A 53762-nucleotide genomic window follows, 5' to 3' on the forward strand; every position below is an offset into this window, starting at 1 on the left:
GCCGGGCCGAGGGCCTGGTAAGGTGGGTGCAAAATATCGAGTAGGAATGGGGGCGCAAAATTTGATATCATTAAATTTAAATTTGAAAAAAAATATTTCAATATATTATTATTTGTTATTAGACGTGAGTTGATGAATACTGTGTTATAAATTTAACACTTCAATTTATATAGTTAAACTTCAAATTTACTATTGATTATTGAAATTAATTTTCATTCACGACGATCGACGATAACTGATACCTACCGGTTACCGAATTATATCGTAAAGTAATCTATTTTATTCATAACAATGTACATATTTCAACACTTATATACAAGCCGCAGGAAATATTAATGTGTTTCATGTGGCCGATAATGATAAAAATAGAATGACTGTAATATGACTATTGTGTATGTGTGCATTGATAGCAGGGTGGAGTAGAATGCTCTGTCTATTAGTTTATAGGTCTATAATTGTTTTATTATATTACGTTTATTATTCAGTTATTTTACAATTGAAATTCGATTGAGTCTGTTGTCTGAGTGACTACGAGACACGAGTAGGTACTACGGAGCGTCGGAGCTATACTTATAATTTACTGAAGCAGTGAAGTCTGAAATAGAACAAGGTAAATATTCTAATAGAATTTATTTGAAATTTAAGTGTTTAACTATAAATTATTAAAAATTATTAACATTATTATTGTAATATTGTATCATGTTTTTCGTTGCTACGTGAATCCGGTGAATGCGTGCTAATTCTATTCTGACCATGCTGTTCCGCCGCAGTGCGATGCGTCCGATGCAGCGAAATACAAGCTGTTTTGTTTTTACGTTAGATTTTATTATTTTATTTTTATTTATGCACAAATTTGCATACTTAGGCTTAACTGATAAGAAAATATATATTATTTACTAGCTGATCCCGTGCACTTCGAATTTCGATGCCCATTCAATGTACCAACTCTATACCTATAACTCAAACTTTGTTCAATTCGTTATTTAATATGGTGTTCAAAATTTATCATAACTTTTCCGTTGCCCGGAATAAAAATTCTGATTCGCAGCAGTATATTATTAGGTAGGCAATCTACCTGCGGTAGGTCGCAGACCCCGTGCAGTTTGTACGTAAGTGTATGATTTAATTCTAATGTGTCAAAGTTATACCAAGTTTGGTGGATTAATACAAAATCCTAACCTAACCGTACTAATATCGGATGAATAAAAAAAAACTAAATTTAACCATTTTTTAAATTAGCCTGTCTTCTTCCCAGAGGTCTAATCTACACACAAACATTCATTTATATATATATTATATATATTGACAAAAAATAATAATACAAATCAACAAACATGCCCAATTAACCAATAGCAACCAATATATAATACACTATTGCGTCACTGTTGTATTTTTTACATCCAGATTTCCTACTTTTCAGGTGAATTTTCCTAAAAACCTTCTCCTGGCAATTACGAACATCTTAAAAAAAAATTGAGCCAAATCGGACCAGCCGTTCTCAATTGATGAGGTAACGACATTTTTCACGCTCCACTTTTATATATATAAATTGAACGACACTGAACGAGTGAAACTATTGTGAAGCTACAATGCTATCAATCTTTAGATTCTATCATTAAAAATCTAAAATGGAGATTTGAAAAAATGTCTAATATATCTTCAAATTTCTTATTTTTGTCTGGTAGAAATTTATCGACTATGGGAATTGATGATATCAACAAATGGTCGGATGATCTAGCGTTATTATACAGTGTTGATTTGAATGGCAGTGAGCTATGCATAGAAGTTCAAAGTTTCAAGTTTCAAGCTTCTACATTAATAGAATCATTTAAAGCTGCCACCTCTTATGACTTTAAAAGTTCATACATCAACATTCTCTACAAGATGTATACCCAAATTTGTAAGTTTTAACTACAGTTACTTGCGAGAGAAGTTTTATCAAATTAAAGCTTATAAAAAAATATCTCCGTTCCACCATGGGTTAAGAACGTCTATAGAATTTAGCCATACTTTCAATTGAACAAGAAATTGCATCTAAGATGGACTACACTCCTATCATTCGTTATAATTTATAACAAATTATAGTTAGTCTCAAATTTAGTCTACATTTACAACAGATATTAACCTGGACACCTGGTCATCTATATAGAGCCTCTTCGGGTCATAAATTCGTAATAAACGTGGTAATGATTGATGGACGATGGTACATGGATGAATGGATACACGGACGACGATTATGGCAGGCGTTTAGCAATGTTCTAAATTAGCCGAAAAAAAACTGAAACTGATTATCGACTTCTTTATCATATTTAACAATTTATTTTATATCTATTGAAAATTATCAACAATTGATTGACTCTGTGTATTGGAATGGTTGTAAATAAGATTTTTTTGTAAAAGGAAGAACATTTCAAGGGGGGTCAGAACCCTAGAACCCTACACCTGAGTACGCCACTGATAGTTGCCTATTAATTTTAACTATTCTATATCTGGATCCTTTTTGGTTTTTTGTGTAACTCTAAAACAAATGACATGAATATACATGACATTTTCACTGGTTGTTTATATTGGAATTTTTTATACACGATAACATTTTAAAAATATTTTGATTTGTTTTGAACTGTTAACGGATATTTTCAGTTTCTATTTTTTTTTTTTTTTTATGAAAGTCAATAAAATTTTATTTGTTGGGTTAATAAGCTTGAAAATTAAATACAAGGCTCCTAATATATTGTTACAATGAAATTTGAAAAATATTAAAAATCCAGTCAACATTTTTTTTTTTTAAGCATTTTAAGTTCAAATGTTGACAAAACACGTACAAATCACTAAAATGGGCAAATTATTTGAGTGAGAAATTCATAAAAAATTTTTTTTGAAATCTAAGATTTGAAAATGTAATTCAAAATTCCTCATGTGTTTGTCTACCTTTATCAAAAATAAAAAACGTCTACAAAAACGTTAAATTCAATTTTTACGAACTTTTGAAGTTCATATTTTTACAACATTGGATATTCACTCGATTTCTAATGTTCCGATTTTCTTATTTTGTTGTAATTAAAAAATGAATTACTGTAAATACACACAATTTACACCATATGTTTATTTTATCAATTCCCATACTTGAGAAAATTTTGACTCTTTTTGAGATGTTTGCAGAAATTTTTAATTTTTTTTTATCTAATTGCCAATAACATTTTATTTGATTGGTCAAGAGTGTGAAAATTTAATACAAAGCTCCTGATATATTGTTACTATAGAAGTTTAAAAATATTAAAAATACATAAGCACAGTTTTTTTACAAGCATTTAAATTTTAAATTTTGACAAAATTTAATAATTATTTTGTAGTTAAAAATGTATAATTTATTATTTATGTATTTATTGATATTTTAATTAAATATATAAACATGTAACGCATAGAAAACGTTGATAAAAATATCCAAAAATATGTAAAATAAAATCTATTCAATTCAATTCAGTATGAGCAAAAAAATCAATCAATGTAAGTAATTTGGATTAGAGGAAAAAGGTGTGTAAAAAATTAAATTTTCAATAACCTTAACAGTTTAAGAGTATTAGTGTATCACTTTGTATTAGCGTTGGATGTTATTTCTCATTGAGAATTCGTAGTTATAGTTATTGTAAACCATGATAATATATTTCAGTGTCAAAAACTACGACTACTTGGAGGAAAAAAATAAACCGGTACGCATAACAAAATAAATCGCCTTGAGCAATATATTATACTATTGTGTCTTATATGTTATATAATTGGCAACATGAGCTAATCCAACTTATGATATAAATACGCCGGCAGGCTGTGTAAGGTATTTAGTCAATATTGGATATTCCGCAAATAATGGGCAATAGGACGGTAAGTATTTCTTATTAATTTTGAATTTATAATGTTAAGTGGAACAATGCATTTCTATTTATTTTATTTATTTTTCTATTTTATTTTTAAAAAATGTTGTCTGGAATCTTTTTTATTGATAGGTGTTTTCTTTGTTTCCGGTAGAAAATTGTATGTTGATTGTACTTAAGACAGGTCTGACATTTTTGGGTTACGGTAATTTTATCAGATTTTCATTCAGAATCATTTTTTAAAAATAATGACCGATTTTGTTTACTTTTTATAGATCAGCAGTCTCGTACATTACACGTCACATGAACTGAGCGGCAGACGGCTAAATATATTATAAGTATTTATAACAATATATAGTGGTGTCTCATTTGTGTCATAAGATAAATTTTAAGTGAGTACCTAGAAACATTAATTTATTTAGTACATAAGTAGTGCGTAGTGGCATCAGCATAGGTGGGTACATTATAGAACTACAGGGGTAGTATTTTACAGGATAAGTGACTCTCGGGGGCTCCTCCTCAGTAGTCCTTATGGCTTAATATATTATCATAAATATATTACTCATTAAAGAAATAAACATGAATAATAGTAAACATATAATATAGTAAATATTATGTAACTTACCTAAAATACACAAAAACTATTTTAATATAATATATCTATTTTTTGATAAAAAAAAAAAATATGTAATATTTATAGTTCATTCGATACTTATCAATTTACAAATCACAAATAAGTATATAACATAAGTGGCTTGGCGTCTTACTCACTTCGCTCTCCAACCCCTTGTCGGACATGCCGTCCTCGCTTGAGGATTCCGCCTCAGAACCTAAGGGTAGTCCACCCATTTAAAATTATGAAACAGTGAAAGTTTTAATTTTAAAAGAAAACGTATTTTATATTAGCGTAAGGTTAAACGCCTTTATTTTTGTTAAAAAAGGATATACTTACTAGATATACAATGGTTCATCATTCTTAGATATTTAATCGATTGTTCTATTGATAGCGTTTGTTTGTATGTTCGGGATAAACTCCGAAACTACTGAACCGATTTCGAAAATTCTTTCACCAATACAAAGCCACATTCTTTGTGAGTGTCATAGGCTAATTTAAAAAGGGATGTGATCACCCCCGGTAGGTGCTCAAACAGGAATTTTGAGATTTACGATAGAATTTTTATCACGTATTGGCAGTGAATAATTATAATCGTTAATTACTCCACTAAAACGCAACATTTTTGAAAATGCTTTCTTAATTCACGGTGAAAATATGAGAACAACCTCTATTCCAAATTTCAAGTCTGTACGTTGAGTAGTTTTTGAGATACAACGATCAGTGAGTCAGTGGTATTTGGATTTTATATGTATAGATAACTAACATTATCGGACTTTATTTATGCCTAAAACCTGCTCCGTGATATCCTCTTTCATTTAAAAAAAATTGCATGACAATTGGATAAGAAGTTTCGAAGCCAAACCGTAACAAAGATTTCCTCTTTTGCTTGATTTCAGTTTTATTTATACGTATATTTATATATACGTTTTTTATATATGGATAGATTTAATATTTTTAAATTATTAAATTTATTTTTTTAAATTATTAAATTTATTAAATTTATTTAATATATTTAAATTATTAAATTTATTAAATTTATTTAATATATTTAAATTATTAAATTTATTAAATTTATTAAATTTATTAAATTTAACATCACATACGTACATATAATATAAATTTGAGTCGCTATTTATCATAAGATACACAATGTTCATGCTTGTATAGTTGTATTACCAAAATTAATTGTATTTTAGAAACATTATAATATATGGCATATGCTCAAACTTGTTTAGTAGGAACCGAATTTTAGTGACGCGTAGCACCTTTATGTGTGAAGTTTAATTATAGTTACATAATATATTATGTAATAGTATTGTATTATGAATGTGTGGATTTATTATAAGAATATTATTTTAGCCGATATCTGTAGTAGGTACGTCGGTTGCACCCATAGCCCATAGGTATGAATATTTTTTTGTCTTTGGAATTTAATGAAAATCTTGTTTCTCTTAAGTCGTAATTTATTAGGATTGAATATTATTAGGAATTATATTCTGTCTTACTGACATTAAACTTTTCTAGTTTTTAAATACTTACACCAAAATATTATATAATTATACATAATTTACGAGTTACGAACTAAAATGAATTGCTTTCTGTTGACAATCGATAAACTTTATCGGCATACCTTTGTTCAGTTTTACATTGTAATAGCTAGAAAAGACTACCCCTATCCCTAGGTCCGGCTTACTAAGTTGCAGTTTATCTATTTTACTCAATGATCAAACTGGTTTTCTCGCTCAATATACAATATGTACCAGTAGTACCACCATGTAATGGTGCACTAAGAAATTGTTTTCCAAAATTTGAATTTTAAAGAGATGCTCACTCAGTCACATAAGGATTTTAGATTTAATATCGAAAATTATGGTTGCCATTGGTTACTGATTATAATTATAGTACATAATTATACTGCCGTCCTAAGAAAAAACGCCGTAATTTCCTTCTATGCCATTTTGAGAAAAATTTCATTTTATGTTTAGTAGTTTTTGGTAGTTTTATTTTCATAAATATAATATTTTTCAAAGTAAAATACATAATTTCTTATGGAAATATACCTGATGAATGCAATGGAACTATTTAATTTAATTTTCCAAGATATCATTGTTTTGATATTTATACTAAGTAAGCTATTAATTATTCAGAATTTTTTACATTATAATAATAGTACATAATTATACTGCCGTCCTAAGAAAAAACGCCGTAATTTCCTTCTATGCCATTTTGAGAAAAATTTCATTTTATGTTTAGTAGTTTTTGGTAGTTTTATTTTCATAAATATAATATTTTTCAAAGTAAAATACATAATTTCTTATGGAAATATACCTGATGAATGCAATGGAACTATTCAATTTAATTTTCCAAGATATCATTGTTTTGATATTTATACTAAGTAAGCTATTAATTATTCAGAATTTTTTACTTGGCAAAAATGCCGCAATTCTGATTACGGCTTTTGATTACGTCATACATTAAAATATTCTTGACGAGGTGTATCGATAACTGAACGAAAAATAATATGTGTCCGATGTATAATGACATCAAAATTTCCAAACATTATCAGTAATTTAAAATTGCATATCTAAGATACGGGCGATACGGCTTAATGGCAACTGGTTTCCTAAGCAATAACAAAGCCGTAAATATAGATTATGCGGAAGTGCTAAGTAAAAACGCCATATTTTAAACAAAACTTACGGCAATCTTTCTTAGCAAAAAACTGTGGTTAAGAGGACGCTACACCCGCATGTGTTGTCTGCGTCTTACAAATGAACAACATAGCAAAAACTGTTTTGCGCGGGAAAGAACCGAGAAGGCTACAATCATAACTAAGAAACGAGATTTTCACCACATAAAAAGAAGAACTTTGGCTATACAACGTTGTTTTTATTTTTTTGATATAATTTATGTAAAAAAAGTTTTTCAAGTTTGAAAAACACAAACAATAATGGTTTTTGAAACGGCAAGAACTTTTTCAATAAAAGTGATATCAGAAAAATAAAAAACAATGTTGCACAGCCAAAGTTCTCTTTTTTTATGTGGTGAAAATCTCGTTTCTTAGTTATGACTGTAGCCTTCTCGGTTCTTTCCCGCGCAAAACAGTTTTTTGCTATGTTGTGCATATACAAGACGGAGAAAACACATGCGGGTGTAGCGTCCTCTTAACCACAGTTTTTGCTAAGCACCGATTATATTTTATTACTTTTGCGGCAATATTGTTTTCTTATGTTTTCTTCTAATTCTGGATAAATAATCATAGTTACGGCATTTTTGTTTAGGAAAAACATGTAAAACTATAATATTAAACGTAACACAGTATTATCTCATTTTTTTTTCGATTTATGGCGTTTTTTCTTAGGACGGCAGTATAATAATAGTATAAAATATTAGTATTTTTTTGTATATTATGTATAAATCATAAATGGTTGCCACTGATAAAATTGAATTGTTAATATGATTATCATTGCAGGATACACCTAATTTTAACCTGCATTTAATATTTGCTCACTATATTTTTTACTTGTGCAGAATAAAATCATAATTATATACGGCATGAATATAGTATTAACACTATTAACCCGTAAGAAAAAAGTCACTTATTACTATTCGCCGATTTAAAATTAAAAATTTTCTTTTTTTTAAATTTTAGAACATCATTACACGGACTTTTAAATAACGAATTGAAAAAAGTTAAAATCATATAAAAGTTGGAATTTTTTACGGGAAACGAAGTGCTCGGTGGTCAGGTAGTATATTATAAAGATATAATATACAGCAGCCTTATCTATATATATATATACATGTATTATAACTTTTAATATAGACAAGCACAAAAGTAAGACCGAGAATTAAAATAACTCATTCACGTTAAAACTACTAGGATAACATTTTACAAGATAATATTGGATCAGGGTTATAATATTATTATGATTAATAATTTTGTTGGTTAACAAATACATAAAAATAATTTAACTATTTTATTAGATTTCAGCACTGATTAAACTATTAAAGTATTACAGTACTTTTGTATTTATTATTTTATTATTTTATTATTATTATTATTTTTAAATTTATAAACTAAAAATACAGACATACAGTATATGATGGTTAGAACATTAAAAATACGAGAGATAAAAGTGGTGGGCATCAACTAAACCCGAGTGACCTGGAGAATAATTTTATTTCTTGTCTGGCGTCAACTAAACCAGTACCAATATTATTAAAAAAAAACCTAGGAAGTAGGTATGTTATATAATATCATGTATCGAATTTTATTTGTCATTGAAGAGGTTACTGGAAAGGCAGGATGGAAGTATTAAATTTGATTTCAATATTAAATTTGACGACCAGCTAGCCTAAATATTACTATCATATTATATAATGATATTTTATTATATTATTTATTAATTATTTATTATACTGTTAGTAATATGACAAAGGTTGAACTAATATTTGACAGAAACATAATTATTATAATAACATTATATATATTTATAATTTGTATCATAAACGTTTTTATTAATTTTTAAGTTAACATTAACGTAGAACATTTTTCAACAATATATTCATCTTATAAATAGCTTACAATTAATCCAAATATTTTAAATAGAATGACATTTATTGTGTTTGTAAATAATAATATACGTAAACATTAAACGTAATGGTAAATAATAGTTTCAAGACATAATGTTAAAACATAAGTTTTTTTTTTTAATTACAACAAAATAACCTAGATCATTATTATTTGTTAAAATATAAATTTCATTCCCCTTTCTATCTTCAAATGTATATTAAAACATAACGTAGGTAAGTACTAAGAACGCACATAAAAAAATTGTGATTGTTTTTTCAATAGGTATTAGATTTTGATCGTAGCGATGAATGTATTGATTTTACAAGGATAGCTGATGTGTGCTTTTTTTGTTTTTGAAAACAAGTTTAACATGGATATGTTTTTATGTAACAAGTTATTTTTTTCTAACTGATTTCTGCGAGGCCGGTTTGCATGAAGCTTTGTCTATTGCCATAGAGAGACAAATCTACAATGAGAAAAAAACTAAAAACCTAACAAAACGTAACATGTTACTAGATATTTTTTCCACTGCACTATACCCAAAAACATATCAATACTATCTAAATTTTCCTTGCAGAGGAAAAATATATAGTAGCATGCTACTTATAAAGTTACAGGCTAAGTTAAATGAGTACCGTACATATTTAAATTATATAAATTATAAGTACACATGTTCTTAACAAAAATAATAAATAATTAATTAATAAAGTAGTATAAATAAATTAGTGTGTAAGCATCAGTTTATAGTCTACGACGCAAAGACAATAAGATTGTAATTATAAATAATAATATAGGAAGTAGAAATTCAAATTTTGAATTAGCTTTAAAAATTATGGTAAAACTTTAAAAAAAAATAACAACGGGAACTGTCATATATTGTAGACAGTCTCTAATATAATGGTATTTCTATACTCTATTTAGGCTAAAAGTATACAAAAACGCGCTGTCATTGGCTACACCTTACTGGCACACCCCCCCCCCCCCTCACCACTAACCTAACCCCTAACCTGCGTATCACGTGACCTACCTGCACGAAACCAGACGCGTTTTCGTTGTACACTTTTTCACTCTTAGCCTGAATATATTAGAATAATTGCTCTGGTCATCAAATTCAATGGATGATTTTCGTAAAAAATTGGATCTAAGTGGTTTTTGGGAGGACAAAATTGAAAATGTTCAGTTCTTTTTAAAATATTCGTGAAAAACTAAAAAAAAATACAAACATTTGTTAACATTTATTAAAATTTTAATATTATTATTAAAGTATTTGGTAACCTTGGTTACAAAAAGTTAGATTGCCTTCGCTTAGATTATAGGGGGTTTCCCTCTTTATCAGATGTTGATGGGTTAACGATGTGTGTCCGATTCGCATTCTGTTGATTGCAGTTTCTATTTTTCTTGAGATGTCCGGTGGAAAGGGCCATGCTAGGAATTAGGATGGTGTGTTTAATTTTGTTAAGTTTTGAAGAACTTATAGTGTCCAAGCCCGAAGTGTTGCTTGTGATTATTTTTGATATAGATTTAGCGTCGTGTAGGGTAAAACCATTAAGTTTTATAGCGTCCGGGAAGGTTATTGCTTTGCGAGTTTTTTCGACGGCTCTCTCGTTCCCCGCGATTTGACTTTCACTGGGAATCCATATCAAGATGATAGAGTAGCCGGAATTCGTGAGGTAATAATTATTATTTTCTGGATGATAATGTCACATGTATTGCTAATGTAATCTTTCCTCTCTTTTCTCGAAGAAAAGGCACCGATTGGCCTATAATAATATAACATATCTGATATCAATTCTTACAGTTAGGGGTTCCCAAAATCTAAAAACCAATTATTTTTAAGTACCTAACTATTCGTGACTCGATGAATTTGATCTAATTAACAATTAAGCGTAGGAATTAGGAAATATGAATTTTGAAATGCAATACTAATTAATATTTAAGCCAAATTATATAACTAAAATAAATAATTCATCGTGACAACACCATGACTGTTATAACTTATAATCGTGAAATTGTAACTACGTTAAATTACCTACCTACCTAATGTTTCAAGTGCACTCACTTACAATATTACTGTAGTACCTAACCACAAGGAACGGCATTTGAAGAGATAGTTATAATGAACGACTCAGCAGAAATTTTAGTTTGCGGTGGTACTTTACCCGACGCTCGACCGATCGAAAAACAACCCCATCAACCGATTGTTTGGCGCAATGTTATATTGTGCTCGTTGGTCCATTTGGGTGCACTATATGGCGTCTATTTGGCGTTTACTTCTGCGAAAATCACTACGACTGTTTTCGGTACGTTTACCCGTCAATAATTATAATGTATAATTAATTAACAAAACATTTATTCTAAAATATATCATAATATATGACATTTTTTAAAATTTGTTGTTCTTGAATTTAGCCATCTGTTTGTATCAAATTACTGCAATTGGTGTCACCGCTGGATCACATAGACTTTGGTCGCATCGGGCGTACAAAGCGAAATGGCAATTACGTGTCATTATTATTGTTCTCAATACAATAGCGTTTCAGGTATTTTTGTAATTTTATATTTAATTTAATTGCATTTATTCTTCATTGTTTTGATAAGAATTTAGAATATAATACATATAATTGTGATTAATAATAATTAATATGACGTACCTATACAACAAAATGCACCATTACTGATAAGTCGAGTGGCCCACTGTGGCGGGTTCGTTGCAATTGTTTCGTCCAGTATATAATTTCTCTGGGTGGATACTATAGGTCAAAGGTCGAGACCAATAAACCATGGTTCTCTATAGTTTTAACCTCGGAATTTCATCAACGTTATATTTTCTGTGCGCTCGTACAAATCAAAAAAATACCTCTTCATCAAGTCTCAGCATTATACTCGTGACTATCGATCAATCGATGTAATAGTCTATATGCTGTGCAGGGCATAGTATAATCTTGTCGGAACATTAGTGCTTCTATCCGGGGAATATAATGGTAAATAGTAAATACACCTAATACACGTAGATCATACATTACGATCCCATTAGTATATAAAGTACTGCAAAAACGACAAAATTCCATTATTCCAACATATACCCGTCTATATATAATACTAGCTGATCCCGTGCACTTCGTTGCCCGTTAAATGTACAAACTGTTCAATGAGTTATTTAATATTCGATGTATGATATTCTAGATTTATCTTAACTTTTCTGTTGCCCGGAATAAAAATTCTTCAGGTAGGCAATCTACCTGCGGTAGATCGCGGACCCCGTGCTGTTTGTACATTAGTGTATAAATTAACTCTAAAGTATCAAAGTTATACCATGTTTGTCGTTTTTACTTAACTCCACCTACGGTGGAATAATAATATAATCAATTAATACAAAATCCTAACCTAATCTAACCGTACTAAAATCCGATGAATAAAATAAAACCAAATTTAATCCTTTTTAAATCAGACAATCTTCTTCCCAGAGGTCTAATCTACATACAAACATTCATTTATATATAGCCTTAAAACTTTGGTTCTTCAGTACCGGTGGGTAATAAAGAACCAGCCAAATGATAGACTTGACCTTGAACTTTAAATGTTGGCATGAAATTTCCATGTCTAATTTCTGTTGCACCAAACGATGTCATTTGAAAAGCCGAATTATAAACACGTATCATGTCAAAAAAATGTTTTGAATTATTGTGAGAAAAATTTAAGAGACTTTTTAATGGTTCAGGTGGATCAGCAATGTCTTCCAAAACAACTTTTCCTCCTGAACAACAAAAACCTGCAGGCTCTTTGGACCATTTCAATGCACGACAATAATTACATTTTAAATTCATATTTCCAATGATAACGTGAGAATTATTTTTATAATCTATTAATTTATCATAAGTAAATGCCGACATTTCACGGCGACGCCATGGAACTTGTGGTTCATCTAAATTTTCGTTGTTATTAATATTGTCTGCATTAATACTACCAACACTATTGGTAACAGATATATTATTTATATTATCATCATTATTATCGCTGTTAATATTGCAGTTATCTGGCGAGCCATTGTTATTTAGACTTAATCTAAGTAAACGTTGACGTTTTATTATATTCGATGAACGACCTAAATTAATTTTCCTTTTCATTGTTATAAATTTTAATAATTAAAAGAAACGAATAAAAATTTAAAAATTATAGAAATTAAATTAAATTAAAAGTAAGTTATTATTAGTAATTTACTTATTATTAGTACTGTTTACTATTTAAATGCAGGCATCTTGAATATTCGACAATTCATCGATAGTCGATGCACAAACATTAAGCAGCGTTCCGACTTTTACGAAGCTTCTCTTAAAATGTCGGTCGGTCCGTCCTTCGTTCACTATAATGCGGTGAATTTCTATAGAATATGCGAGAAATTGTGTTTTTTTTGTATTAACATAGATTATATTATTTTATATATTTAATCTATGGTATTGATTTAAGTTATAATATAATAATTAAATAATTATAATTATAGTTTTCCATTAGCAACGAATAACGATATGAACTATTACGTCGCGCAACGGTGATATGGAAGGGGAAGTTTGGGCGGCCACGTCTAGCCGCCGTCCGTTGCCGTACCGCGAACCTCACCCACCCAGTCTACGTAACTGGTCATTATTTATGATAATTGATAACTCCTTTGTTTTTAAAGTTAGAGAATCGATCAAAAGCCTTAAACCTTCTCCGCAATGAGCTTTTCAATTTAAAAAAAAACCCATAACGATCGGTTCAGTAGTTTCCGAGAACATATCACTCAAAGGTTTTCATTTTCACATTTATATATTAGATAATACTACGACTATAATACAGTATACACCGGGCTTAACTGGTCGTCACGCGTCTTACAGAATTCGGTTTACGAATGGGCCCGCGATCATAGGCTACACCACAAGTACACAGATACGAATGCCGATCCGCACAACTCGAATAGAGGGATGTTTTTCTCGCACGTTGGTTGGCTACTGTGCCGGAAACACCCGGACGTCATCGAGAAGGGTCGAACCATCGACACCAGTGATTTGTTGGCCGATCCGATTGTGGCGTTCCAAAAAAAGTAACTATAATTTATTTTATCGAAGTAAACGTAATAACTACCTATGTGTAATAATAAACTGCAAAGGAGTAGATGGGAATTTACGGATTCCCGTGTGTTTTGTTACTCTTATACGATTAGATATTATGTTATAGAAGCTGTAATATTATAAGTCCTGTCAAATAATTGATGAAATGTTAAGCATATTATACTAGGTATCGGCGGTACCGTTTATATAAAAGACCAACTTTTGTTTGAGATAGGATCAATAGGTCACCAATAAAATACATTGCTGATATATTAATATTATAATAATTCCATATAACAAATGTAATGTTGGCAATTATAAAATTTTTTTTAGATTCTGAGCGGAGTGAGAAAGCTAGTGGTTTTACAATGGTGTTTATTTTATTTTATTTTTAAATTTAAGTTTAACATTTTTATAAATACACTTTATTGCAAGTTTTAGAGTTTAAAGCATATATATAATGTATCAACGTTTTGTATAATTGTTCGCGCATTATATTTACAATTTTGTTGATTATAATACGTGACGTAATCGCATTCGTAATCATTCCAAACGAAACGTAGTTAAAATAATGTGGATGCCAGATCAGTCAAAGGCAACGGAAAAGCCGAAATGCACGCCAAGAACACAGCCTCCTCAACTTCCTTAGACATCATTCCACTCACCACTTTTCAAAATACCATAAGAACATTACAACTTATATCAATGCAAGCTTGGAAAAATATGTGGGCAAAACAAAAAACAAAACTTAATGAAATAAAAACAGCTACGTATTCTTCGCTGGCCTAATAATCACTCTGATAGGAAAAAAGAAACTATCATCAATAAGTTAAGAATAGGTCACACCAGAATAACCCATGGTTACCTAATGTCCCGAGAGGAGCCCCTCATGTCTGTCTTGCGAGATCAAACTCACAATAAAACACATTCTTACCGAAGCAAATAGGAACCGCAATCAATTATTATTATTTATTTATTTATTGGAAACAAGAATACCGACGACATACTTGGACCGATTCTTCCAATACCAAGCATATTCGTTTTCCTTTTTACTAATTTAATCATTAGAATAATACTATCTTAAAGTTTAAGCTCATATTACCATATTCATTTGTTGTTATATACCTAACTCTTTTATTATTACGTAATTTTTTTTTAAATTGTATATTCAAAAAAAAAAAAAATTTCTTTCCCAACACCAACGATGCCAAAAGCTATGCCACAAAAAAAATAAAAATAAATTTCGTTTGTATAGCTAATTTACGATTTAGTAGTTTACATAAATCATAAAAGACATTTCCCTGTTGGAAAATACTACCAATATAAGTTATAAGACATAATATACCTAATAATAATTACAATAAACGCGTAGTGCGCGTGTTGGTATTCTAATACTATATATTATATAATATGGTACTTAGTCTTACTAGTCTTAGTGTACTAGTTATTACTTATTGGTATACTTTGTATTTACAGAGATTTATTTCATCTATAATTTAAATTGCAAATTATATGATATTTGCTTTTTTTAAACGCACAGATATTTCTGGTTCCTGATAACATGGGCGTGTTTCATTATACCAACACTTATACCGGTGTACTTTTGGGGTGAAACGTGGAGCAATTCTTGGTACGTGGCTGTTTTGTTGCGGTACGCGCTCACACTTAACGGAATTTGGTTGATCAACAGCGCCGCACACACGTGGGGAGCAAAACCATACGATAGGTAACGATGAATTTTTTATAATAATCGATAGCCGGTAGGTTTATAACTAATGACTAATGACTATAATGAGACATTAGTATAAGTGTAGATATAAAAGTATAACGATAAACGTGTAAAACTTACAGTAAGACAATACAAAATGACGTAGATACTAAAAGCAGAAAAAACTATAATCGTCGGCTTGGGTGGTAGACTTATTGAAATTCGATTTTCTATGGGGGATTTATATGTATAGGTAGAGGCAATAGTTTTATACAATTTTCAAACATTTTATAAATAGCCCGCTCACGATGTTATGTGTATGAACAAACTGTTTACCTCAAAGCTGATTGTAAAAGCTAATTCACGTACATGATGGGATTCAGGGACTGTGTGCTATACATTAAGTACTCCCCCGGGCCAACTCCCACTCGGCCCAAACCCGACAAACTGAACCAAGATGTATTTTTATTTCATACTGCAGTTTCCTGATTTTTAAGTATCAATAATAGTTTGCAACTGCCCAGTGTAGTGATTTTAATTTAAAAGATTTAACTTTTCTATACTACGCGCAATACTAAAATGGCCATAAGCATGCCGTGTTTCATTTTTTTCCAATCCATCTATTTATTATTAATATGCTATCTCACTCAAATGCAGTGCTCTCTTCGTCTTACAAACTTATACATTAACAACATGGTCTGTAATTTTTAAGCAGAATCAATGTTATATTGTATTAGCTTTAATATTAAATTAAATTGGTCTATACCGTCAAACGTAGGTACGCGTAAGAACAATAATAATTAATATCAATATCGGGGGGACGGAGTGGCCTAGCGGACTGAGGCGTTGGTTGTGACGCGCACGACGCCGGTTCGATACCGGCCACGGGTGGAATTTCACTTTGGGCAGTCATGTTGTCCGGAGAGAGAGGCCGCCATCCCCCACCCGGGCATGGCAGGTACCTACGGGTGCCCACTAGAAAATTCTACCAAAAACCAAAAACGTGTTCCTCCAACCATTCCTCACCGTACCAAAAACCCTACAGTACCATCCTACAGCGAATGGCCTCAGTTGCCGTTCTTAAAACCAATGAAAAAAAAATAATAATACATTTTAATAATATCAATATACATTATACATATAACAATAATACATAATAGTATTTTTTAAGTTGAAACAATCTTATTTTTATATAAAAATATATAATGTGTTATCAATGTATAATGTAATGTTATGACGGAATAACTATTATAATATTAAAATATTAAAAAAATTTGTTTTTATAACATAATCACGTACGAACGCATAGAAGGTGCAGATAGATACGTGCAGACTTTCAGACCGTTCAGTTATTCTGCCCTCCTAAGCCAAAAGGCAGTAAGCAACAATGTAGTAGTTTTGAGAAAAATAACTTTTTCTGAATCATCTTGTTATTTTTATCATATTATAAAAATTAAATAATTACCGTATTTGAGAAATACTAACCAAAATATTACCGTATACTGTGGTCAGTTACTGTCTTTTTGCTTAGCATGTGTTATTTGATACTGCTTTTTTGCTTAGTATCATTCATATATATTTGTAAATACGTATATATGTTTAACCACGTTTATTACAAAAACTATTGCATTTACGGTATTTTTGCTAAGGAATCAAAAAATGCGCCTTATTAAAATAACGATTAATTTGATATAATAAACTCATTTTTCAAATTTTTTCGCTTACTGTCTTTTGGCTTAGGAGGGCAGTATTAGACTTGACATCGAAGTCTTCTGAGTCCATCAACCTGTTACCATATCAGTTTATCACTACCTATATAATATGTAATCACACATAATCGCAACTGTTTCTTATAACATGTTTTTCGTTTGTGTTGGGTTTTTTTTTGCGCAGGTCCATCAACGCGGCGGAGAACCTTGCTGTGGCTATAATGTCGGTGGGCGAGGGTTGGCACAACTACCACCACGTGTTCCCATGGGATTACAAGGCGGCGGAATTGGGCAATTACAAGTTCAACTTCACCACCGCGTTCATCGACCTGTTCACAAAAGTCGGGTGGGCCTACGACCTGAAAACCACGTCGCCGGAGTTCGTGTGCAGACGGGCCTCGCGTACCGGCCTGATCGAGTCCCAGGATAACTCGGTGCCACTACCGTGGGGCTGGAACGACCGAGACTTACCGCAGTCGGACCGCATGGAAGCCACGATCGTAAACAGGAAGCGAGGTTGAACAATAGAAAATTATTATTACTGTTGTTCGTATACCTACTAAATATTATAATGCGTATTGTCGCTTTAATCCTTACACACTGTGAATTCGCACCAAAAAATACCTAAAAAAAAGTGTGAACGTATAATAATAAACTCGCTGCGCATATTACGATTTAAAAGTTTGCTTATTTTACGATTGTAAATATGTATCGTATCAAATAAATATAAATCTTATAACAAAGCCGAAAAAATTTCAACACTTTATTATATATTATAATATTATTAATATTATACTACAATACCTATGTAACATCATATAATTATACACCACACGTCGGTCTATATTTGTATAATAACAGTATAATAAACGTTAAGTTTTTTTCAAAATTTTGTTTGTTTATTGAGAAGTAAACGTTTGTTGCCAATAATGCCGAAAAAAAATGTAATCAACGATTGAATCTATGATTTATAATCATATAGAGATATTTTACTCCAATATAAGACATTTAGATATAACTTATCTAAATGTCATATAAGTAACGCCTACTGCTGATATGATTTAAAACTACTTATATTAAAACTACATTATTCTTACTTTTTTCATTATAGTTTATTCACTACCTGTGGTAAAGGTATCACTATAAATGTTTCGTAGTTGGATAAAATTACTATTAGGAGCAAGTATAGTGACAGGCTTTAAACGCAGTGTGTTTTTGCCAAAAAATTCCATATTAATTTTTTGATGATTTTTTTGGGGGCGTCACAATATTTAAGCCTGTTAAAATTAAGATCATGAAATAAAAACATACGAAATACGACTGTGATGAAACACGAACTCACTAATTGTTTGTTATTTATCCGAGTACGGGTGGAGTGGGTGACACTCCACAGTCAATAAAAAAGATAAAATAAAAATTGAAACGAAATGAATCGAATGACCACAGAATAGATGAAATATATATATTTCATCTATTCTATGGAAGACACAATGTGTATCGAAAAACCCGATAAACCTATTAAATGAAAACAAATTAAATATCAAGATAGCAATAAATTTATCTTTAGATAATATTTTGAATAGGCTAAATTTTTATAGTACATTTAACAAATATGCATTAAAAGTTAAAACCAACAAACCTAACTCGATAGTGCTAATAAAAATAAAAAAAAACATCGACGTCATGTACAAAAAAAATGCAAAGTAAAATTTTTAGCTTTGATGCACTTGTTACATGAAACGAATTATATAGGGGGCGGCCCATTTTTCGGCCAAAATGTACCCTTCCCTTTTCGGTCAGTACCTACATACAACTGTGTGAAAAAATAATAAAATAAAACAATTGGCGATAAACTGTTATAACGTCTTATAACACATTACATTAATCGAATAAAAATGAATACAGCCTTATAATACATATATAATAATAATGATGAAAAATTTGCATTTATAAATATTGAATATGTCAACAATTAAGATTAAGTTTTATTTTTTATAATTGTATGATATTATTTGTTTGACAAATGTATAACTACATATTTTAACATTTTTGTAGTCTTCAATGTAAGCTTCATTTAGTCTTTGCCGTTCCACATTTTTTGCATCACGAGGGTTTTTAAAATGATCCTTTTAATTTTTGTGTATATAATATCTGTTTGAACTTCATGAATAAGGACGGTTGTTATAGATGTACATTTTAAAGAAAACTGTAAGTACTGGCCGTAAAGGGAAATTGGCCAAAAAGGAAACGGTACGTTTTGGCCGAAAAGGGAAGAGTACATTTTGGCCGAAAACGGTGACGCCCTATGAAGGTACTTGGAAAGCATTGAATAAGATCAACCAAAAAAGTATGCACTTTGAATTGAAATCCGGGCCCTAGTTATAACTATATAGACATATAGTGTTCGGAAGTTATAGGAACTAAAAAAGGAAAAATATGCATGAAATATGCACAAAAATATTTGAACTCCATAAAAACTATTTTCTGTTTTTATTAAATTGTACTAAAATAAATGTAAAATTTGGAAAAATAAATGTATAATATTTAAAATATGGCGATAAACTGTATGGCACTTTGACGTTTTATTGAACTGAAAAAAAATAGCTAAAAAAATATATCCGAACAGATAGTATTTACATCGGAATACAGGCGCGATAGAGATAAATGTGTACGAATAGTCGATTGGGGTGATAACAATAATTACCTTCCTACATTAATATAGAGTTATATTATATTCAATATTATTATTAAAATACACAAATTAAAAAAGAAAAATATAAATTTATTTTTTAGAAAATATAAAATATATGCAAAATATACTAAAATGCGTATAAAGATCAAGAAATATGCATTTTAAATTTTAAATTTTTAAACTGACCATTGTTTAACTTGAATTTTTACTTTAGTGCTCTATAAATCGAGAGCATAATATAGAATAATATACAACTCCTACAACTTCCGAGCCCTAATTATAACATTTAAAATACTATCCTCATCGTCACCAACTATTTTAATTTATATTTATTATTATGAAATATTTTTGAATCATTAATGCATTATTATTAATTTCATTCTCATCGAGACCTACTAATAAATAATAATGCGTAAAAAATAAAAATAAAAATAATAAAAATTTTCTCACTCATGCATTTTCTAATCATACACAGCGAGATGGGAGAGAGCAGTAAAATATTGACTTCTGTACGATCTTTTTTTTTCCATGTGGTATCGGTGACATTGCCGGAACTTCTTGCGAATTACTTCGATAATTTCTGTGCCACCTGCAGTGGAAAAACCATTAAATTATAAAAACTTAACTTTTAATTTTGAACACTAGATATTGAATCTAAAATTCAAAAAAAAACAAAACAAAACAATAAAACTAATTGGATTAATTTAAAACAATTCACTGTTGTAATATTATACAGTATAAATAAATAAATAATTTCTATTCGATTAAACATTTACGCAGTGTATACAAAACATTATATTCTCCTTTTTAGCCAGCACGGTATTACACTTACATTTATTTACTATAGCCAACATACTATTATAATATCAATTTTATATGCGTGGGTGTAATATATAGTGTATCGTAGTTTATTTGTTTTTCAAAGTAAAAGTTAATACTTAAATTCCTACCAGCGTCCAGAATTATACTTGAACGTTAAAATATGTGTAAGCAATATACCTACACACAACTTATATCATTGTATTTATGTATAATGCAATATATGTTATGCATTTAAAACAGTTTAAAGTTAAACCTAGTTTAATGTAATAAATAATAATTAAAACTAAAATTAAATTAAAAATAATACTACAATATTAATATTATACTAATTATTCTAGTTATAAGCTAAATATTTGTAGTTTTTAGTATTATTTTTTACAATCTGCATTGAATCTTGTCACATATGAGCAACGACAGTTAATTTATAAAATCATTTAAAATGTATTATATTTGGTGCAATCATTAGAAAATATCAATAAATCCCTCCAAAAGTGTAAGCGTTTGTTCATTCTACGTCGTAACCGTATTCCATACCCTCGCTAAATTTTAACAATATAGGAATCCCTATTGGAAGCCGACCGGCAAGTATCTTGGTGTAACGTTGGAGAAAATATTAGCTTGGTTATCGCATTTATCATCTAAACTTCAACAAGCCCAGCAATATAGTTCCCAATTCTAAAGACGAAGTCGACATCACAGTAAAAATGATTGAAACATTAGATACACAATTCCGGCCTAAGGCTATAGCTTCCGGAGCATTATTTAGATCCAGTCCAATTTCCAGCATACTCAATATTTCCCATACGCCGTCTTTATTTCTAATGTGAAAAAAAATGTCATGCTTTTAACAGGAAGTCGAGCTCAGAGGAATTACGCTATCCACTTAAGCATTAGAACCGAACTTCAAAACTTTAGTTTTGGTTCTCTAGGGCCACGAGACTCTAAGACACCATCTCCTTCGTGGATCATGAACGACGAGTATAAATATAAACGTTGAATTTTCATTACTGGCCAAAAGTGAATACTGCCGATACTGAGGTCTGGATATCTGAGACCCAACGGCTACAACACTAGCACCACTATCATAATTACGAAAGTGGTGCTCGAGCACTTTTTTACAGTTTTTAGATACATAATACTGTCATAGTGCAGGTACCTACTTATAATAAACTAATATCATAATATTCGTAGAACACTATATCACTGGAATAAGTAGGTATATTAAAGTTACCTGTAAGAATAACAAACTAAGGAAAAAAATCCTATGGAAAACAAAACCAACTTTATATCTGTAATTTATAAATATTAAATATATTAAGTTCGTTAATAATTATGTTTATTATTCTATAAACTAGATAGTTATAAAGTCATATAGGTATGATGTTATATCAAAGATTTTTTTTTTGATACCCATATTATGTTATTATTAGGGCTCGGTTGAATTTTTTTTAACATACTGTATGGCGTATGCCAAGAATAACCACAAAATGTGTTTTATGTAACTTTGAAAGTGTGATTAAAAATATCAATTCTCTTGGACCATATTTTAACATTTTACAGTTTTTGGATAATATTTACAATTTTAAGGGTGCCGAGGTCTGCAGATACGTCATGAAAAACAATGTACCCAGAATGCCTATACAGAGCGCCGTGTTATCGTTTATATCAAGCAAAATAATAAAATATTTAATATTCACTCAATATTACTACAGCAGTACAGTCATGACTGTAACCTTTTAACCTCGAGTCTTTAGTTATTGTAAAATAAATAGATTAATAAAAGTTATATGTGTAACTTAAGATAGATGTCCACTAATTTAAACCTACCTACGTAATAATAATTTACAATAATGTATTTGTAATAATATTAATATTTGTTTGGGTGCTTCGTGCTAGTCGTAATAGTGGGGGGTCTTCGCATGAACTTGGTTTTGATAGTATCTCGTTATTGAGTGTTTTGAGTGTGTTCAATTTGAATTTAATGTTAAATGTTAAATCATTGCATAAGAAAAACGATTCTCACCAGAGATGTGTGAATTTGTAATTTGTTTATATTATTATTAATGAGTAGGTAGAGGTACCTCTATATACTTAATCATTTTTCTATTAGTAATATATAATTTAATGTGACTTTACGCTATAACGATAAAAGTTTAACGCAATAAAGATTATAAATTTTTTATGCGGGGCGCGGGGCGCGGGCCACATAAAATTGTTTCGGGGGTCATGGGTTGCCGATTCCTGATATACATATAGGTACATTTAAATATTTAATACATGTGCAGGCGCGGACTGGCTGGGATACTACAGCATCCCTTGCTCTAAAATATATTTGCCTAATATTATATATTTAAAGATTCTAGACACGCCTAATGAACAGCAGATTGTTACAAACTTACGATTACTAGTAATCTATAATATTGTACAACTTTGATTGAAAGTTGGTTGTAACTTGGTTACTTATTTACGTTTTTAACGTATATTCAATATTTTTTTTTAAAACGAAATAAAATATATTAATATTTTATGAATACATGTATTAAATTTTGCCCAACAATTTTTGTTATTTTTGGTAAATACCCTTTAAATTGTGTAGCATTCCGTGTCCTATTTTACCAGTCTGCGCCTGTACATGTGTGACGTGTAAGCATATCACATTTCACCTACATGACTACATATGAATAATAAGAGAACATTTATTTGACCATTTGTAATTTTATGTACCTATTATTTTTTATTAGAATTGATTACATAGATGTTTGGAACATAATAATTATATCTTGATTATGCATTATACACATGTTGTACCACGATTCTGTAATACATACTAATATTATTGCGTGTTTATGCATTTAATTTACTGACTGCGGACATGTCATTATTTTATAATTTGCCTAATCTAACTTTTAAACCATAATAACAATGATAACGAATTACAGAGAGTTAATTATCAATTAACGGTTTTATGAACATACTATATTTTATTTAAACAATAATATATTCACACACGTGTTCCTTCCCCTACCAACACTAACAACCCACAAACAAACCACTACAGCTAATGGCCATAGTTGCCGAAGCTTAAGATCAATAAAAAAAAAAAAAATAATATATTATTACTAGCTGATCCCGCTGGCACTTCGTTGCCCGTTAAATGTACCAATTCTATATGGCTCAAACTTTGTTCAATTCGTTATTTAATATTCGGTGTATGGTGTTCAAAATTTATCTTTACTTTTCTGTTGCCCGGAATAAAAATTCTGATTCGCAGCAGTATATTATCAGGTAGGCAATCTACCTGCGGTAGATCGCGGACCCCGTGCTGTTTGTACGTAAGTGTATGATTTAACTCTAAAGTATCAAAATTGTACCAAGTTTGTCATTTTTACTTAAATCCACCTACAGAGGATTAATATAATCAATTAATACAAAAGCCTAACCGAACCATACTAAAATCCGATGAATAAAAAAAAACAAATTTAACACTTTTTAAATTAGCCTATCTTCTTCCCAGAGGTCTAATCTACACACAAACATTCATTTTTATCTATCTATACTAATATATAAAATGATAGCGTTTGTTTGTATGTTTAGGATAAACTCCGAAACTACTGAACCAATTTCGAAAATTCTTTCACCAATACAAAGCCACATTCTTTGTGAGTGTCATAGGCTAATTTAAAAAGGGAAGTGATCACCCCCGGTAGATGCTCAAACAGGAATTTTGAGATTTACGATAGAAATTTTTGTTTTTTAATGGTTGCTATGGGTTATATACTTATATATATAAATAAAAATAATTGTATAGACGTTGTTGTTGTTTTTAGCCATGTCGCCAGGTGTGCACTTAAGAGGCCATAACTCCGGAACCACTTTTTGCACAGCGTACAAACTTCACAGAAACCATCTACATATCAATATTAATATGCCCTGAAATTTTTATCCAAATCGGTTCGGTGGATCTTGAGTTATAAAATGTATTCAAAATGTACACTTATTTTATATATATATAGATTTATTGTATGTTTTGTATATATTTTTTTTTTAGTTGATCTGAAAAACAAATTTAGTTATTAACATTCATTTTTAGATGAAATACCGGATTCGGTAAATTGGCGATATGATACGATAACCGAGATGTTGCCGATAAATATGCGTGAAAGAGTGACGAAGAAATTGGAAAAGCTGTTTTTAATGCGTACTCAAATCAAATTAGAGTTGTCTCTGAATACAGTGGTCATGTTTATGATCCACTATTTCCGTTAGGATATTTAAAAAATTAATGAACCATACCGAATAGTGAATACACACACATATAAATCAAAAACTGACTTAGTATTCAACAATAACGTAATCAGAGGATTAAGATATTGTAACCATAACCTTTTTGTCATTAAATGGGCACTTGATCAGATAGGTACGTGTTCAAGTGTGCACCATAAACTAATATTGATTTAATTTCTTCTTATTTTCCACTCTATAGCCTACGATAGTATGTCTATATAGGTATAAGTATCTATTAATTGTTATTTGTTGCAGGAAACAACACACATTTTCATTATAATCAATAATCATATTTTAATCACGTTTACATACCTACATATAGATCGTAACTAATATCGAATGGAAAGATGCCAATATTAGAGGAAGCTATTATTAGGGGGAATTAAATACAAGGCGAATACTCCTTTTTCGGAAAACACCATGAAATATCCATCTTTAGTGCCAAAATCAAACATTTCATATGAAAGTGTCAGAGCTTTTTTTTCAGGAAACATTCCAGTCATGACAAATGTCGACAATTTGTATAACCTAAAGTAAGTTAGATCACTAGTATTTTACTGATCAGATCAGTATTAATATTATAAAACTGATAAAATTATTTTTTGTAACTCATGATGTTTCAATACAAGTTTAGTTGTAAGATTACTGAAAAATAATTAGTTAGGTATTATTAGTTAATCTGCGTTTAATAATATAATAATAATATACCTATTTATTTGAAAAATTATCTTGTTTACTGATTTTACAATAACATATAATTGTGTCAATTTATTAAATTTACTTAATATGTAATTTGATAATAATTTATCCGTATTAATCAATTACCAAAAACTGATATGGGTTGTATATCAGTGTCTATATATACGTAAATATAAAATAATTTTTTATTTATCAAAACAATTATTATTATGATTTTATAAATAATAATTATCAAATAAAAATGTTAATAATAAAAATTAATGCAAGCTATACGTTTAAAGTATTAACACGTAAAAACCCTTTTAAAGTTAATTTTCTAATCCTTCCTTTTTTTCAACAGATACTTCCTGTAAGAGGTCGCATCGCTGATAGTGTAGTGAAGTCCATGCAACCCAACATTTCTATCGCAGTCAGAAAAGCAATTACACCTTGCATCATGTTCAAGAACGTGTCAGACCCACACTTCAATGGATTTACTACCAGTACATCTTTGGGAATACAACTCATAGTCTATGACGTCATAACCTGGTTTGAACCAAACCAATCAAAGAGTAAAAAATATGGTCGCCGATATGGCTGACAAAAAATTGACCTCCACAACCGAGTTGGTCATGCATAATTTGATCGGCACTTTCCGAATGCAGCTCACCAAAGACAGCAAACAGTACACGGTTTACGTTATGTTCAAGATCGAAAACATCAACATAATGCCAACTAGTAATATGTTCAACCGTGGGTTAAAGCCTTATTACTTTGATAATATTGAATATAAGCTTACAACAAAATGTAGGAAATGTATGGGGGGGGGGGGCTATGGACATTTTTAGAAAGGCTTAGCCCCTAACCCCCCCCCCCTTTTTGCGCCTATGTTTATGTAGCAAATATCAATTAATAATAATTGGTATTATTCATAAATTCATAATGATTACGCAACAAACCGTTATTTTTAACTAAATAATCAAGGTTTTTTTATCGACAAATATTTTCACATAATTTTATACTAGAACATGTACTATGTACAATATAATATAGTAAATACTCTATATACTGTACGCAAGTTAACTTTTATTTTGACTAACGTGCCAGTCTAAAGCAACGTCTAAGACACATCACCCATCGCATTATCCTCTCTAATTATAGCAACTATAACTAGGTAGTAGGTACCTATAGGCTATAGGTTACTATAGTATTATAGTAACTTAATATTTATTTTAGTAGACATTTATAGCAATAATTATTTATATTATATTGATTTAAAATAATAAATTATTAAAAAATGTAAACACTGATGAATGATGAGAGATGAGGCGTATCCATCAGTGATGGCTGCTTGTAGATACATGCTATATGATGCACTCTTAAAAAAAAATAGAATCTAAGTTGAAACCTTAGTATTCTAATATACTATGATGTCGAGAACCTGAACATTTTTCAACAAATGTCGATGACAGACAGAAAAAAAACTCATCATTGCAAATACAATACATTAATTGGCTCCACTAGGAATCTAAAAATGTTAACTATAGAATTATACCAAGTTATGTTTTTTTCTCTTTTTCTTTTGAAAATTGCATACAGCTCAATTAATATAAATAAGTTTAAAAATACAATTAATGAATAAATAAAACAATTCGTAATTAATGGTCCGTGATTAAATGTACAGGTCTACTATAATCCATATTATGCTTTTGTGTTTTGTTAGTTGAAAACGAATATTATGCTTATCAATTATCATATTTTAATATTTTGTTAAATCAAACAGTTTATTATATGCATATACTTTTGCGATGGTTATTAAAATAAAATAAATATGACCTTTATTGTTTTGTAATAAATAATAATGTGTGGTAACTGGTTATAATATATTATAATGTAATTAATATACATATACCTATATAAGTTACAGACGCTCATTAAAATCATACGTTATTGTTAAACATTCTTTAAATTATATTTTAAGGGTAGGTACGTAACCATAACTGCGGTGTGTAGATGAGATATATGTATAATAATAATAATATAACAGCAGGAGACCAATTCTGGTGGTGTAGGTATATAGATAGTATAGGTACCTACGAGCCGGTTACTCGATCAGTCGCAGTAAAAAACGAACCGTCAACGTGCTCGCTGTATAGGTTGTGATATTTCGCTATACATACCAGCCACAGAGCATGTGATGTTTTCATACACGTAACGGTCATTATTAAAACAAAATTTATTTAAAATGTTCAAAATGGTTTGTCGAAATCTATTTTCATTTGTTGTGTGTTCTGTTTTAATAAGTTCATCGCTGTCGGCCACCAGGATAATAAAAGGTAACATTTTATCCTAAGTATAAATTATTATATGTCTGTTGATATTATAGTTTTTGGGTATGAAACACGGATACCTTTTCATAAAATTAAAACATTATGTGGACGTTAAAAAAATTTAGGTATGTATAACCTAACCTATACATACAAAAGATTCTTAACATTTGAATTTGTAATATTAAATTTGTAGATTTTTATACTTTATTGGAATTCAATGGAAAGCTACATTTTTAAATCAAATTAATAACGCACATTATGAAACAAAAAGTTTAGAACAGATGTTTTTACAATATACTTTTAGGTCTAACCATGATATGATAATACATATTGATAATTATTATTTTATTTAAAAATCGATAGATATGATTTATAAAAATGTAAATCTATATATAGCTATGTATTATTGTAATGTGTAGGTAATAATATGTACTATGCTCAATATTACAGTTAATTTTATAAAACTAATACATATATCAAGAAGTAAGTACTTGTGGAAATGAACAAATATATAGTCTAAACTTACATTTAGTTAGGTACATACCTAGCGGAAAAAACAAAATTCAACCTATAAGAAATATTGAATATTACGATAAAAGAATAAATTATGTTTAAAGTTGTAACATATATTGTAGTCAGTTATAACTTAAAAGTTTATTATTAAACAGTAAAAAATTGTTGTCGTATAATTATGATCGGTATTTTAGATTTTTATTTAATCATAGGTACAGTTTAATACAATCATTGAATCATAATATGTATAAATACAATTATTGAATTATTACACGTGAATAAATTACAATAGTTAGTTTGGGTTTTAAAATTTAATAGGAATTGAGTGTTTTTGTTTTAAATGCATATGAAAATATTCAAATTAAAAAAAAATATTGATCTATTATGTCATACAAAATAGTTGATCGCAAAGTCAACAATAATATTTAGTTTTGAAGTTATTTAAATTTGAATAGGTATTAGTGGTATTACGTTTAATAAATTAAAAACAAATAAAACGTATCACTGTAAGTATCACTAGTATCAGAACATCAGGTGTTCAATTCTGCTGGACAATGTCCGAAGCAATTGTTCATGTAAAGAGTATTCGAATAATACAACTTTTTTATTGCATATATAATAGTATTAATATTTCAATGTATTATATCATGAATAAAATCACATTTATAGTTTTATCATTCATACTGCTATTACGTGTTTAAAAGTGTTTATATAGATGCTTGTTTATACTATAAGACTGGTTAATATTGGTATTCACTCAAGACTGCAGGATATGTTTGAACGAGTTGACTTTTTCTTTTTAAACTTTCTATTTAGCACTTTTATCGATACATGCAGAGATCGATGTACAAGCGACAATGTTATCGATCAAGTTTCAATCATTGTCAAGAATGAAAAAAAAAATGTATTCTAACGATTGACATTATGGGATGTGTAGTCACCAACTGCATAACTATAATACAAAATTGTACTTTTATGGAATGACCGAATAATCGTATACAATTGAACTTGGCAACGATCCATTGTTATTACATGTGCCTGAACGATTTAGGGATGTGGTGCGATTTCCGGTACTATGGGTGCATTACGCAAGCAACCAGTTAGCTGCAGTTGACGGTGAAAGTTGGGCACATCTGCTTTGACCTGTACTCATGTAACTTGTCGAACCGTTTGTTTCTAAGTGAAAAAAAAAATGTAATAATATATACCAAAACGTGTTGGAAGAGAAAGTTTGAGAATTTTGAGATAGTGTACCACTGCAGGGTATACATCTATAAACTCGATATTCGGCATAGTGAAAGTACGTTAATCAAGGTTACGAATTCTTCCGTTCAAGACGTCTCCACGGTCAAAGGTCTGTCGGGTAGAATCGTGAAAAGACGGCACGTTTGCAATATTTTACTGTAGGGCTAAAGGCGAAAAGAAATTAGAAAATCCAATGATAACAAATCCGGTGTCGTTTAGAACACAATATCACTATTGATACGACACATGTAGTATTATAATATTGCTCATACGTATATTTTATATAGGTATACCTACCAATTATTATGACTATTTGGAATAAAAAGAAAAATCGATGGCACATCCGAACAAGTTTAATGCAATTACGATATTACATAATTTGCGAAATCGTGAAAAAAAAGCTATCTATCGTTGTACTATTGCAATCGCATCGTTAAATAACGAAACTCGATGAAAAAATATCTGCGCAAATAATCGTTAAACTATAAATATAATATATAGTGTATAATTATATATAATTTTTGTTTGCTGTATGTGATACAAACTACAGTAGATAATAATTCGTTTTAACTAAAATTCGCTTAGTTTTGTTTGAAAGTATTGTTTCGTCCATAAAATAATATAGCATAATATGCCTACCCATTTGTTTTCTTTTAAGGCAGTCTTACAAATACACTTACCTTGTGCTATTTATATTATTTTTAAATATCACAAGACATCTTCATTATTCCAAAGATATTACGATGTCCTTCGTCGGCCATTCTTTATATAAAGATTTATTTTTTTATTTTATAATTCCCGTGGATAGAAAAATAACTATAATCGTGTGACTAAGTAAACCTAGCTTCCATGAATCAATTTTGCATGCATGAAGTACATTCTTCCCAGTAATCTTTAGCTATTGAAAGTATAATAATATTATTATTTGGATGACAATATCCATTTTTTATCTGAATATAGTTACATAATATTAAAAACTGTTTGTTTTTTAAATAGTTCCAGAAATTCCATACATATAACATAATATATAATACATGCCTTTATACATTTAAAATTAAAGAATATGGTCTAATATCTACTATAATATATAGGTAACGTAGTTGTGTACCCAACAAAACCGTTTGTATATTTGTATTATGGTTAGGTATACTGTATACAATAGTTTTATTATGATTAAATTTCTATAGTACTTAACCAAACGACATTGAATATTGATTAGGTACTTACTTATAAATAATAATAATATTTTGAAATTTCACTGATGTTATTTAATTCAAATGTGAACTATTTTATTATCTATAACTGTAGGTATTTGTTTTAACCGGTAAAAAAAAACAGTTAGTTTGACTTTCATCTAACTAATTAGATCACCTACTCCATAAACAGATGCTTTGTTTGCATATACACTCTGTGTAACTTCTTCGCGCCGTTTTGTTATTATGCAATGTAATCTAAAAGATTTTTTTGTTTGATTTGCAATAGTTGCTAAATAGTGGTGGTCGGTGTATAGTGGTTATGTATGTATATAGGCGTATTTAATACGACTATATACTCAGCGGAGCAAAATGTCATGGATATTAAACATTGGCCGACACAATTTCATTCGACAACCTAGGTTATTGGGCCAATTGTCACACTTTGTTAACACTTACATTCTTTTTTTTTTTTTTTAACAAGTCTAAGTTACCATCGTTTTTGCAGACAATTATGTAATCGATGTATAATAATACGACTGCTCTGTCAATTTATGTAAATATTACAAAAAGCAACACAATTAAACCATTTTTTTTTTATTACAATATATTATAATATGTGATTCAAGTCATCATCACAACATCGCGTAGGCACCTATCATAGTCACAGACACTGTTACAATGAGAACAATGACAGTGTATAACATGATATTAACATTGCCGTATATTGCATTGTATATAGGTACCATCATGATCAGTCGTGTAGACAAAGGCAGGCGGGCAGGGTCACCGGTTAACCGTGAGAATATAATTTCTTGTTGGGCCTCGGTTGGAACTTTGAAAACGATATTTCGTGTTGCATTGAAGATTATGATATTATGGGGTATTGAGATTTTAAGTGGCTACACAAATTTACATTTTTCCGGAATGTTGTCTTTGTTCGGTTTTTAATAGCGAAATTAGCGTCAGAAAACCATGTATTGTCATATATACGTGTTTTTAAACTTCAATGTTATTCTTTCCCATGAATATGTATATCGCGATGCTTACTATATGATAATAGTTTGGAGACTAAAATATTTGAGTGGCGACTATGCGCATAGCATATTATTGTAATTTTCGAGTGAAATTAATAATTTTGACAGAAAAAAAAAGTAGCACATTATAATTTTTTTTTTTTTTTTCAATATTATTACCATAACAATAATTGTTTAAATTAATAAATAGTATAGTTACAAGTGTGCACGAGTGTCGTATATAGTATAGGTACCTACGATACCTGTCTACGCATTATTGTACCGGTGTGCCACATTCAAAGAACTTATTGTGTTATTGTTGAAAATAAAAACCGATAAGACTGAACAAAAAATCGCTTAACCCATTTGTCAAGCTATAAACATTAGTGTGGCAAATTCCAACTAACACGTAATTCGAAAAAATACAATGTATTGGTGACATATTTACGCATAGCTGGTGTTGCAGTATAATATCTATCAGCATATCGGCCTGCCTTGTGTGTCTAGAACGGCGTTTTAATTTTTTTGTCATAACAGTTTATTTTGTATTGTACGGTCATTTCTTCAACCCGTATAATAATAATATAATGCATAGTGCATACGCTTTGGTACGATTAGCAGCAACTCGTATATTATACAGTGCGGTTGGCCGTGCACGATCAACCCCTTTCTCATCCGTTTGTAATGCATTTATTCTCAAAATATGATTTTCGAATTTTTTATGCATGCCCGTATAAGCCATGATAGGGTTATAAATGTTATAATACTTCCACGTGCTTGTATTTTTTTGTGCATTTTAATCGGTGTTTTGTAGCGATACAAACTTCGTTTTTTAAACGAGAACCGTCATTTTCACTTTTAGTCGCGAAGCAGATGATTTGGAAGTGTTGATAACGACAAAATCAAAATGTTGACAATTAGTTTCCAAATCATAAAATTGTAGGCACTTGTGTACTTAGGGTGATAATCCCTAACAATGGTTTTATATATGAAATATAAAATCGGTTTAAGAATAAGTTCGTTATGTAGGTACTTAATAATAACTGCACGGACGATTTTACAGATTGTAAAACGTTTGTACAATTGCGATAGGTATTAATAATTTTTAAAACATCGTACCCTTATATTTGTTAGACCTACATTATCGTGGACTATATATGACCAGTATTATACCTGTAGGCTTTAGTGCATACGATTTAATAACTCAAAAACTATTCTATAAAATGTTGATTTAGACAGAGATGCACATCAATAATTACATACAACCCGTCTGCTTAATAATTTACCGTAGAAAAGGTCGTTTTCATCGGAAAACCAAAAGTTTATATCGCTACTACATTACACGCCGTTTCGACGGTACGACAAATCCGAGTATTTTAAAAAATAGGGTCCTAATAGTGAGTCTAAGACGTATATGCTTGAAAATCCCAAAGATCAGAATTCGAATAGATGCATATTATAATAACTAAACGAAAAAACGCGAGCTGGCGTCGTCGGTGAACCAGTCGCGGCGTGTAATATCGTTATAAATACGGTAAATTTTATGCGCGGACATGCTCGCAAACGAAACCACTTGTATAGGTATACCTACCTACCTACTGTCGTATATTATGTTTCAAAACGTTTGTGTACAATTTTTTTTTTTTAAACGCTCGGGACCGTGTACAGCGTTCAATTTGGCGTTGCGACACAATAACCGATATCGGTTGCATTGTTATACGTTATATTATTATTGACCGGATCAGAACTCGCGACAGTTGCTCAACGAAAGTCACCGTTGCCACGGGTACCTGCAGCTGCCATTATATACATGCACAGTACATACATCATATAGTGTTATACCGCAGTCTGTAATGCGATAGAAAATCATAGGTAGGTATTGCGTTTGATAACAACAATGCGCGTTAATACGTACACGGTATATAATATTATGTGAGCCACTGCACGCTGCGCGCGGTACGTGTGAGAACGTTTCGTTTGACACGAAAATGACATATATAATATAATATCATTGTGGTATATATAATATATACGCGAGAGTGTACAGTCTAGGTCAACCGGTAGTTTTTACCGCATATACATAATAATAATATATGTACGATATTATTTGTTGCCTAAAAGATAACCCGGGTAGATAGGTATAGGTAACTAAAAAGTAAATAGTTAATGCCCTTAGGTATGTGTACATTGTATATATGTATATATATATATATATATTATATAGGTACAGTATATAATGTATACTATGATTGTATACAGGTATTACGTAAAAATACTAAAAACGTATCGTCTGCATAATTAACAGCGGGATGCTAAAAAATAATAATATACCTAGGTATTTAGATGCATAGTTATACATGGTACCTATACGTGCCGCGTTCGTAACAGGTGTGTGTAGCGGTGTAGGAGATAGGTACCTACTACTGCAGCAGACTGTAGTATAGTTTCGATCGAGAACGGTTTTTTTTCGATCTCGACATAATAATGCAAACGGAACAATTATAATTATATCGCCAGTGTGACTTGGCATTCGTCTACGTTTCTATGATATATTATACCCATTGCTACTTTAAATCAATAATCTATATTTTTACTCAGGTAATATTCACGTTTCAGTTATATAGTTGTATATGTAGGTAATAATTATCCTCTATATAGGCATGTTGTTTTAGATTAATAGCTTTTATTGCATTTTGGTTACCTAAGTTGTAGGTTTATGTATAATGTACCTATATATAATTATAATAAAGTTGGCCAGTTAGGTGAACACATAATGTGATGTTATTGACTATGGGTATATTATTTTATTTATTATGAACATTGAACACTCGTATTGTGTTTAGTAAAAATAGTAAATACAACAATATATTATGCTGAGTAATGTATTTCCACCAGTCAGAACCGATGTCCGATACAACAACAGTGAAGTTGTATGAGATCTCTATATATATTTAAACGTTCTCGATTTAAAAATATAACAAATGCCTAGTAAAAACATAACATTTATTACTTTATGATTAAAAAAAAATACGTTTGGCGTTACTGTTATTTTGTTAAAATCGTGTGAGGTAAATTAATTCGTGTAAGACTTAAAACCAAAATAAACATCGTCTATACAGACAGGCATGCCCGTTTTGGCAACAATGACGATGTCGTCATTATATTATTATTTATTATTGTATACTTGTATACACACAATATATAGGTGCACTACAGCATATAGAGTCCTGTGACCTATACAATACACACATATAGACATATCATAAACCTACTTGATATCAGTGATGCGAATTGCCGTCATCGTTGAAGTCTTTCTGTTCGGCTCCGGCGATGATGACAGAATTGTCGCCGTAACACATATTATTACTATACGGCTACACTTACAGGTTAGGTTAGGTTAGCCTATACCTATACATAGATACCTCTATATAGTTACCCCGTGCAATAGAATATTATTCGCGTACATCCGGTGGTTATTCATTTTGTACAACGATAATATTTTGTCGCATTATGAACCGACCCAGAATTGGTCACACGAGAGCTACTCATGGGTGCCTAATGGAAAATACCGAACCACCTATATGCCGCTCTTGCAACACTTCCTTTACAATCAAACACATCCTCATCCACTGCCAAATATTCACGGGAGCTAGAAAAGAATGCAAAATACCATAGACAATCTGTATGAAGCCATCGGACCCTATATGCTGACATAAAAAAAATTATCACTTTTTTAAAAAAAAATTGAAATGTACAACTTAATTTGACCTATCATTTTTTGTCAAATAATCATATCGTAAGCTAATAACCCCATTATGTTGATGCTGTAACAATAAAAAAAAAAAAGTAAAAATATTTTGTCGACGGATCATTCGTGTTGGGTTTTTTTTTTTTATGCTTGATAATATTATATCATATTATACGTTATGTTGTTAGGTAAACACATCGGTCGGCGGCAATCGTCGGTATAACGCGTATAGGCACCCAATGTTTATATTACATATATATATACACTGCGCAATGACCTTGTATAGGCGTTAATCGTCCAATCGCGGTAAAATATTATAGGTATCGGCACAACGCACTATACTATATTATATTATATTATTATTCGCCATAATCTCGACGAGTGAAAGTCGATGTTCCGCTTCTGTTTCAGTACCTATACAGGTAATACGCCTAACGCTTCCAGGCCACTGCGGCTAAGGAACTGCAGATTGTTGATTCACGTCGCATATATAATATATATATATATAGAGAGAGAGAGCGAGAGAGATACCTACCGCGCGCGCGACGACTTGTATATTATTATATATTATAATTTATAATATTATTTTCGTATTCGCCGTGTTCGCCCAACCTACGCCGATACAATACAGCAGTGACCTTTTATACGACTTGATGACTTTGGTCGACACATTATGCCGTGGTGTTTGAATAATACAATTTCTCCAACCGCTGCACCGCGGCCCATCGTACATACATTATAATATTGTTTATTATTATGTATATTGCGCAATTATATTATATCGTAAATAATAGACTTATAAATTATATAGGCGTATGATCGCAATGCGCAACGGTTATTGTTGTATTATTGCCGTCTCAGCAGATGATCACAACAGAATCGGTACAAGTAAAAATTCTAATAATAATAATATGTATGGTAGGTACCTCCTAATTACGATTTTAATGTCACGTACACGCGCGTCACCGCTGTATATGGCCCGTATAATATGGGGTCGATTGACAATTATTTTACTTTGTGAAAGTGAAATTATTAACATATTACAGGCAGATACGTTTAGGCGCAGGGCCTTCCTTATAGGATTTGCGAGGTCCGCTGCAAAAAATAGTTGTGAAATCAAACAACAATTTATATATTCAATTGTTTTTAAAACACCCACTTTTTTGTTAACTGTTCATATTAACTAATTCAGAATTAACTGCAGAAGAATTCCCTATCTTTCGGTAGGAGAAGAGCAATGTGTACCTTTGAATTACACCAAAAAAGGCATAGCAATCAACATGGACTAACCTACTGCATATCTCCAAGAAGCAAATTAAAGCTATGATCAGTGTAAGGGACCAAAAAGCTCTATACTTCTATAGGGTTTTCTGAAAGAATAACCTTACCCCTAAGTGTCATCCTAACCTAACCGAATTGGTTACAAACGAGTTGTGTCCCAAACGCGAAATTATGACCCTGAGTTTTTTTCAGGTTACACAATGTATTATATAGTTGTAGCCGGTAGATTTTTGTGAGATAGGTAGGTACACGAGCCGGTAACGCATGTTTCGATAAATTTAAATCGAGAAAATTTATCCACTATAATATTATATGTATAAGTATATTTTACACAGCAATAATTCATGTTGTTTTGCCATAACCATTGACACAACTCTTGAACCTACCCCTATTTATCATTGGGACATGAATCAAGTACCAGTAATTTCGTTTGGACACATTACTTGTTAACCGGGACCCTATTTGCCCCACCATCATAATATGCTTGACCATGACAGATATTTATTTATTAATTAACTAAATTTATTTATGAAAATATTGATGATAAGCAAAATGTACTTGGTATTTTTCTGGACATAAAAAATGCATTTGATTCTGTAGACCATGATATTTTACTAAATAAATTGAACTTATGTGGTACTCGAGTTATTGCTCATAACTTAATTAGCTCTCATTTAAGGGGGAGATCGCAAAGAGTTAAAATTGATTATCAATTGAGTGACTTGGCTAACAATTACTCAGCACCACAAGGTACTGTACTTGAACCGTTATTGTTCATAATTTATATTAATGGCCTCCTCGATATGTGTGTACAACAAAAATAATCTGTTTTGCTGATGATACAGTTATTCTAGTAAAGAATCGTAACATAAATGATTTATACAAAATAACAGAGAATAGTTTTGCGACAGTTAAAAATTGGATGGACAATAATTTGCCATCAATAAACATGGAAAAAACTATATTTATTCAATTCGGAATAAAAGAAACAATTTGTTATCTGAAGACCGAAAAATTACCGTTCATTCGCACAACTCCCTTATTAATATCAACACAACAATTATTAATTGTAACTGAGTTTTTAAATGTGTATCTAAATCGGGTAGCTTCAATTAAATATCTGGGTATTAACATTAATGAAAACCTAAAATAGAATATTCATATCAATCATATTATTATTAACACGATCAAAAATTGTTTACATTTTCAAATCGCTCAAACATATCTTAAATTGTAAGCTAAAAAAATTAACATACATTGGCACTTGTGCAATCAATCATTTCTTATGGTATTTCATTTTGGGAGGTACATACATAACACATCTACGACTCTACAACCTTGGAGTAACGCTGAATTCGCTGGTCAAATTAATTTTTAATATGCCTCACTTGTTTCAAACCTCTAAATTATATAGAAAATTAAATATATTAAGTTTAAAATCTTTGTTCCTTAAAAATATTTGTTTATTAATGTATTATTTTAAATATGACATAGCTGTACCAAGTCATAACTATTCTACCAACTTAAATCAAAGTCAAATGTCATTGCTCCGAAAATTAGAACAGTTTTTGGACAGCAAAGCCCTCAATACAAGTTTATACAATTTTGGTGTGATCATGATTTAAAAGTACATGATTTCAAAAAAATTTTCAATTTATAAAAATTATATTAATACTTTATTTTAGTAATTTTTTCATTTAAATTGTTAAATTAAGTTATCACTTATTTACTATAATTCTTATAGTTAAAATTTGTTTCTTTCTAACCACTTTGTTATCTATGGAACTCTCTCCTCTAGCACAGCCATCGGCTTTTGAGGAGATCCATACATTTTTAAATTAAGCTTATGCTAATATTATTATATTGTATTGTCTTTTGATGGAAATAATAAACTTATTATTATTATTATTATTATTATTTATAATTACCTATTTCATATTATATTAGGTACTTAATTTCTTAGAAATACCTTCGTTATTTCTCTACGTGAATCATAAAATTCAAACACATGAAATAATATAATTGTTTAAACCAATTGTACCTACAGTTTTTTTAAACTTATTTTAGACTTTAACCATAGGTACTTACTACCATACTATACTATACCTATTATCTACTCAATGCTACTACTAACTATTCGCAATAAATTCGTTTTTATGGACATATTATATTGTGAGCACTAAACATATTGTTATAAAACTATATGTCAATATAAACAATTACATTATCTAAAAACTAAAATTAAGATAGGTAGATACTCCACAAGGAAGTAAGTAGTCGTTAATAGATGAGCATCTATAAACGACTAATTCTTTATGGTTATTATTTATTAAGAAATTTATGTGAGATAGAAATGTTCAAATGCATAATATATTATTTTTTGTAGACTAACTAAAATAATGATTATAATATGATCTTAAATATTTTATTACATTTAAATTTTCAATTTTACTATAGGTATCCAACACAAATTATTTAAAAACATTATTACGAATGGTTTAAAACTTATTGTAGGTGAAATGTAAAAATAATATTTATTTAATTGCGCAATAACTGTGTAGGTATACTGTATGAAACAATACAATTATCACTGTGTTATATAATATATGTTTACTAATATCTTATAATATATAATTACAGAATCACACATGAATGCTCGCTTGAAGAGAGTAAGTCCAGAAAATACTGCTGTAAGTATATTTTTAAATTACATTTTATAAATAAGCTAAAATATTGTCTAATGGTGGTAATCTTCACACACGCGAGCATTGCCATTTAAATATTTAATTACTGGTTTTTTCATAACATGATGTTATATAGGTAGTATTATATAATAATAATGAAAAAATATAAATGAAAATGTAATTATCGAAAACCTAATAAACCTTTATGATGATAAATTATAAAAATTAGGTACTACAAAAAAATAAAAACCTAACCTACTTGTAACTAAATATATAAATATATCATATACCCATGTACCTGACTAACCTATATTTATAGGGAAAAAATGTATTATTTTTCTTTTCGAAAATTTACGTGGAAAAATTGGTATGGCACAATAATAAACATTTTCACAGTTTATAATAATAATAATAATAATAATAATAACTAACAATTATTATACACTTAAAAGGTGTACGGTTCTCGCACGCATGACCGGAGGGACTCGTCCGCGGACAGCCAACAGTTCTTGCCGGCGTTCGGGCCGCTGTTCGGCCAACTCGGCCACCACTCCCGTCCGCCCCGGCTGTACCAGGAGGCCGACTACCTGCCCGAGCTGACGCCGTACCTGCAGACGGCCGCGGCGTCCAACCAAGAGAACGCCATGCTGGGTTCCGGCAACTTCGGTGTCATACCCGGTGGAACGTACTACGCGGCCGGCGAGACAGCGTCCGCGTCCGACCCGTACCTGTACGACGGCAACAGTCACGGACGACCGCACCGGTACGTTCAGGGGCACCGAATAAATGGCAATAGGTATATAATATACCTGTCATCAACTTTCGTCTTCTTCTTCTTCTTCTTCTCCTTCTTCTTCTTCTTCTTCTCGTCTTCAGTCGCGTATACATAGGCACAACTAGGGAGATGGGGGCTTGGGTAGGCTTAGCCCACCCTGTTTTTGAACGTAATGAAATTCCAGAATCCGATATATAAATAGTTATTTTCTAACAAAATACTCTTCCATTAAACTATTTTCGAACGAACTATTTTTAGCAAAAAATATTTAGGCTTAAGTATTTTTTGCCAATAATTATATTTTCTAATGAACAATATGTATCCTAAAATTTGTTTCATTTTCTTCAACAGTATCTTTTCTGATAGGAAAGTGAATCTAGTTGGTACTTTGGGGGGTCAAAAGTAAAAATTTCCCAGTAGTTTTAAAAAGCGCCGTGAAAAACAAAAGAAAAATTAAGGAAAAGGGAATTTTTACGCAAAATCTGAAATTATCAAATTATGAATGCATGAAGGACACAGTTAGTCAGTCGCAAACATTTTCGTCTTTTATAAATATAGATAGATTTAATTTTGTATCTGTGTTTGTTAATAACTGTTTTTAGGTTTTCCGGAAATCCTAGACCATCAGCATTCCGTGACCCAGATGACTTCTTTGCAGGGTTCCGAGACTTTGCGGATATCACAGCTCCGACCAAGTCATCATTCTCTCAATACCATATGGTATATGCTCCAATGGAGGATCTACCGTCCAGTGAAGAAAAGGTCAAGTCCAAAAAGAAGAGAAAGTTAAACAAACATCTAGAGAATGAAAATGATAAAACAATTAAAGCTAAAAGAAAAATGCACGTGGGCGAAAAGGAATTATACGAACCAATGATTGCCCTAAGTTAGTCGGTATGATACAAGAATGAATAATGAAGAAATTATTATTATTATTATTATTATTATTATTTCGAAGTACAAAGTATTGGAATTTTTTTTTCTATCGACTATATTATAAACATATAGGTACAAAAAAAAGTGCCCCAGCTACCAAAGTTTGTGAGCTCGATTACTTACATCTCATGGTTTTGGCATTTAAAATGTTTTATTAAACAAATAGATCCATCAAAAACATGGTTTCCCAATGTACTATACTATTATACTGTGTTAATATGTTATTACTTATATATTAATATAATATTATATTATTATGAATCATGACGTATTAATAGGTCATATTCAAATTAAAATAAATATTGTTTATATGCTTAGTTATTATTTTATTATTGTATAAAAATACCAAATATCTAGTTGTATACTGTTTTGAACTAATGTATAATAATTTGTAAATATATATTTTTTTAAATAAATGTTAAAAATTGTTTAAAATTATTAGTTGAAATTATTAGTTTGAAAAATTGGTATACATGATATACACTACCAATTTAAAATATCTATATGTACATACAGGTAAAACGCGTCTTATTAAATTTAACACTTTACAGTTGTCAAGATTTAGCACTACGCCGCTACGTCTTATACATACACGTATCGCGACTAAAAACAAAATAAAAATATAATTATTACACTCAGTTATTTATTATAATAGTGAATTTCGTCAATAAATAAAATGCATATTTAGGTATAACACTGCTTTTAATTTTGATACGAGTATCTAAACGTTTGTGATATTAACGAATGGCTCAGTATAATCGTTAGTCGTTACTTATTAGTTTTAATAGCATTAATTGATGTGTGGTTTAAAGTGTTTGAACGACACATAGAAAACATAAATTAGGTATGTCGAACAAACAACAATATATTGTCACTGTCGTATAACGTAGCAAATGTTCGTTCACCAGTTTCAATAGCGTGTGATATTAGTTTTGATAGGTATTAAAGTGAATGGCATATTATCAAACTTTAAGGTAAGGACATTATGTGCGTTTTCGTTGAATTTTTATATACTCATAACTTACTTGAATATTAAAATATCGTGCGGTATGCTTTTTGTACAAATCTTGAGCCAGCCAATCTGTCCTTTCTGTTTTTGAGCATCCAAAATTTTAAAAACTTAATAATTATGGCACACATTATACCTACTGTTATATATTTTTTTTTTTCAAATGCTTGTATAACAGTAATTATTTAAGTTTTAAACATTATTTTAACCTTCAATAATGTTGTACTCAGTATAGTATCTTAAATAAACCAATCTACATACCCACCTACTGGTTACCATATATATTGATAATTGTTTCATAAAAACATGTTAATTAAGGACTTGCACTACAATAAAATGATTGTTATTTGTTATGACTAAAACTTGTACCTAGTTAAAATGTTGATTATTTTCTATCTTTAAATAGGTAAGTACACAATATTAATTGATCGACGAGACAAAAATGAAAAATTTTCTGATAAATGTGGAAATTTTTTTTTAGAAAAGTGTATAATTAATTAGTATTGTGTTTGTATGTTGTGTCATATGCTTGCGTCTCACGTACGCTACAATAATTAATAAATCGTATTATTATTTGCTTACACAAATAGACAACAAAAAAACAATTATTGACTACACACGACCCCTCTAAAAACAAAATGTGTACGAACAAAGGCCTTGAAAATATAATATTAATGTATCTAGTAAAATCTTTAATAAGAGGAAATACCTACCTATACATAATTTTTTTAGGTACCTACTATGAATTATACTGTCAACAAAATTGTATCTGTTGAATATTTTACATGTTAAATACCTAATAAAAATAACTATAAAGAAAGCATTTTTAATTTCTTAATTCGAATCCTTTTACAATTTTTATCCATCTATATAAATACAATTTTTATATTACACCTTATTTTACAGTGCGTTGTTAGTTGTAAAACAATTTCGTAAATCGAAGTTAAACATAATAGGATTCTTGATAGGTAAATAATGGATTACGGCAAATAGTTCAGAGTTAAAAGATATAATAAATTATCTATTAATTATTTATATTATCTTGACTTCTTTTTTTTTTTTGGATTTATTGAAAAACACTGACAATGAAAAATAATAACCTTGATGGGATTTAATCCCGGTTTGCTGTGCTTCCAACAAATATATATTACGGTACAGGTGGACAAATCAGTCATTGTAATACTATGTCCGGACATTGTATACAATGTCTGAATTATTTTGGCAAAGCAAATAATAAATATTTAATTACCATGTAGATTGTAGACTAGTCAATGCAATACAACGCCTAGTAATTATTGTATACAATGCTAAAACTGGTAGGTATGGGTAATGTTAATATTGGAGTTATATTTTAAAGTTTTATCTTTTATAATTTCTTTTAAATTATGGACTGAAGCGAGAAGTATCAAAATACAGAAATGTTAAGCACTGTGTCCTGCGGGTTACGAAACCTTTATAGGTTTAGGGAACAACTTTATCTGTGTCATAGCGTTTTTATTATTTGGATAACATAAATAAAATTAAAATTATCAGTTTGAGAACATTAGGATTTTTTTTTCATTTAATTATTAAAAATTATTAGTAAATGATATGAAAAAATAAAAACGCTACAACAGTACTACACAGATAAAGTTGTTCACTATGCGTTCTGGAATTTTGGTAATTCTACTATACATACCAATGGAGTGGTTCTATCCCGCACAAAACAGTTTTTTGGTATGTTGTACATTTGTAAGACGGAGACAACACATAAGGTATCACATACTCTTAACGTTAGGTTATAACAAATGTTCACTGTGTCAAAAATAAAATAGGTGCTTGAAAATGGAATACAAGGTTGCTTATTGATTTTTATTATGAGCATTTAAAAAATGAAATATACATGATAGAATTTTTAAAAAATATACATGCACAGTTTTTCTTTAAAGACATTTTAAATTCAAATTACGATGATATTACATATTTTAAATTTTAAACTAAGAATAATGATGTTATAAAAAAAAGGTTAAATTAGGTTATAGTTATAGTTATTTTGTTGAAATTGAAAATCATTATTCATCGGGTTTTAAAACTTGTATGTATATTATGAAATTTACTATTCATAATGACATTTACAAAATATTTGGATTAATTTTAAGCTATTACTTATTTACACCATGAATCTATTCACACTACACTACAGTAACGGGGTATTGACTCGAAAGTTAATAACAATAATATAATATGATAAAAATATACATTGTTATAATAATTAAATATTAATAATATAACAAATGTGAATGTTTTTTTGTTTCACAATTCAGACATTTTACTAAAAGAATTAGTTATCAATCGGCCAGTAGTTACCACATTCTTGAAAAATGTATATGACGCTTTTGGAGTACGAGTTCTCTCAGGATCATTAAAATCTACCTTAACAAGTCCAAAATGAATTCTGAAAAAAACAACAATAGTTAATCTTACATTAAATTCCTAACATAAGACTAAAAAATAATGATTTACTATGTTATCACATAAAATATGTATTCATTATTTTAATTACAATATTATTTATCCCATTTATCATATTTATGCAAAAACAAAGTAAAATGTTTATTAAAAGTTTATTTTATGTTTTGTCTCTGATATTGGTTGTATTTTATTTTTATTTTCTATTTCTCTTTTTTCACACTAAAAATAATAATCTAATATGTTTTTATTTTATTATTGATATGTCTATATTACATGAAAATTTGTAATTAAAATGTATCGTTATGTAACTCTTTATCTCCAACACAAGCATAAGCTTACAGGAGATAGATAAATCAATTTAATGTTCTATTTAATATGTTATTTTGTATTAAATAAAAAAAAAAAATTGGCTAATAAAATATAACCTACGCAAACCCATACATCCACTCAAAATTATCCAAGAGCGACCATATAGTAAATCCTATAACATTGCAATTATCTTCGTGTATTGCTTGTAATGTTGCATTTAAATAGCCCTGTAAAATAAAAAAAAAATTGTAATATTAATTACTTGTGTTATACTAAAATTCTACCTTTATATAGCTTATTCTATCTAAATCATCCAATTGACCATTATCTCCAAACCCATTTTCTGTTATAAACATAGGTGGATTACCATATTCATTTTTTATCCATACCAAAAGTTTTTTTAATCCAACAGGTGCTGTCTTAAATATAATGATTTTAGTAATATACACGACTCGATTTTGATTTAATTATTACTATTAGCCACGATGCAGGAGATGTCTTTGGCCATGATTCATCAACAGATGCATAATAATTTGCAATTGAATTATAATAAGAATTTGGATCGCCACTTTCCTGGGTTACCAAACGAGAAGAATAATGATTGAAAGCATAAAAATCAGCAGTACCTACAAAAATATATACATCATTTTTGTAACTATGTATGGAAACATTATAAAATATCTAATAATATTAGTATGTTATCTAGGTATTAAACATCTACCTTTAATTAATTTAATTTCATCTTCTGTAAATGTTGGTAGTATTGACCATGGACTACTTTCTTCTTTACTTTTTTTATCTATCCATTGTCTCATTATTGGTGGATAGTCTCCTTTGTACACTGGATGACTGAACCATCCCCTCTATGAACATATAATAAACTATAATAAGTACATATTATGTCTTACAAATTAAATAATAATGTGAGATGTGTTCAAAAAGTATCCAACCTTTATCAATTTCACAAAATCTAATAATGTGATAGAAATGTCCGCTTGTGGAACAAAGGAATAATGTACTAAAACATTAAAAGAGGACTATTTAGAGAATCATTGATGACTTTGTGATTCCATAAATAGTAAAAGATAAAATTTCTAAACATTCAGGAACTTATCAGCTTCATCACAATAAGACACCATCTCATTCCTCATACTTTCTTCAGAATTATTTAGATAAATATACCATTATTACTTTCCACCAAGCCACTACATTTCTGGTATAGTGGTATAGCTCCTTGTAACTTTTGGTTGTTCCCCAAACTTAAGCTGCCATTGAAATGGGCTGTATTTGAGTTACCCAAAAATAATATGAAGAATACCACGGCCCAGCTAAGCTCTATTTCCATAAATGTTTTCAAGAACAGATTTTCAGCTCCCTAAAAAGTTTTTGTAGTTTTCCAAATAATAGGTTGGATACTTATAGTGTGCATGTCTTCCATTGTGTAAGAAAATAATTCTATTACATCAAATTGATTGGCTCTTTCAGCAGTATCTATGTCATCTAAAGACTCAGCATTTTTTGGTAAATAAAATAATCCACTTATTGAAATGCTTATTTTTCCTGAATAAAAAATATTTATCCTATTCAAAATTTAAATACTAAGTTTATTACTCTTTGTTGTATACCTTTTTGAGTAGATTTAAATATCTCTTCATACAACCTATAAGCTTTTCCATGGGCAATAAGTTGTGTATGACCTGCCAAATAATACCCAGCATTGTTTAAACGCAAGTATGGTGCCATATCATTAAAAGCATAACCTGTAGAAACCTCTAATGGTTCATTTATTGTAATCCACCATTTTACCTATAATGAGTATAAAATATAAAGACAGTTCATGTTTTTAAATTATTTATTTAACTTACTCTGTCTCCATAATAAGTAAATAATACTCTTGCGTATTCCTTAAAATAATCTGACATAATTGGATTAACCCAACCACCAAGATCTTGTAGATATTGAGGTAGATCCCAATGATACATTGTTACCTGTATAAGAATCCATTTATAATCTTTGTCCTTTATTTTAATCAAACAATACCTACGATTGGCATGATATTATTTTTAATAAGTTCATCAATAAGACGATTATAGTATGCTATTCCTTTTTGATTTAATTTATTCATTACTCCGGATGGTGCTATTCGAGCCCATGATATGGAAAAACGATAAAATTTCACCTAGATAAATTATAAATTTAAATGTATTTTGTGTAAAAAAAATCAATCATCAATACCTATTACATTTAAATTTTTTGCCAATGCTACATCTTCTTTATACTTGTGGTAGGAATCGCAGGCAATATCTCCATTTGTTCTATCTTTTATTAATTCCGGACGAGTATGAACCAAATGATCCCAAATATTTTCTCCTTTTCCTAAAGAATAGACAGAATTATTAACAATTTACATTACAATTATTAGTGGTTTCGGTATAGGATCAATGACATTGTTAAATAATTTATTAGTATAAATAGATATATGAAATATTTAATAATATATTGGATATATAAGAAATGTTTGTTTACCATCTTCATTCCAGCCTCCTTCTATTTGATAAGCAGCAGTTGCAGTACCAAACATAAAGTCATTTGGAAATGTATAATCCATTGAATTTGTATGAGAAATAATAAAAATTACAAGTAAGGATGTAATTTTTGTCATTTGAATGTTAATATATTGTGGAAGTATGATGCTACTGTTATCTTAATAGAAAAATGGCTCTTCAAATGAACAAGTACCTATGTATATATATCTTAACAGGTGTCTGGTTATCAATCAAACCCTATACAAAAAAAGTGAATTAGTAGTAAGTGGTACCTATCATCTTACCTATAGTAATAATAATAATAATTAATAATAAAAAAATTAAACAAAAACCTTTATATATTATGCAATATCAGAGGTGCAGAAAGTTGGTTTTTTCTATGGGCAAATGTAATAGGTAAATTAATAGATAAAAAATTTTTTTCAATACCTAGTACTTTTTGGTAGGTTAGTGGATGCTTGAGGCGCCTTGAGCTTTAAAAATAATTATGTCAGGCATTTCAAAATACATCGGTCCCTCTGTGTAATATAATGTATATGATATTTTTGGAAACTAGTACCTATTCAATTTACCATCAGAAACATGGTATACTGTATATCTAAATGTCTATAGTTACATAGGTTCAACAGCATGTAAATATCTTTTTTTCGTACATTTTGAAAAGTAGGTATGACATATTAATTAGGTACTGCCTAATTTACTGATCTGCTGATTTACTGATTTGGGGCCACAGCGGCCATACCATGGGCAAACAAAGTCCGAATAGGGTGAAAATCCACAAGGGCAATTATAATACCCCCATAAAACTCCCTACCAAATTCCAGGGTGCCCCTAATTCAATAATGAATAATTTGTTTTAAATTTGTGATTACTTTCCAAAAAAATAATGTTATTATACCATTATACCAATTACAAAAAATTATAGTCCATCAGTAACATACTATATTATAATGTATATATTCAAATGAATATGAGTTATGACAATCGACTGATCATAATATGAGTTTTTTTATTAACATAATTAAATTAAACTTTAAATCAAATATTCATCTAAGATAGAATTCCTTGTACCGACACAATTACTCAATTGGATCATACATTAATAAATTACATCCCTAATATATAAAAATAAAAATAATATACCTATAGGTAGCTATAAGATATGTCTTAATCTATACATTTGGATTAAACTTTAAAGTCGTTAAGCACTTACTTAAACAGACTCAATATAATATTCATTATTCAGACATTTCAAACTCAAAAACTGCATAGGTATTAGGTACTAGCAAAACAAAAAATAATTAATTATTTTTCTAAAATTGATATGTTACGAAGTATTAGGTACCTAACTCCTAAGTACTGCTGTTAACATAATACCATTGACTTTAAATACTATATAGTTATAGTTGTAGAAATACTATAGTATTTATAATCAATGATAATACATATTATATAGGAATAATTCAATAATGCGATAGGTATGCAAAAAATACAAAATCCTCTTATAAGTTATAGCCTAACGAGAATATTATAAATTATTTATACATATGGGTAGGGCAGTACTGCAGTGGCGTATTTAAGGGGGTGACGGGGGGTAATTTCCTCAGGGCGCCAAATTCTGAGTACTTCAAAGGGGTGCCGTTGTTTTCAAATTGAAGTTATAACAAAAAAAAATTATTAACTCTTAACTTTTATTTTATTAGATTTGTTGAGAAATTATATTAGTGATAAGTGATAACTGATAAGTGATAACATAACCTGTATCTTTTCTTATTATACCTTTTACTTTTAAATTATAAATGTTGACTTTTTAATTGGAATAAATGGAGTGGCTGGTTAAATAAAAGTGTTATCTTAACTATAGTAGAAGCATCAGCGCAATAAGGGGAAATATATACATTTTGAGGTAGGTACCTGTCAATTTTAACGGATAGAAAAAGTCAATTTTCTGATTAGAGGGGGCTTATAAGTTTTTTGTGACAATGAGTAAAAGTAAACTGAGAAAAAAGGGGCTCCAAAATGTGTGTACCAAGGGTGCCAAAATCGTAAATACATCACTGGGGCCTGTATACATGGCTATATTATATATATTTAGTCATAAGTTTAATAGGTAATAGGTCTATGATATATTATATTATATTATATTAGATAGTATATTCATATTTACAGAACAGTGTACGAGTGTACAACCACTTTAATAACAGACCGCTAAATACAATTTATTGTTATAATATTTTTTAATATTGATATCATGACTAAATAAATATATTATTATATTTATAAATATTAAATTGATTTCTTTTAACATTTATTGGGATTGGAAATATAGTAATAAATTATTATTTATCGTATTAATCGTAATTATCATAATAGGTACACGTCTTGCAGAATGCAGGGAACCAAATGCAGTACCTATGTAAAAAAAAATCGTTTATAACTACATAGGTATCGTTGAAAAAATTAAATAAGCGGTTCAAAGTATATCCGAAGAATGGATGAAATTTTAAAACTTTTTATTCTTTACAGTCTAAGATCATAGTACTAGGTATATCGTATAATATAGGCTAAGGTGCTTTTATAAATGCTAACATAATTAATATACCTACTACATAGTACATATACCTACGTATTAATCGTGTTATAATCCATCAGTTATCTAAGGTAAATCTCACATCGTGGTATCGGGGATGTAAGGCTCTTAATCTTATAGACCATATACAATATACTACATGTATATATGATCTAAGCTCTTAACTATGGCTAAATAGATAGATAGCTATGCTTTTAACTAAAACAAATTATAAATTAACTTACATTTTTAAAAATTTTACTTTGTTGTCAAATTTTACGCGCACATGGAAAAAACAACGAAAAAAATTGTATTATCCATGTAATTTTATTGTGACATGCAGTGACGGCGCATTAGGAATGCACCCCCCCCCCCTTCCGTCGGGGACCCGTGTCTACTTATTTTTTTTCATAAGATTATGGACCGCCAAAAAAAAATTATTTAATTTATGGCAAGCAACTTTAGAACAAGGTTTTGTAAATAAGTAATAAGTAGTTTGTTTAATATGTTTATAAATGTTTTATACTTGAATTCAATGATAAATCATTGTATATTTGTATATGAAAAACGATTTTCTGAACGGAGACATTGTGACTTGTGTCAACATTAGCATACTTGTATAAATAATGAAATTTAGTAGTTAAAAAAAAAAATAATAAAAATCAAAAATATCTCATGGCTATAAATAGCGTGACTTTCCAGTGAACTTTTTCTTTTTTATAGATGTAGTAAAACTTGTTGGGAACCTTCTATTAAAGTAGTATCAGTGACGTATCTACGGTTGGTAGGGGGGGGGAAGATATGTGGGTCTGACCACAATCATAAAAATGATTCTGAGGAGCAGAGACGGTTTGTCCAGCCTATTATCACATAAATATCATGACATAATTTGTCATGATAAATATTGCTATTAATTATTACAGTAAAATGGTATAAACTAGAAACAAAAAATAACATAAACATGTTAATGTATCTAAATATTTTGAAAAGTGTAGGTTTATACAAAAAAAATAATATGATAATTTAAGATAATACGTTAGTTTAAAATCCCCACAAAAAATATTTCAACTAGGTGTAACTAAATAACAATCATTGTTATCCATTGTTTAAATATCGAATTTCGTTTAAATTTTAACTTTTTTGTCCATATTAACTTATGTCTTTAAAAAAGATATCAAATTTATAATTTATTTAGTTCCACTGTTCCCAGTATATGAACTAAGTACATATTATGACTAAACGAGGAACCTTGAATTACAATTACATTTAATCACGATTAGTTATAAAAAATGACCACTACATATCAATTTTTAACTACAGAATAATTTACAATTAATGTTTGTGATTTTGATTAATTTCGTAAAAATTTGAATCAAATAATTATCAAAAAAAAAAATGATGTATCTATACATTTTTTAAATAGCTATAATAAAAACCATGTATTAAAATTTTTTTGACCTAGTCAAAATTCTTTTATCGATATTTATAAAAAATAATCTCAAAATAATGTCTATAGAAAGCTCAAAATACAAATTTTTGAAAATTATACCATGTATATAAAATGCTAATATAAACATTTAGTAAAACATTGAAGTGTCCACGGTTATTCGTTTTTGAATGAGGTACAACAAATTAAGAAAACCTGAAAACCACTCAGAATCTAAAATTAATTAGCATGAATAAATTTTGTCAAGGTTTCGCGTGGACCAGAGAAAAAATAAATAGTAAGTCGATATGCTCTTGATGCTATGATGTCTTCGTCTTAAAATGGACAAAAATGAATATCTGATTGATTCGGAAATGTAAAATGTATGTTAAATGTATTAGCCTTTATCAAAATATAAGAAAAAATAACCTTTTTCAGAATCAGATACTTAGGAGTCCGACAATTAAGGGTTAAGTTTCGAAAGATCTATATTAAATAAGCAACATTTTTAAGCTTCTGTAGTTTTGTGAAACTATGAATCCGAAATACGAACACATGAATAATGATGTTACTAACCTCAAATTCTAAATACGACCGTCAAAATGAAATTTTTAAGTATCTCTACACTTAAGGATTCAGAACATTTTTATCACAATTCACAATATTATGTTAAATGTCAATACATATTATCTATACATTGTCCTTCAATCAGTCGTCACCACGCCGGTTGTAGATATACAATATAGTATATCTTAAACCGTGGTCGTCACATATTAATTAGATGAAACAAAGTTGATAAATTAATGTTTCATTTAATCCAAATTATATTAGTATCATAGTAGGTAGTTGACCAGAAAACAATAACAAATAATAAAATAAAAACTTATCCCAAAATCACCTATAATTCGCAGAAAATTATGTAATCAATATTAATAATAATCTCATGATTTTGTCATCTTTTCATTGGCCAAACAAAGATATATTATGTTTCAACCATTGTAAATAGTAATTATTTTATATATATAAAAAAAAAACACAATCAGTCAGTCATAATGTGTGTACTGTCAAAATACTCATATTTATAGACAAATTGTAAAGTTTGTTAATTTATCTATGAATTAGACTAAAATTGTTAAACATGTTGATAGACAAATATTCAACAACATTATTTTTAGTTTTATATTATATTATACATGTATATTTTGAATAAATTACAATAAATTTACATTTAATCATCAGTCTAAGCATTATTATTTTTATCACCAAACTTAAAATTAATCGATAACTTTTGATGTTAAAATGTACTTAAATTATTATCATATTTTTAGTAGACATTTTTTTTATTAACTTCAACCACACAACTGTTTATTATGGTTAAATTATTAATAGTTCATTCAAAATTGTTAGCAATGTATCAAATGCGCACTTATAGAGAGTAATTAAATACATAAGGTAAATTAATATAAAACAGCATTTTTAGTTTTGAATTACATAATATTTAAATAAAAACCATTAAATTAGTTTTTGACTGTTAAAATAAGAGAGAACTTGTCTAATATTAGTATCAATATTATTTGAAATATAGGCATTGTACTTAATCAAACAATATAGGTTTAAATTTAAAACCTTTGTTAGGTTTTAAACAAACAATCTTTATCATAAATATTTTATTTGATATATTAATATTTTTTTATGA

General features: G+C 29.4%; 3 protein-coding genes and 1 pseudogene across 9 annotated transcripts; 3 read left to right on the forward strand and 1 right to left on the reverse strand.

Moving 5' to 3' along the window:
* Positions 1-804: 804 nt before the first annotated feature.
* On the forward strand, positions 805-18424 carry LOC132949071 (acyl-CoA Delta-9 desaturase-like). Of its 4 annotated transcripts, XM_061019839.1 has the most exons (11): positions 805-815; positions 1421-1510; positions 1686-1900; positions 3668-3876; positions 3999-4071; positions 4142-4258; positions 11109-11358; positions 11468-11598; positions 13930-14135; positions 15683-15868; positions 17744-18424. In XM_061019839.1, the coding sequence occupies exons 7-11, from the start codon at positions 11175-11177 to the stop codon at positions 18078-18080; spliced, it is 1044 nt and encodes a 347-aa protein (XP_060875822.1). In that variant the 5' UTR covers positions 805-815; positions 1421-1510; positions 1686-1900; positions 3668-3876; positions 3999-4071; positions 4142-4258; positions 11109-11174; the 3' UTR covers positions 18081-18424. The 4 variants fall into 4 exon arrangements, with proteins under 4 accessions (XP_060875822.1, XP_060875825.1, XP_060875823.1 ...); XM_061019842.1 differs by lacking the exons at positions 805-815; positions 1421-1510; positions 1686-1900; positions 3999-4071 and having other exon boundaries at positions 3855-3876; positions 11135-11358; XM_061019840.1 differs by lacking the exons at positions 805-815; positions 1421-1510; positions 1686-1900; positions 3668-3876 and having other exon boundaries at positions 3903-4071; positions 11135-11358.
* A 1322-nt stretch (positions 18425-19746) lies between these two features.
* LOC132949180 (uncharacterized) lies at positions 19747-27730 on the forward strand (annotated as a pseudogene).
* A 413-nt stretch (positions 27731-28143) lies between these two features.
* Positions 28144-42194, forward strand: LOC132948650 (uncharacterized). Of its 2 annotated transcripts, none has more exons than XM_061019215.1 (4): positions 28144-28371; positions 40002-40051; positions 40498-40841; positions 41423-42194. In XM_061019215.1, the coding sequence occupies exons 1-4, from the start codon at positions 28281-28283 to the stop codon at positions 41709-41711; spliced, it is 774 nt and encodes a 257-aa protein (XP_060875198.1). In that variant the 5' UTR covers positions 28144-28280; the 3' UTR covers positions 41712-42194. The 2 variants fall into 2 exon arrangements, with proteins under 2 accessions (XP_060875198.1, XP_060875199.1); XM_061019216.1 differs by having other exon boundaries at positions 40498-40808.
* A 2401-nt stretch (positions 42195-44595) lies between these two features.
* On the reverse strand, positions 44596-49443 carry LOC132949293 (myrosinase 1-like). Of its 3 annotated transcripts, none has more exons than XM_061020108.1 (12): positions 49285-49443; positions 48052-48308; positions 47768-47901; positions 47570-47704; positions 47391-47513; positions 47151-47331; positions 46988-47085; positions 46247-46388; positions 46000-46151; positions 45810-45944; positions 45658-45752; positions 44596-45199 (listed from the first exon to the last, which is right to left on the reverse strand). In XM_061020108.1, exons 2-12 carry the CDS (start codon positions 48185-48187, stop codon positions 45058-45060), a joined length of 1473 nt encoding a protein of 490 aa, XP_060876091.1. In that variant the 5' UTR covers positions 48188-48308; positions 49285-49443; the 3' UTR covers positions 44596-45057. The 3 variants fall into 3 exon arrangements, with proteins under 3 accessions (XP_060876091.1, XP_060876090.1, XP_060876092.1); XM_061020107.1 differs by having other exon boundaries at positions 45646-45752; positions 49285-49436; XM_061020109.1 differs by having other exon boundaries at positions 45060-45199; positions 45642-45752; positions 49285-49438.
* Positions 49444-53762: the final 4319 nt, after the last annotated feature.

The sequence above is a fragment of the Metopolophium dirhodum genome, chromosome 7 (assembly GCF_019925205.1).
Source record: "Metopolophium dirhodum isolate CAU chromosome 7, ASM1992520v1, whole genome shotgun sequence".
Lineage (NCBI taxonomy): Eukaryota > Metazoa > Arthropoda > Insecta > Hemiptera > Aphididae > Metopolophium > Metopolophium dirhodum.

Excerpts from the sequence above, each read along its gene's own strand:
- LOC132949071 (XM_061019839.1), top strand. The coding sequence starts at position 11,175 with ATGAACGACTCAGCAGAAATTTTAGTTTGCGGTGGTACTTTACCCGAC. Across the intron at positions 11,599-13,929 it reads TCAATACAATAGCGTTTCAG|AATTCGGTTTACGAATGGGC; the intron begins GTATTTTTGTAA and ends CGCGTCTTACAG. Across the intron at positions 14,136-15,682 it reads ATTGTGGCGTTCCAAAAAAA|ATATTTCTGGTTCCTGATAA; the intron begins GTAACTATAATT and ends TTAAACGCACAG.
- LOC132948650 (XM_061019215.1), top strand. The coding sequence starts at position 28,281 with ATGTTCAAAATGGTTTGTCGAAATCTATTTTCATTTGTTGTGTGTTCT. Across the intron at positions 40,052-40,497 it reads TAAGTCCAGAAAATACTGCT|GTGTACGGTTCTCGCACGCA; the intron begins GTAAGTATATTT and ends TACACTTAAAAG. Across the intron at positions 40,842-41,422 it reads CACCGAATAAATGGCAATAG|GTTTTCCGGAAATCCTAGAC; the intron begins GTATATAATATA and ends AACTGTTTTTAG.
- LOC132949293 (XM_061020107.1), bottom strand. The coding sequence starts at position 48,187 with ATGACAAAAATTACATCCTTACTTGTAATTTTTATTATTTCTCATACA. Across the intron at positions 47,902-48,051 it reads AGGAGGCTGGAATGAAGATG|GAAAAGGAGAAAATATTTGG; the intron begins GTAAACAAACAT and ends TCTATTCTTTAG. Across the intron at positions 47,705-47,767 it reads CATTGGCAAAAAATTTAAAT|GTGAAATTTTATCGTTTTTC; the intron begins GTAATAGGTATT and ends TAATTTATCTAG.